Source organism: Hetaerina americana, unplaced genomic scaffold, assembly GCF_022747635.1.
Source record: "Hetaerina americana unplaced genomic scaffold, ioHetAmer1.1.p SCAF_73, whole genome shotgun sequence".
NCBI lineage: Eukaryota > Metazoa > Arthropoda > Insecta > Odonata > Calopterygidae > Hetaerina > Hetaerina americana.
The window spans coordinates 496631-568719 of record NW_027287350.1 but is presented as its reverse complement, the minus strand read 5'-3'; positions in this window follow the sequence as shown (position 1 = coordinate 568719).

Here is a 72089-nt window from a genome sequence, read left to right as displayed (position 1 = left end):
CGTCTGCAAATAATCTAAGGTTGTTCAAAGTGGTGATTGAGATGTAATTTTTATCAAGAATTGTAAATAAAAAGAAGCCTTAAAACCTTTCATCTAGCATACACGAAATAACATTTATAGTATTTAAGATAAATAAATATACACACATACATCCACTCGCTCTCTGTTGATCACTTTAAATGACAAATCATCGCTATGTTTCTCAATCATTGCAAAGAGGACTCTGGTAATATATTTAAAAAAATGAGATTTATAAACATATTGTAATTGCGCTCATTCCTATATCAGGAAGTGTGGACGTTCTGTTGCCCATTGCTTGGTACATCTATTCTAACTAGGTAATTGGCGGATGGATTTGGAAGCTGATCTTATGTGGTGATAAGTCTCCGTAAATTTCCCCGTTAAAGAGAAGAATAACTACAGCACTTTTGGAAGACTAAATTAGTCTGCAAAATTCTTTTTCTCACAATAATCCGGTTGTGAAGCTTCCCTGTATAGTTCAATTCACGCACTGATCTTTTCGCAGATTACTAGGAAAGTAGCAACGGCTTGATACGAAGTTGGGATTGTCGCCACAAATGTTAGCGCCTCAAAAAGTACAAACGAGTTTTACGATGACACTATAGGAATTATAATAGCCCCACACTACTTAGGCAGATCAGACCAGAAAGATAAAATAAGGGAAATAGATTCCAGTACAGATAGATACAAATACTTATTCTTTCCCCAACAGTCAGACATCATAATAGTAAGAAGCTGAAGTCACTTTAAAATTATTAAATACGTTAGATTTACAAGTCGGAGCAATATGAAACATTGCAAAGACATTAGGTATATTTTTAGGCGCATGTGTGTTAGTTGACGGTTTGAGTGTTTGCATGTTTGAGGGGTGTAAGGGTTTTTGCATGAATTTATGCCATGTTTTGTCTGTGGATTGTATAAATTTGTGGCTTTTGCATGCGGTTTTTTTCTTTCTTAATTACGGGCGGCATCCTAACAGCCCCCGCCACACGCCCTTGCGGCAGCTAACGGGGTATTAAGTAGATGTAGATGTAGAATTGTTGACGATAACATTCGTAAAGAGCAAGTTAGATCATCGAATTTTACGAATAGACGTTTTCGGGAGGTGTAGGTCTCTCGAGTTTACTTACTATACTGGGGAACCTATTGGAGCCGTATTGGTATGTAATAATTAATACACTTGAATAAAAAATGAGCTCCATAAAATGCATTTTACATACATTATGCATTAATGACATCAGGTCTTAGGTTTCCTGTTAGGTTTTCTTTTTCCAGGTTTTATTAGATAACGACCTAAATTCAATCCAAAAGTGGCGCGAGACATGGGAGCTAGAAATGAATTTGAATAAATTTGTTTCGATAAATCTGTAAAAAGTTGTTATGAACAGAAAAAAACAGCAGTGTCACAAAACTATTGGAATAATTAGGATGGAATCCACTAGTTGAACGTAGATTTAAATACAGGTTTAATTTACTGCGTTAATTTGAAGCAGGGTACATATCTGAGAAGGTTAAGGACATATTGCAGGCCCCCACTTACTATGGTAGATTAGATTACCAACGGAAAATCAGGGAGATTTATTGTAGAACGGATGGATTTAAAAATGTAGTTTTTTCCTCGTAACATTAGAATAGATAAGACAGTAATCGCGTTGGAGATAATTAGAATTAGTAGTGTATATATTTTTGTCGATATCCTGCATGCTCTTTCCTGCATGTCACTTTTTTATTTAATTGACTTATCTTTTTAACAGTTCTAAAGTATGGTTTGAAATGACAAATCCTGTTATTGAATATTGCTTTATGTAAGTACTTTCTCTCGTGTGGTTAAAATTTTTCGAGTGCAAGATCAAACTATTATTGTGTAGATGTAGACGTAGAATTAGCGGATGGCTCCCTGAAAAGTTACGCAAATAAAAATTGTAGGCTTCCTGTTTTCCTTCGTTCGCTTCTCCGAAATTCTCCGAACATCATAGCGTTGTCAAAATATTTTGTGGGAAATGAGAGAGCCGCAAATTTGAATTGAATCGTCACAAGAACGCTTTCGACGAATCGTGAGCCTTCAGGAGGTAGAGATTAGAACGACAAGAGAGCGGATGCTATACTACACGCAAATAGGTGCGCACGATTTCTGTTGGGCAGAAGAACGTCACTGGGCCAAAGAAAAAGAGCGAGGTCGACCGCGTTTGTCCAGAAAGGGCAATCGAATGAATTTCCATTCAGTTGGAGTGCGAGTAAATTTTCGGGCGAGAAAACCCGAGGGAAGACGGGGTTCGTTGCATTCTGCTTGACGTCCCGGGGTGAACGGTGAGAGGGATGGAAAAAAGAAAAAAAATGACATCGCTGTTCTCACACCCCTCTCCCCTTTGGCCGGACCATTCGTGGAATCTCCTCCTCCTCCTCACCTTCCCAACACTCCTCTTTCTCTCCCAAGCACATGGTGGCACTCGGAGGGGGGGGGGCGTGCGAGGGTTGTGCATTAGCTGGCCGGGGTTCTCACAGCCCGAGACGCGCAGCGGATTGCCTTGTGGCAAATTCGCGTGAGAAAACTGAGCGCGCCTCCTAGGCCATCGGCGGTGGGTCGTCGAAGGAGATTTGTCCAACCCCCCCCCCCCCCGGGTAAGGGCCAATCGCGGTTTTGTAGTTTTCACCGCCCCATCTTGCTCGATACAGCATAGATTATCCGCAAAAACTCTGGAAATGTGTTTCATTCGCCCTTCGCACTAGGGAAAACATATAGTATAGGGAATGCGTTCCAGGTAGATGCCGAACTCATTCAGTCTAATTGTTTCCAATTAGAATTAATTAGACTGAAGATTAACTGGGTGTTTATTATTGTTTCTACTCTACTAATTGTTAAAGTCCGATGTAAAGGTCAAAGCGCTGTTTTTGGATTAAAGTTAAATAAATAAAAACTATATCGAGTGCAACGTAAAGCAGTTAGGTTTGTCAAAAGCTGCTATGAATAAGGTAGCAGTGTTACGACACTCTTCGAATAATTAGGATGGGGGCCACTATTTGACCGTAGGTTTAAATTTGCTGCATACATTTGAGGCAGGTTACCTATATTAAAGACATATTACAGGCCCCAACTTACAGGGGCAGATCAGATCACTTACGTAAAATCAAGGAGATGGATAGTAGAACGGGTAGATCTAAAATGTAGTTTTTTTCTCGTACCATTAGAGATCAAAGTAGATGTGACAGCGACCGCGTAGGACATAATTGGAATTGGCAGTATATTTATATTGTTCATATCCTGCATATTATGTTTTTATTTAATAGATCCATCTTTTTAACATTTCTACAGCATGACTTGGATATTCGTATACTGTTAATGAATATTTTGTATGTAAGCACCTTCTTTGTGTGATAGTTCCAGTGCATGATCAAGCTAATATTGTTGTAGAGGTGACATGATTGGAATTGTACGCATGTATGGCTCGTGACCTAGCACCCTCCGCCACACGCCCTTGCGGCGGCTTGCGGGGTATTGTGTGGATGCAGATGAATGTCTAGTTGGCTGCATTCATAGTTGACTCCAGAATTAGAGATAAAATATTGTTAAGAACATGTTGAACTCAATAATACCGTTAATGGTATTAATAATTTTAATATTAATATTAAAAGCATTGAATTTACAAGTCGGAACAATTTAAATAATGCAAAGATATTAGGTATATTTGTTGGTGCATGTGTATGTTAGTTGGTAGTATGAGTGTTTGCATGTGTGTGGGGTGTAAGTGTTCTTTCATAATGTTTTGTCTGTGGATTGTATAAATTTGTGGCTTTTGCATGCGTTTTTTTTCTTTCTTATTTACGGGTGGTGTTCTAACACCCAACGCCACACGCCCTTACGGAAGCTTGCGGGCTATTAAGTAGATGTAGATGTAGAATAATTCCTACAGTAACGGCACGTTGATAGTTTATTTCTTTGTACAAATTCAAATTCATAATGTGGAGTTCGACGTCTGCGGAAATATTATCATTTTCCTCTCTTCTCTTCTTCACGTCTCTGGCTTAGAGGCGGCGCTAAAGCTGATTCCTCGCCGAAGTTCAGCAAGTGGGTTGACCGTTACATCTTTTTCAAGATACCAGTCCCCCAAAGATATTGTCAACAAGGGACGGAAGCGCCAGTTATCTGTGAGCACGCGATAAGTGGGACCAATGAAAAGAGAAGTTTTTCTCAAGAAAGATGAGCATGAAAGAAATGGGTGTTTTCTTTCGCATGCATTATCAGCAACCGGAAACTCGAGAGATGCCATGGAAAAGAACCGGCACGGGCATACTACTTCATATCCACACATAGGATGATAGATATTATAAGTATTTACTGATGACGTATCTCCTGAATGAGAACATGTGATTTTTTTATGAAGAAGATTGCCAAGTTTAGAAAACACATTTTGTATTAGCCCTGGTCAAATGTCACGGTAAATACAATAGATAAGCTCAAATACAAGAAAATACGCTGCTTCTATTCTCCCCAACATATTATGACGAAAGACCGCCGAGAAGATACAGGATAGAAAAACCCAGGATTCCCAAGAGAATGTTATTTGCATTCTTTCGAATTTACATTTCATCAGCACAATACACCGTCAGATGCCACAAGCGCGTGCAGCGGGAGGAATAGGACGCCCATTACACATCTACATCTTCAAAAAAACCCTGCGATCCACCAAAAAGACGTGTAGCAGGGGGTGCAAGAATCAGGTAGAAAGAAAAACAGATTAGAGAAAGAGAAAGGACGTTTAAGGGTTGAGGGAGTGTGACAAATCCAATTAAAATTCCTCAAAAACATCTAAATCATGCCCATAAGCACCCGCAAAGGCGTATAGCAGCAGTCCGGAGCTGTTAGTAGGGCTACATACCTTTTTATAGAAACTGTATTTAGATAATTTACAATGATTTATATTTCTTACATTTTTCAACCCTTCAAATTGACGTAGTCAATGAGCATGCGCATTACATTTACATCAAGAATTGAGCTGGAGGGAACAATTATAATACTCCTGGTAGTGTCACCAATGTCAGATACGAGAACTCTAGTTTGTCAGTCAGCTAAGGGATTACAAGCACTGCCAAGTGAATTGGAAATTCATTGCGATATATATGGAATGAGATTAAATACAAATAAAACAAAGGTTATGCGGTTTTCCCGAAAGAGAAAGGCTAAGCTTAATATTAAAATGGGAGGGCAAAAACAAGAGCAGGTAGAAATATTTACGTGTCTCGGTAGTGTTTCGGACCAATATGGTCAAAGCAATAGAGATTATTATTATAAAGTAATCTACCGGTCAAGGTAGGTTTTTGGATGGACTCAGCTACTAAATAAATAATTTGTGGCCCCTAGCAAAACACAACATCCCACTCTACATCAGGTCCCTCTTCATCTCTGAGTACTTTCTTCCTCCCTTCATCCCGTCCAACATCCCTATCCTCAATGCAACGATTTCAGAGTGTAAAAATCATTCGCCTTGACTGGGATTCGAACCCAGATCCCTCAATATCCGGTCGAGTGCTTTAGCCACTTAAGCTACCGAGGCGTCCCCTTAAACTCTGAAATTTTGAGGCTTTTAAAGGAACAAGATGTTGTGACGAAATACCGTACATACAATGTCACAGGCATTCGTAGTCGTGCGCAAGGCGCCACAGTCCACGAGGTTAAAGCCAACTTTAAACACTTATGGTGTTTTCACTTTGACAAATTCCAAAGAAACTGCGGGAGATGCCGCAACAGTAACTTTTAACGGAGTCATCCGCTAATGTGCATTTCAATGCAACGATTTCAGAGTGTAAAAATCATTCGCCTTGACTGGGATTCGAACCCAGATCCCTCAATATCCGGTCGAGTGCTTTAACCTCGTGGACTGTGGCGCCTTGCGCACGACTACGAATGCCTGTGACATTGTATGTACGGTATTTCGTCACAACATCTTGTTCCTTTAAAAGCCTCAAAATTTCAGAGTTTAAGGGGACGCCTCGGTAGCTTAAGTGGCTAAAGCACTCGACCGGATATTGAGGGATCTGGGTTCGAATCCCAGTCAAGGCGAATGATTTTTACACTCTGAAATCGTTGCATTTAAATGCACATTAGCGGATGACTCCGTTAAAAGTTACTGTTGCGGCATCTCCCGCAGTTTCTTTGGAATTTGTCAAAGTGAAAACACCATAAGTGTTTAAAGTTGGCTTTAACCTCGTGGACTGTGGCGCCTTGCGCACGACTACGAATGCCTGTGACATTGTATGTACGGTATTTCGTCACAACATCTTGTTCCTTTAAAAGCCTCAAAATTTCAGAGTTTAAGGGGACGCCTCGGTAGCTTAAGTGGCTAAAGCACTCGACCGGATATTGAGGGATCTGGGTTCGAATCCCAGTCAAGGCGAATGATTTTTACACTCTGAAATCGTTGCATTGAAATGCACATTAGCGGATGACTCCGTTAAAAGTTACTGTTGCGGCATCTCCCGCAGTTTCTTTGGAATCCCTATCCTGTTCCTTCCCTTTCCTCATTTGCCCAATATTCTCCCCTCTATTACAGTCTTCAACATCCCACTGCCGGTCAATACCCCCTTCATCCACTTTTCCTGCCTCCATAGGATATAGTAATAGAGATATAAGGAGGCAAATTGCGTTAGGCAAAGAAACGTGCACAAGGAGGAGGAAATTGAGGAGAGGGGCGTTGCGTGCGGATGTTAAGAAAAGGCTCGTCAAAGCTTTGACTTGGAACGCAGTTATGTGCGGCGAAAAAAACATGGTCTTTCACGGATGATAGGGTTAGATTGGAGGCTTTTGGAATATAGGTGAGTAGAACGGTGGAAAAGGTGGACCGAAAGGAAAACAAATGAGGAAGTACTAGGTATGCTGGGGATGGAGAGGGGATCGCTAGAAGAAATCATAAAAATACGGGAAAGATGGATTCAGAACATTTAGATGGGTAGTGGGTTGTTGAGGACTGTGATAGAGGGGAAATTATAAGGCAAACGAGGAAGGGGCAAGAATAGGATAGGACTGTTGGAGGAAATGAAGGAAGTATATGGAGATAATGAGGGGCTTTGTGTAGGGTAGAATGTTGGGTTGTGTTTTGTTAGGAGGTATTAATTTGAAGTAGCAGATTGTAATTTTTGTAAAACTGAATGCGATCGGGCCTAAGCGTTAACTCGAGTGGATCTTGATGTTGACTGTATCAGTGACTTCCCTATCAGGTCAGCGCGAATACAACCAAAATTAAAAGCGCCAATCAGCAGGAGGGAAACTCGTGGCCTGTTTTGCTACCGCTAATTTCGCGGCTCGAACGGTATTCTTTAATTTCGTTCCGCCACTACAGTGAACTGGTTAAGCGCGCGTGAGTTCACTCCATTGAAGATGAGCCTGGACGCTCCCTCGGGAGAACGGAGCGCCCCCACAAAGCCGGCTGCGGGGGGCGGGGGGGGGAGGGAAAGGAGGGGCAGAACTCTTCATTTGGGGCAGGATCTCCGCCAAAACGCATCCCCTTCCGTCACCACGGCAACGCGTTTCAATGGAGAGGGGGGACGGCACATGTGGTGGTCTAATGGGGGGGGGAGGGAGGAAAGGGCAGGTGTCGATAGGGGTCAGCGGAGTGACAAAAGGGAGGGGGGCAAAGGTGTTGCCCTTCCAGGAGCAAAGGTGGGAGACCTACGACTTCGGGACAAGGGGTTGCGACCCCCCGTTCGTCCCCACCCCTCCTCCGTCCACCAACCCATTTTTAACCTTTTATGGCCTTTTTTGCACCGGTCAGCACACCCCCTTCGGATTTGGACCGAAATAACGAGGACGTGGTTTGGGGGAGTTTCGAAGATTTTTGGATGTCCTGAGGGAGAGAGGGGGGGAGTGGCGAGCAAGGGTGGCCAACTTACGGAGGATTGATTTCCGTAGGAGACGAGTCAATGGAAATCGGACTTTCGGTTGACAATTTTAAAAGCAGAACTGCAAATTAAGTGAAGCTTGAAAGATACTCCTCATTTGAAACCAGCTTTCATAATTTACACACCGTGCCACCCGAAGGAGCATGATAGAACTGATAACATACATGGTACATATTTACTAGACATTCAGTGCTTAAGTCCATTTCCAAACAGAAAAATTAGGGAAGATGGCATAAATTTAGGAAACGTTTCCCTCAGTGAGGTAGTCAAAGACTGAAAATTAACTCATTCATATCTTGAAACTCAATTCGAGACGATTGACTACGTATTCCGAATTTTGATGCCGGGGGCGTTTTCAAATCAAGGAAATATTCTGAAATTCTAAGAATCATATGTCATCAATTACAAAGAGGGAAGAGGTTTTATTATGCTTGAACCGCTAGCAGAACAACATTTTCTGTCTGGTAATTAGGGAACTCAATTACATGAAAGGAATTATACTAATCGCTTCCAAATACCACTTAACTTGGCTTGAGAAATAATTACAGGGACTTGGGGATGTCCTCCCTACAGAAGCGACTCCATCTATATAATGATACAGACGTTACCGTATAGGTCTAACTAAGAAGTATTAATGTGCTGATCACTTTACTCTGAATGGAGAAAACGTATAAGTTTTTTAGCACATGAAGGGATTATGACATGCTGAGGTCTTATTTTTTATTGCACCGTGTGACCACCGTGAATCTTCAGTCACTAAAATGTTTACTTGGTATTAATTAATTCCAATATTCATTCTATATTCCCATTAAAAAATCAAATAAATCATCTCCTTCTTCCAAGGTATTTTTCTTGTGATGAAACTTCACGAATGTGTCGCCTGCATAAGGGTCGCAATATGCTGTCCTTTTTTTATATCTGAAATATGAATCGCCTTTAAATACGAGTATCATAGGTATTACTCCTTTCTTGAAACATCAATGTGTAAAACTCCATCAAAATCTTTTTCCCGAACGTTCATCAGTCCATGTTAGAGAGACAAACTTGAAAAATTGTATTTCTTTCGGATATTAGAAGTTCAGAATAACTATTATCAATGCCGCTCAGGAACGTTTTTTTAAATCAATGATAGCCTTCTTCATAGAAATGAATAAGGCTATATAACTCTTATTATATAGGGAATGCCTTTTTATATTATTATATAACTCTTATTTTATTTTATTGCGAATAGAATGCGTAGAGTATAGCTAAAAACAAAATATATTGTGCAAATAAAGTCGCTTGTAAAATTCATTCCCATAGTTTATTTTCTAAGACTTCTCAGGTAATCCTGGTATTTTGATGGTTCCTGTCTGCTGTGGAAACACTCCCTACTCTAGCTTCCGGGATCCAATGTCTAATTAATACGATCTTCGCAAATCTCTAGTTGCTTAGTCTTCTTTCTCACCATCATCAACGGTCACTTCGATTTTATTAGTTGTTGCCAACGGTGTCGTAGAACAATAGTATATGGTTTTAGGAAGCCCATCTTTAATGTATTAGGAATAATAGGGGACCTATTACACTCCCTTGAGGCATACATATAAAGACCGACGCCTTTAATGCAGAGCGCAATCTATGGGATTTGAACTGCGATCCTCTGGGTGGGAAATTACTGGCCTCTAAGCTAGTTCGGACTGAGAATCGGGACGAAAGTGTGAAAGGGTTTATTGGAGAGAGCGGAATCAGTGATGATACATTAAAAGATCTTTTACCATTCTTTTAAAATGCAGATGCAGGGGAGAGATTTCCTGCGGTCACAGGGATTGAGCGATATCAATATTTCGGCCCTCCCAACGGGCGGCAATTGACCTTTTACACTTTTTCCCATTCCGCATCACGCTTCAGAAAAGGCGAGGCCACACCCTCCGACCTCTGCCGCTTGTGCCGGGGTCTCGCCCTTTCGCCCCCTTTGACCCTTCCCTTCAAAAGGGACGAATGCGGAAATGACCCTCCCCATTCTAAAGGGCACCACCTTTGCATTCACACCAGTGGCCTCTGTGACAATGACTCCTCATCCCCCATCCCTACGGCTGACCCCCGCGGACTATTTCCAATAATACTTTCTCAACACTTCGTCCATTCCATTCCAAAATCCCGCGCAGACCTTTTAAAAGATTTATATACATTTTTCCCTCTCGTTCGCTCTGTTCGCCGACGTCTGTTAGGATGGGACGCGGCGGACGGAGCCGCGCCAGCGCTTCGATTGTGTGTCTTTCCCTGTCCGGCAGGCAGAGTGACCAAGCCAAGGATTACTCCCTCCCTCCCACGGGAAGGCGACCAAAGGGTGGGGGAGGGGGTATTGTTTGTGTGTGTACGTGTGTGAGGGGTGGCGAATGTGGTCAGTGGGAGCCGAGGGGCGGCGAGGGGAAGAGAGATCCAAGTAAAGGTGTGAGGGGGTTATTGGCTGGCATTGGTCACACAGCTCGGCGGGAGGGGTGGGAGAGAAGGGTTTTTAAGGGTTTATCCGTCTGTGTCGTCCTTTCCGTGGGAGGGATTTTTGCGTGGGATTTCAGGGTGCAAACGGACCACAGCAAAGAGGGGTCCACGAAGGGTTTCCGGAAAGGGGAACACGGAAGTGATTGAAGCAATAGTGGGGACTAAGGTCTCTTTCGTCGACAGCCAACAGAAATACTTGCTACATGAACTTCCGCGTTAATCTCAATCGGTGTTTATGTATGTCTTAAAAATACCTCATACTCATTAATTTCACGAAAGGATTTTGCAGTATCTAAATAGGTCTATACCTGCATAATACCCGGCAAGCCTCCGAAAGGGTGTGTAGTGGGATGTGTTAGGTCATCAGCCATGCATGCTCAATCAATATTTTTACATCTCTACATATATATTATTTCGATCATGCACTCAAACCAAGTTATTTATACGGAAGAAGCTACTTACATGCAAGAAAATTCAATAAAAGGATATATTCAAATCAAAACAATGCTATTAAGATGTGTCTATTTAAAATGCATGTAGGATATCGACAAAGTACATAACCTTACCATTTCTAACAATTCCCTTCGAGCCTGTGTCAGCTCTATTTTAATCTCTAATCGTACGAGGAAAACACGACATTTTGCATCTATCCGTTCGACAATCTACTCGTACCTGTCAGATGTTCCGTATGCAATCTGGTCTATGACAGTAATATGCCTACCATCCTTGGATAAGTGGTCTGACTCATATTTAAGCAGTAAATTTAAACCGCATTTCAATCTATGGTCAACTGGCGGATCCCATCCTAATGTTTGCATACCAGTTTGATTTTTATTTTTCCAAAAACAGTAGTGAACTTTTGTTTTATATTTTCAGCCATATTTCTTCTTCCAATAATGCAGTAAAAAACAAGTTGTTTTGGGACCATGTGCACTCTTTAACTTTCTTAATTTTTACGATGCGGTGAAATGGAGACTTTTATGACGAATGTGAATAGAACATCATCTACAAATGTTTTAATGCAGTTTGATTGCGCTTGGCTCTTTATGTTTGATTTTCATCAAAATACCCGCAAGCTTTTATCTTGACAATGGCGTTCAATATGTACACCCATCGAAATCCGGGAATGATAAAACACAATTCTTTTTTTATTTTTCTCGATACACTTTGTGGATGAGAAATTATAAATAAGCATGATCGTGGGAAAAACGAAGTTTATACAAATTCTTAAAATAAACTTTATGGAATAGAAAGTTTTCATCTAGACGATCGAGAAAATGAGAACAAGTATGATACGTACAAGGCCTTTCAATCAACGTCAGGTTCTTATATTTAACCAAGATTTCTAAAAAAAAACCTTTTTCCCAAAAACAAACTATTCTACAATGCATTTGCACGTCTCCATGATCCAAATCTTCAGCCTATTCGTATCTTCCAAAATAAACTTGTCGATATGAATTTCATTTTCAAATTACCTGGCATTTTCCGTGTGGCTTTCTGCAATTGCTAATGTAGAGTTTGTATGATCCAAAAAGGAATAATTATTACATCTACCTAAAATTTTATTATGCGACATTTTACCACACTAAAAAATTACAAAATATGAGCGTTATCATGAGTAAAGTATTTTGTAACATAAACATGATATTCAATGTTATCTGGCCCGTCATGGTGTAATGTTGTCATACTCGAAATAAAACAATAATATTAAGGTTCCTCACGGCTTTTACTGACAGTGATGATGACGTAACGAAATGTCGTAATGTGACGAAACCTGAATCATACCAAATAAATCAAATTAAGACAAAGTTTATTATTTCAATTCCAGTATAAATATGATGCATTATAATAAAAACTCAAAATCTAACTTACCTCGTATTAAAAATGTGGCATAGCTAAAGCGAATAAAAAAATCTATATTTCCTTTTTATTACATTTTTCTATATTGTGTCTGATGAAACATAGCTTCTTCAAAGCTGACCTAATTTAAGTATCTTTAGGTTGATTTTTTTGGAGGTTTGAGTTCAAATCATGCCTACCTACTTCACAAATCCTTGTTGAAGCTCTAGAACGCGATAAAATTTATTGAACGTGGTTGATTGTTTTCTAATGAACATTTTATATCGTCGTTAAAGTACATTAGTAGTGTCGCCGCATGGTGACACCGACTTCATTGTAACACGCTGAGCTTAGCCTAAGCTTTAAGTAAGCAACGATAAAGAGTTACGGAATGTGGGAGGAGGGATGAACTTTCTCCTCTCTCCCCACTCCCATCCCTTCTCTCCGACGCTGCCCACTGCCCATCCGTGGAAAATTCGAAATTTCGAGAAGCGGCCGAACACTATTATCGCCAACGGTCTCTCCTGCGTCTAGGAAAAACCCTTAAAAACTGTTGAGAGGGTGGAATTGTGTGGGAAAATGGTGGCAACGGAACTGCGGAGGGGAGAGAAGGGTGGATTTTTGCCGCAAGGTTTGTGCGCGTCTGTTTCTTTCTTTGCTTCCGAGTAGTCGGGGAAGAAAAAGGTGAGGAGAGAAAGGGGGTTGTCCGCGGGGGGAGGAGGAGGAGGAGGGGTCCGAGTGGAGAGAGGAGGCGATCGGGAAAGGAAGAGAAAGAGATGAGGCGAACGCGAGAAATTCTGAGGAGGAGCAGGGAAGACCAACCGAACCATATTCACGGCACAGTTGACTTTTTTTCAAAAAAATTACATTTACGCAGTTGTAGCTTCATTTCCCAGCGTTAAACGATTATGTGTATATTATTCATTTACGATAAGGTAATCTTAATCTACATAGAATCCCACAAAGCTATGGCTAGAGATTGAATTTCATTTAGGAAATGGGACAGTGTTTAGAGAAAATCCATTATATAATTCTTAAAATTACTGCGAGAAGGGTGACGGGCCTGTTAAAGGAATTAGGACGGGGACTCCTTTGGGGAAGAAGACAGCAGGTTAAGACTAAGACTAATAGGGAGACACAGGACACCTGGATTCACAATGCCATGTTTTTTATGTGGATGCATGAATTTGTGGCTTTTGCATGCGGTTTTTTTCTTTTCTTTCTAAATTACGGGTGGTATCCTAACACCCCCCGCCACACGCCCTTGCGGCGGCTTGCGGGGTATTAAGTAGATGTAGATGTAGACTAGTGGAACCGAGGAAACTATTATGGCTCCAAATGACATTGCATGATTGGACCACCAGGGTAAAACAAGAGACACTACCACCAGAAAACTTCTTCATTAGTACTTCCCTCTTACGATACAAAATCATAACAAAATAGAACTCAAGCACGAGTATTCTTTTTCAACTAACAAGTAAAATTTATTGCTTTAGTCAAACTTAGGTATAAGCGCACATTTATACATAAAAGTCTGGTGCCCTAATACAATGTCTGATGCTTTGCGCTGCCACCCCTCGATGTGGCTTGCGGGGACTGGTGTTGATGTAAATGAGAGTGTGGTGAATCAAGGAATATCCCGATTATCATTCGAGAAGAGCTGCTAATAATAGAAAACGAGTAAAATAGACTAAGGGGGGCAAATTAAGATGATTTTTATAAAAATTCTTTCCTGAATTCCTTCAATGACAGTTTAATCCAATATCTCTCCCTTTCGCGATGCATCTTACTAAAGTACATGACGTCAAAATATGTACTTAACAATCATGACAAAAGAGAAATGCTTTTAACTTATGCAAGGGATTCGAAATCGTTTAACAAATTTCTTTCTTGGCGCCACTGTTATCGGGTTTTTTCCATACGTTGTTGGCTCTGCGTTTGCTGAGTGAGCAGAACCGTCGTCCAGTCAGGCGGAACGACGCAATAGCAGCCTGATAACTGTGATGTCATCAAAACATCGTCCCGAAAGCCATCGTAACAAATCTCTTATATTTCTTTGAACTCGATTTGATTTTGAAATAAAACTGACCTCATAACGTAAAGTAATAGTTGGATTTGGTCACTCACTATTTTATATTAAAAATATAGCAATTTGATACACAAACTCCGAACTTTAGGGAGATTTGAAATGAATTTTATTTGACTGAGGAATATGTTTCCAGTGAAATATTTGACCAGAGTACATTTCGTATCGCAATGCTCAGATGTAGATGTATTTTTGCTGCAAAGTGTTGAAGGAGCTACCGATCCTGGATTTTTTGTGTTTTTTTACACGGCGGCTGTTTTATTTAGATCACTTTCAATAAGTTAACTACAAATAAATAGGTAAAAACTATTCAATGGCGGTAGGTTGATTTAATGTGGACACATCTCTAAGAAGAATAATAACGTAACTACGAAGTGCGCAGAAACCGTGAGCATATTTTCATCAAGCTAATATTTGAGGCGTAGTTAAAGACTGGCGTCATTGAGAACTTAAACCCAGAGTCCAATAAGATGGAGGCGTCTACGACCGAGGAATGGCGTCAACAGTTAACTTACGTCGCCACATTCAAAGTTCAACGGGTCACAACGAATACATTTTAAGTTCTCAGTCAACACAGTCGGATGCGCAATTCATTTTGTTTGTCACACGTCACCTACGTTTGCTGTCGTCCCTGTGGTAGTGACGTGCTCCGTGATCGGCGTAAGATACATTGGGGAAAGCAAAATATTTATTTGTTGTGAACATCGCAAAAGACACTCAGAGAAGATGGAAGACTTCAGATGTCGGCAGGTCTATGACCAAATCCAAGAGCGTGAATTCAATATACGGCTGACGTGCCAAAGTGACGTCACTCGTAAAACTAACAGTCACGGAAACACAAGGGCAGCCTATTATTTGTGTGATGAAGAGTTGGCGTCAGTTCGTTCATAATTATTAAACTAGTACACTACAACAGACTTACTATGGTAGATTAGATCACCAACGTGGAATGGGGGAGATTTATTGTAGAACGGATAGATTTAAAATGTCACTTTTTCTTCGTAACAATACATCTACATCTACATAATACCCCGCAGGCCGCCGCAAGGGCGTGTGCCGGGGGGTGTTGGGTCACCAACCGTAAAAAGGAACAACACCACATACAAAACAGCAACATTGAAAATTACACCCACAGCAGCGCACACACTCATGCAAAAATCCCTTCATCCAACACATATACCAGATTGCAAAAATTTATAGATAGCAAAAATTCCACTTGCCACCATCAGCGTCTAAAAAATAATTAGTTGTATTTAAATGCATGCTCTTCCACTAACCTTGTGTGTTTTGTTATAATAACCCATTCTTTTCGAATGACCTCATTCGTGTTCTGTTCATCTGTTTTTAAGTTTCCCTTTCAGTCCCTCGTCCCTCTCCGCGGGGGGAAATTCCTGCTACCTGAAACGTTGGGTCGCATTCCCTGCCTTTTACAGACTCTTTGGGGGTAGAGTGTTTCGTGGTGCATTTTCATGTGGTAGTGATGTTTCAATTTCTTGCTTGTTGTGTCCTGGCTTCCGTGTTGTAGGATGGCTTTCGTGCTGCATCATGGGGTGCAGTTTTTTAGTTGTTTTGCGGTATATGTGTTTGCATGAGTATTGGATGAAGGGATTTTTGCATGAGTGGTTGCGCTGCTGTGGGTGTGATTTTCCGTGTTGTTTTTTTGCATGTGGTATTTTTCCTTTCACGGTTGGTGACCTAACACCCCCCGCCACACGCCCTTGCGGCGGCTTGCGGGGTATTATGTAGATGTAGATGTAGATGTACCATAAACGAACAAACAATTGCACCCCAGGATGCTGCACGAAAGCCATCCAACAACACGCAAGCCAGGACACAACAAGCAAGAATGCGAAACTCCACCACAACATGAACATGCAACACAAAACACTCTACCCCCCGAGGAGACTGTAAAAGGCAGGAGATGAAAATAGACATGACAGCAATCGCGTGGGAGATAATTAGAATTTATAGAGTATATATATTTGTCAATATTCATTATGTTATTCTTTTTTAATAGACCCATCATTTTAACAGTTCTACAGCATGATTTGAATGTACGTATCCCGTAATTGATTATATTTTTGCTTGTGAGTGCTTTCTTTCGCCCGATAAGAATTGTCAAGTGCATGATCAAACTGATATTAGTGTAGAGGTAATATGATTGGAATGCTACGCATACACGGTCACATAACACCCCCCGCCACACGCCCTTGCGGTAGCTTGCGGGGTATTGTGTAGATGTTGATAATATTGAGATTGAATTGTCGGATTTAGTTTTGAAGTTGCATGTGACTTCACAAACGTTTGTTTTTCGCGTAGCGACACAGTTATATATTCTGAATATTTTGCGTGAAATATAAGTTAACTTCAACTAATGTTTGAGATGCCTTTCAGTTGGTTGCGGTAAAACTCGAGACATATCGTCGATTTATTATTTTTAGAAAGCTGTAATTTAGGAATCATGTGATTTTCCTGTAGACGACAGCTACTGCAATCGTTTGAGAAAAACAACACACATCGAGCTGCCATGGTAACTCACTCCCGTAAGAGAAACATCTATAGATTAAAAAGTACAGGCCATGATTTCTTTGAAATAAGGTGGCAATTCACTCGAGAGTTCATTACGGCATCTCGTGTAAGAAGCTGAAAAAAATAGATTGAACTTTGGCGGCACATTCTTCACGAGAATCCCTGAATGTCTTCAGCATCTCTGACGCACATTCATTCTCATCGACTTACAGCCTCCTTAAATAGCTCCTTCCTTACTCTTTGCCCTTGAATGAATAACACCGATACGTATATGTGCGTCCTTGTAATCCAGGATTACGGAATACACACAGAGAGCGCGTCGGTGAGGGATCCGCATTTCCCGAATGCCTCGCCCTCTGTCTCTCAGTCCTCTTTGTGACTTCCTATACTGAAATCCGCGACGCATTGAAATCCCTTCCCTACCCTCACAATCACACGAGCGAACCCTCTTCTCCAATCCTGACCCCCCCCTTGTGTCTCAACCCCCTTCCATTTCCCCTCCACCCCAAAGGATATATACGGATGACCCCTCTCCCCCTCCCACTTCGTGGAAACTTTGAAAAATTGGTTTGGAGAAGGAACGGGTGGGGGATGGTGTTAGAGGAGTTTCAGGGAGGGGGCGGAGATGAAACAGTGTGCGTGAGTGTGCCCTCCGTGACGAAGACGAGGCCCGCTTGACCCTTCCCCCAACCATTTCACACGAAACACAGCGTTCCCTCCCTAAAATCCGGAACAGCCAATATGGCCTTTGTGCGCACGTATGGCCATTGGCCCCCTTTGACCACACGCTGCTGGACCTCCCCCCCCCCACTATGCCCCCTAACTCATCCCTTTCCCACCAAAACTCTCATCCACAGACACATGCGTTTATATATATATATATATATATATATATATATATATATATATATATATATATATATATATATCTTATCCTTTCTCTTTACTACAATTTAGACCCTATTTCTCGCTCCCTAGCCATTCATCTCAATCTGCATGTACGAGCGTGTGTTTGCGCGGAAGCGGGTAGGGGATTTTCCGCGTTCGTCCATTGTCCTCCCGCCCCTTCCAGTTTTTCCAATCCTGGGAATTACATCCTATCCAGGCTTGGACGGAATACAGCCTTATCTAAGTTCGTGCGAGAGAGAGAGACGTGTGCCACGGTTTCCAAGCTCTGGCGATTCTATTCCGCGTGCAGTTGGGAGAGACGAGACGGGAGTGTGCTCCACGAATGTCATGACGACGACAATCGACTATTCAGCATTTCGAGGAATCGCCGAACGACCCGCAGCCACTCATTTCTCGAACTGCCCATTTCCAGATGAATATATCTCACCCACATGAATATCTTCTTCCTTCGATTCGTCCTATCCTAACATCATCTCAACTCTCCGATAGTAATTAAAGCCCTCTTTCACATCTCTTATCTATGTTACCAATATTTTTTTCACCTCGTTTCTGGATGAAGTTTCCTTGTGAGCCTCTCTCATTTCGATCCACATCTGCACAGTAGTAATCCGCAGCAAGAGCGTCTGGCTGGGGAACCAGCCATACATGTAGAAATATTATTTCATGACTAATCTTTGATATACCACCTCTCGTGTGCATAAACAACTATGTACGTAGAATATGCAACATACAAGTAAGCATTAATACACTTCGACATTGATAGCGACATAAATACCCCGAAATCCACAAAAAAAGGTGTGCGGCAGGGGGTGTAAGCACCAGGTGGGAAGGGTGAGTGATATTGGAGGAAATGGGAGAGAGAGGGAAAAGAGAAAAACATTCTTTAAAAACCATCAAATACTGTAACATGCAAATTTATATACATGCTGGAGGTAGGCTAAATTAAAAAAAAGGGTTAGTGAATTAGTTATTTGTTTTGCCAAATAGGGAATAGAAATGAACCAAAACAATTTATACGACAGGCCTCCACCATGAAAAGACAGGACATGCAGAACTGAGAAGTAAGAAGGGCGGTTCCCACCATTACATGGACATGCGACTCATTATCTATATTATTATTATGAAGTCAGTACTTCAGGGAATAATGATAACCTAGAGGCATTAGGAGGAGATAAACTTGAATACGGTTTTATCAATGAATATCATCAATCATCTCTCCCGTGTATCTGAATCCCGAGAGGCACGAAACTCAAGCAGACAATTGATAAGGAAAATAATCGGTTGAAATGGTTTCCCTAGAAAGGCCGTCATGTATTATTCATCAAAACGCCACGTCGCTCAAGGCAATGCATGAATTTCAATTAAACGCCTAGGTAAACATTATAAATAAATATTTATCATTCCTTAACATCACAGATCACAATGAAAAGTAGTGATGGTGATTGGATGAGTGCTTTTGCGCCATTAAGACCACCTTCATTCACTCGAAGACAGTTTCTCTCAGTTGTTTTATCCATGACAACCACGTTTATAGCATTATAGATAAGCAAAAATTCGTTATTTTATCTCGGTGATCGAATTAATCATAGTTTGATGCAGGGGTTGAAAGTAAACTCACTTGCCCTGTACCTTTCCAGAAGTCTTTTAGTGTTAGCAGCTATCTTCGAGAAGCAAGCGGTTCCCAGCCTGAATACCCTGGCATATCGCTTATGCTTAATCTGTTCCCATGAAGATATTTTAAACACCTCATCGGATTTTTGTCCAACCCTTATCTAAATCTTAAATTAAATTTCTCTCCCACGGATCCCAGATACTTGCCGCGTAATCTAAATGTGGTCTAACGAAAGTGAAGTAACACCGTCCTCTTATTTTTTCATTAGATTTTCTTATAACCCGTCTAAAGAAACATAGCTTCTTAAGAGGTTTTGTAACTGTTCTTTGATTCTGCATACTTCCTCCCCCCTTCGTTCCTATCCAACAAGACTACATTTTCCTACTCCTACCTCGCTTGCCTATTATTCCCTCCTGCATCACAGTATTCAGCATTTCATTGCCAATCAAATTGATCTCCGTCCAACTTTGTTTCTCCAACATACGTAGTAATTAACCTTTTGTTTTCAATGCCGTCCGTTTCACATTTTCCAATCTTCTCCACGCACAACACTTTAAGAGCAGATAAACCGTAATAAATAGGAAATAATGCTACAGGTGAAACATTTTCCAAATAAGCAAACAAAATTAAAAATTGCTTGGAAGATATGATTTTCCTTTCCCAGTACGACTGTTGATGTAAAAAGAAGTGGCGGAAACAAATGTGCAGTCGCGTAGAGCGTTTGACAAAATCAAAGGTAATCGGATGTGCTGACTCTCACAGCATGTTTTTCAATCACCCATGGTGCGGGAATCGATGCAAAGGGAGGGGGAAGAGGAAGGTTCGATCGATTGTTACGAACGCCAACGCTGTTTTCAATGGGCTAATAGGGACCCACACATATAAGTAATTAAATATAAATTTAGTTATTAGAACTTTCAAATATTCGGAAGTCTTATACTTGGCTGACGATTTGAATTTTTTCCCTTTAACCGTATAGTTGACCCCTTTAGGGTTCCTGGAAAAAAATGTTCATTCAAGATTTGTATAAAAAGTGTGCTTGAAGTGCGGAGTTCAGACCGTCGGTTAAGTGTGCGCATAATTACAGATCGTATTGGCAATGATTATATGGAAATAAACACAATTATCACTGAAAATTTAGCGATGCGAAAGATCTGCGCTAAGCTTGTCCCGAGAGTCTTGACGGACGACTTAAAGCAGCGTCGGGTGTGTGCTTGCTTGAGACCTACTGCAACACGTTGAAGAAGACCCTGAATTTTTGGACAGTCCCATCTTGGCACCAACAGACTACGATGGCACCAGCAGACCCGTATTTCCTATTCCCAAAAGTGAAATCCTCCCTCAAAGGACCCCACCATGGGATCCTGAGTGCCGTTAAAGAAGCTTGCACGCATACCATTCAGGACCTTCCGATATCCGCCTGCCAGGGAGCCTTTGAGTCGAGGAAAAACCGCTGGAAAAAGTGTGTTGACGTTCAAGCGATGCAATGGTAGAATTTTGACGCATTGTAGCAATATCTGAAGAAAATGTTTTTTTTCCGAAATTTTTCCAGATACTTTTTATACAAACCATGTAAAGCCAATCATAAAGGCAAAAAGAAGCTAAATTTCCCTTTTCCAGTCTTACGATTGACTAGGTCTTAAAATATATATATTTCGAAGTCCACCAAATTTACTTGGAAATACGGTAGCATTTATAAATTCAATTTTTGTATGATGCTAAAAAATATGCATTGAAAATGTGTTCGCTCGGAAACTATAACAACGCTATGAACCAAATTCAAATCCAACACAAATACGAAATTAAATATGAAGTGCAATTAATAGATACAAGCATGAAATTGAAAGCATACTGAAATTAATTGACACTTGTACTAATGCTACTGTTATCTTCTATTTTAATTCACCCCAACAGGAAATGGAAGAACCCTCCCTTTGATGTAATGGGTGGATATTTCAGAGTCAAATGATTGGATAAAAAATTTAAATACGTTTCAATTAAGTTTGATTTGGTGAAAATTATTTAGTCCTCATTGACCTAAAATTATGGAAAATGTACTAAGGAGGTCGAACTCGAAAGAAACTGTTTTCAAATCGTATTTTTAAAAGATAAATTCCGCGTTATGAAATATTCAGATGATGGTCTTATATTGTGGCTATGTAGGTACGTGTACTTCCAGATAGGTTATCTGAAGTTTTTACAACTTTTCACTTTCCCACTGGGTAAAACTTCTGACACTGATTGGGGGTGGGGTTGGGGGGCGTAGTGGAGGAGGGGTGGTGGCGAAGGGGTTCCGTGGGAGCGAAAGACTGCGAAGGGGTCCCCCCCCCTAAGAGAGCGGGTGAGGGGTCGAGGGGGTGAGCGTGGAAAGCGAACACTTTTATTGGGCGCGAGGGGGCGTAGAGGTGGCGGGTGGTCAGTAGAATAGGGAAAGGGGGACGTCTTCGGTGAGGGGGGCCGAGGGAGGGGGCGGGAAGGAGACCGATGGAAACATCTGCCACCCACGAAGCGCCCCCGGACGACCGACTCAAACCCACCGCGTCCACCGACACCCACTTCCTCCCGCCGTCCCCTCACACGCGCCGAGGTGACCAACCCCACCCACTCATCCGCCCCTTTAGTCCTCCGCCCACGCCTCCCGGCCCACAACCGAACCGCCCCCACACCCATCCCCTTAGAAAACACCTCGTCTCGCATGCGTGGATAAGTACTTATCTTAACCTTAGAAAACCGTAATGCATATAAGCTTTTGTGAAAATAATTTTCATATTTGAGCCGTGTTGAACGACTCGTTTAAGTAGTTATTGACGTCACAAATTATGATGATGGAGGAAGCTACTGGGATGTGACCTCACCTCCCTCCACATCGGTCGAGAGCATATATGTACAGGGCGGTGAGCAATAAAGCCCCTAGCCTCTTCTATCGCACGCTGTAATACTTACTTGGCTCACGAATTGAATTATTGAAACCACAGTTGTTAACCCAGAGGTTGATTTGATAGGTGAGGGTAGAGCTCACCTAGTAACTACTAAGCCCAACGGAATGTGAAAATTGCACATCAGGGTAGGGAGGCCAGTTCCTTTCCCTGTGGCGGTTCTGGTTTCAAAGGAAGATCTTATACCCGAAAAATCACTTTAACTTGGGTGGAGCTGCAGGTGCCCAGAGAGGCTTACCCGGGAATCGAACCCGGGACCCTCCAGTCAGCAGTCCAACGCTCTACCCCTGGACTACCGCGTACTAAAAATCTAATATAGCATATAAAATTTAAACAATATTTAATTTTGAAATTTCTTGTCTAGTATGATATATCCCCAAACCATACCTTCAAGAGGTGGTTTTCAGAATATTATGCACATTTGGAGAATATCGGTATTGAGTTGAAAATTAATTATGACTTAATACAGTCATTTATTGTGGTTGAATACTTAACTCCCCATCCCCCCACAGATGTCACACGTATACGTGGAGGCTTACATAATAAGAGGTAATTGTGGGTGCATAAAGTTAATTCCTCATTTATCCGTCCCGAAAGAAGCGGACCAGGTTAGATACAAATTTTGCCTATATTGCTTTCCACGGTAAGTCGCGGGAAGAAGCAAATACCTTTGGTGTAGGCGACATAGGTGTCAAGCTATCTCAGTCAAAATTTGATGTGACCTCACGTTTCAGATATCACCAGCGTGCCTTGTCTGATTTCGACCCAAATTATTAACAAAATTGTTTTCGGGTGAGTGCATCATGCTCTTCCTCTCCTACGGAGAAACAGGAAATTAGAAATTACAATAGTTGTCTAACAACGTAAACCAGCAAGTGGATGAAGGAGATAAATAAGCTATAAACGAATCACTATTACTATTATTTAGGTATTTTTTACGGTTCCTCCTCATATTAATAGCTACAAAACCATGTTTATATGCATACGTCTCTCATTTTCATCTACATCAACACAATACCCCACGAGCTGCCACAGTGGCGTGTGGTGTGGGGGTGTTAAGGCAACAGCCGTACGTGCAGAAATATTGATTTGTGCATTCACTTGATAATGTGTTAGCTCGTATACTAACACAATCTGCATATCCTTGCCTATATAATTCATGCAATATTTGTTGTGCTTCACCAATCCACCGAAATCTATTATCCTAATTAATTAATTAATTTAACTCTTTTGGGTTCTTGGGTTGAATTTCGGTATGTTCGAGCATCGTGCGAAGGAAGGAGTGCTTGAATCTATCTGCGATGGTTTCCATCTCTCTTTTTTCATCCTGGATGTCGAGCACTAATCTATTTTGTTATATAGTGATTCCCTGAAATCAAAAGGAGGCAGGAAAGACAGATGCAGTGGGCTGCGGTAGGCAAGGTGATTTCGAAGACTGTGATAGAGGGGAGAACGTCTAAATCTTTCAGAATGAACGTCACGCTCACTCGCTTTTGGTAACAATTTTTAACAAACCTATCAAATTCTTTATCAATCTTATTCAAAGCTAAATCTTTAATTGACGTTTTTTCTCATGAATCTCAGATGCTTATCGCTGAGTAAATCCTAAAAGTAGTCCAACAAAAGTGAAGCAATAATACGTTCTCTTGCTTTTTCGTTCCATTTTCCTACAAATCGTCCATTGAAACCTAACTTATTTAAGGCTAATCCTCAGATTCTTCTAATGTGTGCACCCACTGAAAGGTTCCATGCCAGTATAACTAACACCGAAGTATTTGATATGCCCTGAAGTGCTTAGCTTGACCTTTAATATTTTATAATTCACGTATTGTTTTTAATTTCTTTGGTTCCAAAACTTCAGTGCTATACAATTTTTTATATTTAATATTCAACTCCCAAACCTTTACACCACCCTGATATCCTTTATAATATGTGAGTTGATGCGACAGCTTAAACATTTAATTATTTTTCACGATTTGAATGATACCTAAACTGTCTTATTCATTTCTTAACGTTACGATCTGTGAAAAGGTTAATGAATGCCTGGTATGAAAAACCCCCATTCTACCCACACTATAAATGATAATATAGTCACAGAAACTCGTTTTTCTACAGTGTGGTGTAGTGGCATGTTCCCATTTTTAAGGCTAAACAACTTAGCCTTACAACCCAACAACTTTTTCCACTTTTTAAATTGACATTGTTACATACATTTCGGGTTCGCTGATCCATTATCAGATTTACCGAATTTCCTCCTTCCTTTCCCTTCGCTCAAACTCTCCTGAAAGTGACTTCGCAGCTCCGAGTCGGTGGATAGTTTGAACCTGGGTCGAATTCACCTTTTTTTTGGAAAAAAAATGCCGAGTGCCTAATCCTCCGGGTCACCTCTCACGAAATATGGCACGCCGCTCAAGGGACAGATGCCCTCCGGAGATATATATGTGTATCTGACTGCCACGCCCCTTTTCCCTTCCCTGACCCTTCCACGCTCTCCCGCCCCCTCCCCTCTGACCCCCGCCCTGCGAACGAGACCCACAAGCCCCCGCGGAGGACCTCCCTCTACCCTCCTCACACCCCCCTCCATTCGTCACCAATGGCACCAAGGGCACGGTGCCGCCCCCTTTACCCCCATCGACGCACAAGGCCCATACATTTACACACGCACGCGTGCTTTCGTCTGTGTGTGCATCCCCGCGCTTGAAAGTGCATCTCAGCTGTCTTTTTTCCCCGCCAAAGCGTGGGCGGGGGTCCGGTAAGGGGGAGAGGTGAGAGAGCTTTGCGGGGGATGTCTCGCGGCTCGAGGGGTCGCCTGAGGCTGTCGGGGACGGACGTGCTGGTCTTGTGGATATAGAGTTCTAAAGATGTTTCCTTAAGGAATCTTCTGAAGTCTTTCATAGAGATAAATTAGGAAAATTTTTCTTTTCCAGCTTTAATAATTGATTGAACGTTTCGATTTTTTGGAAAGGATACATTTTTTCATGTATCCTACGAAAAATTCGGGATAGTCACCGAGAGGGCGAAGATCATCCGGCAGACCGCATGTATACCAACCCTATCATATTTCCAATTTCCCGCTCTTGCCACAGTGGTGCGTGAAAGGGGATACTTAGTCTCTGGCCAATAGAGTAATTGTTTATTTTTGATATTCGGCATGGTTATATTCGAGAAGTTTCCAATGTAGCACTTGTAATTTTCTATAATTGGGCTCTTCAATTAATTGAGGGGAAGCAGTATTCATCAAATTGCTACCTTCGGCAGTTATTTCCCTCATTTTCCCTAATCTCTTCGTGTGTCCTCGCCTACGGACGTAATGAAGAGCTAAAATTGTTATTTATCCTTCAGCGTTAATCTCCCTTTAGTTTTAGTCGAGCCGGAATCTTCAAGTTTCTAATGGTTCCAATATCAAAGATATTCAACAATAATGCAACTTTTTCTTCCCGTCCGACAGGATATTTTACGAAACGATCGAACTTTCTATCTATACTTTTTAATTCTGAAATTGTGCCCTGCGGACGGTCCCAAATGCTTGGTGAGTACCCAAGGCGGATAATAATCAACCCGAAATAGCACTTTCCTTTACTATTTTCTTTGGAGTACCTCCCCACTATAGCTTTGATTAAACGAAGTTTCGTTCCGCAGATGTTTCAAACGTGTCTTCTCAGAGTTGGACTCAATGTAATTGTAAAACAGCGTTTTAATAATGGAATGGATGGCTGCAGAAAGCATGAAGATCTGAAAACAATACTAGTTTTAAGGCAGTAACTTGTTTGCCCCCTAAGTCGAGTAATAACTTGAATTCAACAAAAATACATTCGTATCCAGTAGACTGTATGTGATAAAATGATGGAAGTTTCTGATCGGTACATACGCGTTATTTTTTTTTAATAAGAGCGGCGGTTAAGTTTATCTCTGTGTACGTATACGAAAATGGAAAAAAATTGGCAAATTCTTCAGCGTGTCGCGAGTCACCTTGGATTGGTAGATTGCCGAACATTTTGCAGTCAATGTACCCGGAATGGTTACTGTTGAAGAATGTTCACAATATGAGATTTTGAATAGGAACAATCGAAATTAAAAATAAAAATTTAAAGTGTGCAGTGAGGAATTCTGGAATATAAGCAGCTCTTTTCCGAACGCCTATTTCATCAAATATACCTAAATAGAAAGTATAGACTTGATTAAATACTTAGACATTGCCTTTAATCATTACTTTTATAGGTCAAAAATATCTACATCCGCATCTACACAAATACCCCATGATCTACCAGAAACGTATGTGGCAGGAGGTGCATGCACCAGATGGAAAGGGTAATGGATAAGTTAGTGTAAGGGTGTTTAAAGGGTTATAAATAGGGTAATATACGGGTGATATGTGGACAAGATAGCAATTATTGGAAATGTATTTGGAGAGTATTAGCGAAATGTCACGAGAAGGTGAAAGAGTAATGTTATCTTTGTATTGCTAAATAGATTTCATTTAGAATATTCTGCTAGTGTATGGGATCCTCCTTAAGTTGGGCTGATTGCCGTTTCAAACGCATGCAGCGTGGAGGAGCTAGATTGAAAAACGTTGTTATTACAAACTGTACCAGAATTATTAGAAGAATGGGGTATTGGGAATGACGGATTTATGTTTAAATTACAGATTAAATCTCTTGAATCACCTGCCTCTTTAGCGAAGATGTTGACATTTTATCTTTGGCCCCATCGTGCTACGGTAGGAGAGATCATGCCAGAAGATAATATAGATTTTAGAAAAAGCTTTTGATAAGGTGCCTCATGAGATGCTAATTATGAAGTTACAAAGCTTTGGGATAAGCCATAATATAAATGCTGATGCAGGTAAACTCTTAAATACCGCACAATGGGTCGTTGTTAATGTTACTGTAAAACAGTGCCATCAATAACGACCCTTCTTCTCGCTTACCTCCTTATCCCTTATTCAAAACCGTCCGGTATCTGCACCCCCTGCCACACACCCTTTCGGTTAATATCGGGGTATTTCTGTAGATGTAGTACAGTTACCCGTGGACATTCCATTGTCCCGCTTCTATTAATTTTTACGTAGCTATGGCTAGATAGCAATGCCAATAGTAAGAATCGCGGTTGCTGATGACTCAGTAGTCTGTAGAGATACGAGAGCCAGTGCGACACGGATGCGTTGGCTAAAGACCTTGAGGCTATTCAAGAACGGTGCAAAGCATGGTAAGCAGAATTATATATTTAAAAATGCTTTCTCATGAAATTTTGGAAACGGAATCGCTCTCCCAAAACTGTGTACAGCATTGCTAATAGCGAACTAACGAATGTCAAATCTATAAAATATCTAGGCACCCCTCCTACCGATGGTTTCTCATGGGGTTATTTTATTAGGCGCATGTAGAGAAGCAAACTGAAAATTAGAATTCTTCAAGAGCGCATTGGGGAAATGAGATGAGAAAGTGAAAGAGTGATATAACTTCTCGCTAGTTAGACCACATCTAGAGAATGCAGGGGTAGCACCCGAGTTAGATCGCGTACAGCGTAGGACCGAGATATTTGTAAAAGGAGAAAATGACGGAGAACACTGTGACAAAACTGCTGAAGGATTTGGGGCGGAATTCATTTGAGATCAGAGAGCTAGACTAGGGTACAGATGTCTTTTTTTCCAAGAATAATATTAGAACCAGTAATGGCAGCGACTCATATCGACTAGGGAATATATATATATATATATATATATATATATATATATATATATATATATCAAACTTGGCAGCAACGAACAATATAAGAACACATAGAAAGAGCACTCACACGTTATTTCTTGATCATTTCGACGGAATTCAGATCCGTCTACATCGTAAGAATTAGAAGTAATGACCTCTATTCATCTCTTCTATTTCTCCCGATGAAGACGGAGCTGAATTCCATCGAAATGATCAAGAAATAACGTGTGAGTGATCTTTTCATATGAATACTAATGTGTGCTCGACGGCTGGTGATCTAACACTCCCTGCCACACGTCCTTGCAACGGCTTGCGGGGTATTATGTAGATCGGTATATAAACATATGTACTTGAAGGTGTATGTATACTATGTATCTGTACTAGAGGATGAAATGACTGGCGATCTAACACTTCCTACCAAGCGTGCTCGAGACGGCTTGTAGGGATTATGTAAATGTAGATGTCACTAAAAATAGAAAATTAATTATAGGACTGAACGATAAGGGATAAGAATATTGACCAACCGCGCTGCGAGGGAAAATATTATTTTTCTTTATTCATTCTAAAGTAACTTTGTATGATGTGATTATTTTATCGTACCCTCAAAAACTAGTGCACGTCTGCAGTTCATTACCTATAATTATCATTATCTTAATATATTGAATTTATTTATATCTTTAGAGTGACTAAAAATTAAGAAAACTTTATTTCTCATTTTGCATGCACGATGTTGAATCGCCCTCAGACATACACCCTAGGAAAGGCTTGCGGGATACCAATTAGGCGGAGGGTGGTGAACACGGCAAGAGTCCATCGCTAGCACAAAGAAGCAAAACGTCCAGTCACGAATTGCTCGATTCGCTCTGAACGAGAAGGGCATCCGCGGTAGTAGCGCCCCGCGGTGCCGAGGGTTGGAACTAATTTCAGAATGGTAATAGCGGCCGTAGGGTGGAGGTGGGGTGAGGGGAGTCCTAACATTGAGATGAATAAAGAGGATTTGGGGGTGGGTCCTGTATAGAGCGGGGGTGTGCGGCGGGGCTAGAAGGGTGGTTACGGGAGATGGAGGGAGCGAGGGATAGTGGGCAGTGGTCATCGGAAGGGTGAGTCACCGCGGGGGGAGGACGGCCCTTGCCAATAGAAGGCTATGCCCCTTGTCCGAGCCCCCTTTTGGACAATTCTCCCCAACGCTAATGCCCCTCCACAATCACTACACGAGCACACTAAATCTAACCCCCCCTCCCCAATCTCCCTCGCCGCAAAATGCATCCACTGTGCAGACGGATCCATATTCCAACATTTGCCATTAATCTCACTCCCGAAATTTTCTCAAGATCCTGGAAGATCCTCCCCACACGATTTCCTTCAACACTCCACGCGTTGCATTAGTTTCCACGAGAACAATGTCCACTTTGCGAGGGTAATCCGACGAAATATATTCCAAGACTTTCCATAAAATTCTTTGAAAGTAAGTGTATTTATGTATACATCTGAGTTCAAATACTGGTTTACCTTAATAGATCTCTGTACGCAGAATGAACCCAAAATATATTAATATAGTATAGTATATAGTATAGGATTCCATCTGGCACGAATTTTTCCTGGGTTGGACAACTTGCACATTGTTCACAACGTTTCTCTTTGGCGTACTGTTGTGACAGATATACTATATAAATTAGTTCTGCAATTACTTTACAAAATAAAGCTAGAGTAAAGTGGGTAAACAGTTAATCTAATCAAACCTTGTTTTTCTCTTTCATTGGCGAAAATTAGTATTTTGTTGCTAGTAAAAATTTGCTGATTTGAACTTTGACTGAAGCCTTCCCTGCTTTGGTTAACACCGCTCTGACTTCTCCATTATGCCATCTAGTTTCCCTACAGTTGCATTTAAGTTTGAAAGAATTGTACGCTTTCGTGCCTTCACGCACAATATTTAAGAAATATTTCCAGGTACTGTCTGTATCGGTAGTTTGGGTTTTGGTCTATTTGTATGGGTTGAACCAAAAAAATATAAAAAGGAAATAGACTTCAGTACAGATAGATATAAAGATCGTATATGTGGTTATGGTTCATTTTTATTTCCTCCTTATTGGTACACAAAAGAACTTGTTCAGTGGGTAAACTTAACACTTGCTTGTAAATAGGTCTTCAGCTAGCATGCGTATGGATTTGAACGTCTTCTTTGGGGTTTTACTGAATTCTTTTTCCCTTTTCTTAACCCTTTAACCACTCTTCCTCTCCCTAACCCTTTACTCATTCCACTCGGTACTTACACCCCCTGCCACTCAAAAGTGAGGAAGAAGAAAAACTAAAGAGATAACGAATATATCATATATGTACGTTTAATTTACTAGCTGATTCGTAGAAATACATATAGCGGAAGTGATAACATATCTACCGAAATGGATTTAGGTGGTTTTGGGGATCTTGTTGCAAAGAAACAAGCTTTTGCTGGAGTCATTCCAGCCCGCAAGAACGCATTGCCCTTCGGCGACAAGGAGCGGTTCATTCGACCGGCCCCTTTAAACGGCTGCGGTGACGTCATGCGTTGGAGTCGTTCATTGCCCGTAAAAGGCTTACCCGTGGCGCGGGGGCTCGGATTCCGCCTTTATCTTGAGCTCCCGCGCCGCTGAATCCCAAAACCGACCCGTCACGCACCCACCCCTCCCCAAACCAACCAACTCCCCCCCCTCCAGCAAATGTTCCCCTTTTACTTGCAGAAAGGGGGAAATCAATAAGAGAAGAACCAAATGGCATTGCTACTCCAGAGCCAACCTCTCCTCCTATCACCCTATGCACCCCACAGCGGCGACCCCTACGGGACGAAACTCGCATCCCCACGCCTTCGTACACCGACGTCGGACCCTTAAAAATATTTGGAATGTTCCGGGGTGAGTAAATGGTTTTTGGAACTGAAGTATATTTGCCCAACTCGATTACGAAAGGCATATAATGCCAAATATTCTAAATATGAAAGTTTTTAATGACGGTTTTCTCTTCATTTCTTACGCAGTTGATATTGCTTTCGATCTTGCAGAATATAATAAAGAGAATAACCAGTTTCTTTGGTCGTATGCTCTTTCTCATAATGATTACGGTCTTTTGTTCACGAAATCGGCATAGGAATATAGTTTCTTCCCTGGTGTATTATGTGTAGTATGAGTTTTACATTACTATCCGTCTTTCGTGTACGGTAGGAACTCCCAACGTTTCGCATACAAGCATGGCTGATTTGAATAGGCTCCCTCCCAAATATTATGCCGGTACCTTATAGGATATCATGCGAATTTAGACGTCACCAGGTTGTGGGATACCATTTTATGAGAGTTGGTGTTACAACAATCCTCCAATTGGATTTGGAGCAGTTTCGAAGTGGCACAAATATTTCTGTGGTTACCCACAAATTGTTGATAAGACCAAAGATGAATTTAAGTATTTGGGCCCCACATTGTACGGGTGGATTGGTTAATCCAGGATACAAAAATAGAGGTAGATCCAACCAATGAAAATAAACGAGAACTCCGATCTTTCCTCTATGAATACTTTTTTCCACACGCTACTCTGCAAGCCACCACAAGGATGTGTGGCAGAGGTGACACTATACCAGGCACGTGACATCTTACATTTAATTCTACTATCGCATGGACATGCAATACATGATCTCGGCCCCCCAAAAACACAGGTAGGAATGTTCGATTGGTCTAGTGGTATCAATCGTTCGTTTAATAACCCATAAAGATACGTACCCATTATCGAAACAAAAAATCTAACCCCTTAATTTTTAAATTGAGTAACTTCAGGCGTGATGTGGTGGAAGTCGAACATAATGAATAACTGATTGAAGCACTTTTCCACTTGATAAAATTTTTATTTTACGACCGGGTTTCGGTGTATTACATCATCATCAGGTCTGCCGATGATGTAATACGTCGAAACCCGGTCGTCTAATAAAAATTTTATCAAGTGGAAAAGTGCTTCAATCAGTTATCCCTTAATTTTTAATGAAATGTGCTGCACTTAAATCTTTATTGAAACACATCTGCTAACGGAGGATGTAGATAAATCTCAAATGGTAAATAAATCTTCACACAAGTCTTTCTCTGCAAACCTTTTCGAGGGCGAATGGCCGTGGAGACGATTTTGGTCATCCACATCAACATGGTATCCTCAAAAACACCGCTAGGCTGTTAGGATGGGAGTGATTCTACACCAGATATACCACATCAAAGTAAGTGCTGCTAAATGGCTAGTTAGCAATAAATATGTTAAATAATGCAAGCAAGAACAAAATGTTGAATGTTACGCCGATTGATGGGCAATCAATCATGTCAATCTTACCAGGCATTGGTCAGCGAAAACATAACGAGTATTTAATGGCAATTGACTGCAGAATAGACAGATGACTATATTAATTGTTTCATTTTTGGACAATACGTGACCAAAATATTAAGAAGCATTGCAAGCACAAGTCACAATTTTCCCAAAAGAAAATAACCTTCAAAACCAAAAATCGTCGTTTTACCTTGGTGACGACTGGTAATTTAACATCACTAGCCACAGAATGTTTTTTATCGGTTGGCAGTGCAAGAAGTTGGTGCGATGTGCAGACTTAGATGAAATCACACACCTATACGTCCTCCATATTCAAGATGGAACTTTCAAATGGAACTTCCGGAAACCCAAATGAATGTTGTATGACATTACACGTCACTATTGGAGCACCACTACTGTCATGACATTATTAGAAGAAACAGAATGGAAGCCACTGGTTGGCCGTAGGATGAAGAACAGGTTAAATTTAATGTGTACACGTGAGGCAGGTTACTTATCCGAGGAAGTTAAAGAATTATTACGGGCCCTGACTTACTGTGGTAGATCAGATCACGTATGTAAAATCAGAGAAAAAGATAGTTAGAACAGATGGACTGTAAATTTAGTTTTTCCTTTTACCATTAGAAATCAAAATAGATATGATCGCAGGCGCGAAGGAGATAGTTAGTTCTGGTAGCATATATTTTTTCCCAATATCCCGTATGCATTTATAAACACCAAATTTTATAAAATTTTTCCCGCATGGTTTGAATACATCCTTTTGGTGAATAATCCTGATAATGAAATTAAGAATACAAAGTAACTTTCCACTGTCCTTTATTAGCGTACAACCGGTTTCAACGCTCAAGCGTCTTGAGCTAGCACTAGTACCTGATGATGACGCTTGAGCGTCGAAACCGGTTGTACGCTAATTAAGGACAGTGGAAAGTTACTTTGTATTCTTAATTTCATTAAAATGAATTTCCACAAGGTTGAGCCAGGAACAATTGAATATTTAATAATCCTGATATTGACTGTTCCTACATGTACATAAGTAGCTACATCGTGTGATTAACTTTGTTCGAGTGCATGGCTGAACTGATATCCGAATTCGCATGACTGGACTGATATGCCGAATCAGCGTTTACGTCGCGGTTTTCCGAGGAATTTTGTTGTCTAACCCATTCCCGCATGACCGCATGGGCTTGCCATTTAATGAAATTAGTGCTCGTTGCAATAGTGCCTACCCTGCTTTTTTGTTCTTTGTTGTTTTCAAGCTTTTGCTTCTATTCCTCGTCTCTCTCTCTGTGGGGAAGAGGACGCCTCACGCCGTCCCACAGCGATGTGTTACATTCATTACCTGTAACTTTAAGGGCGGAGTCTATGAGTTGCACGTCCATGTGATAGTAGAATTCCCCCCTCTTACTTTTCAATTGTGCATGACCTGTCTTGTTATGGTGGAGGTTTGTCGTATTTATGGTTGTGGTTCTTTTTTATTCCCTCTTTTTGCATAACAAATAACCAATATATTGGGTGAATTAACCCATTTTTTGCATTGAGTTTTCCTCCAGAATGTATAGAAATTTGCACGTTGTTTGACAGACTTTTACGAAATATTTTTCCTCTTAATCTTCCACATCCTCCCTTATCACCTACTCTTCCCATATAGTGCTTGCAACCTCTGCCACGCATCTTTTCGGTGGATTGCGGGGTATTTATGTCGATGTCCGGTCGATTCTGAAGACCGGGACCTCACGCGGCCGTGCAGGCGAGAGTTCCGCGGGAGGCGGCGAATCTCTCTCCCTCCCTCGCCCCTTTAATACCCGCCCTCCTCCCCTCTACCAGGGGCGGTCGCGTGTTCCGAGTACACCAAGGGGGTGTGGAGAAGGGAGAGGGGTATCGGCGGATGGACGAACGGGGGAGTGGGGTTTTGGTCGCTGCCCCTGCGGTGGACAGGGGTCAGCTGCCACGCGTGGGATATTTCCCATCGGACGTGTTGGAAATTGAAAGGGTGAGAGGAGTGATGGGGTGGAGGGAGGAAGGGTGGGTTTAGAGGGAGCGGGGTGCGAGGGAGCGGGGAGCGAGGGAGGGGGGGTGTCCGAGGGCGATTGTGCGATTGGGCAGGAGAGATGACATGGCGGTCGCAGGGGTGATGGCCAATGGGGGGTCCTCGAAAGGAGAAAACAAGGGAATAATGGCGACCCCGGAGTCCGAGGAGACTTCAAATTTCGCGAAACGACAGATAAATGGATGCAAGACATTCACTGCCATACGCTTCCCTTCCCTTTAGCTCTACTCTTACAAAAAAATCACCACTCCATTTTATACCTACCGACCAATGGCAAGACAGCAGCAAAGTGTTAATCTGGGTTTGAATTCTCCTTCCTGACAAATATCTTGAATTTCTAAGGAAACATATTTATCTACATTTACATCTACATAATGCCCTGTAAACCACTGGGAAGGTGGGTGGCAGGGGGTGTATCCACGCCAGGCATTCATGGTACACGAACACACAAAGTCACGCATCATGCATGAACCTCAATGCAGGAAAAAATTTAACATTCACTGCACTAGTAAACACATATCAGAAACAAGAACAATGCACATGGTACCACCGTCATTTTTTATTATTCATGCCACAGGAGTGATATGTTTTTTTTTAATACTTCATAAAGTATGAAATAGAGGCTTCAATGTTAACTACGGCAGATCAAGTTCAATATTTGGGGGTAGTCTAACCCTACGCCTTTCATTGGGAGCATATGTCAGGACCATTGCGGATCCGCTTTAAAGAAACTAGTCTTCATTAAACGTACGGTGGGGAAATATATTGAGAAAGTTAAAGAAAGGTTTTATTTCGCTCTAGCAAGGCCACACTTGGAATGTGTCACGAGTGTTTGGAATCTTTGAGAGAAAGTGTTGCTAAAAGAATTAGATAGAGTTCAGAGAAAATCTGTCAGATTTGTTAAAATTGTTACGATTAGGTTGGGGGGCAATATTCCTACATTTATTGCGTCTATTTTTAAAAGGATGCATGGCTATATATATTACAAAGTGCATATATATATATATATATATATATATATATATATATATATATATATATACATACATACATACTCGTGTGTGTGTATATATATATATATGTATATATATATATATACATATATATGTGAAACTGTTTTTAGAGGACACCTATAAATTACTTTTTAAATTCTTAATCTACATCTACTGAATACCCCGCAAGTCGCCGCAAGGGCGTGTGGCGAGGGGTGTTCGGGAATCACCCGTAATAAAGAAAAAAAATGTATAGTAAAAATAAAATTGAGGATCGTGTGCCGAGTATTAATTACTTCCAAAGGAATCATATCTGTTGTGAACTGATTTCTTTCTCTCGTCGACAATAAAGAGAGCACTTTACACTTTAGTTTAAAAGTTGGCACGGAGTCGTCTTTCCAATGACTGCCTACTACTCTTCTATTCTAAACAGGTCCTCTCCTCAGGGCTCACCCCACAGACATGGACCCCCACATCCCTGAAACCCCTTTCTATCCTCCCGAGGACCAACCGTCCCCATCCCCTCGTCACGTCTGTCTCCATTCGCGCGCACCCTCCTCCCAATAAACCTCATATTCCCACCACCACGCATCGCCTTCCCTCACCCTCGGAGCAGACAGACAAAGGGGGTGGAACCCCATTGTCACCGCCAGCCCATCACTCCCGCCCCTCATCGCTCGATCCCTCACCCGCCCGCCGCCACTCCGCGTGGGAGGGGAGGGTGGTAGGAGTGAGGACCCCGTGAAAAGGGTAAAGAACGCATCACGCTGCGATCTAGCACCCTGCGACGCGGCAGTATGTTGACTCCCTGGCGATATTTTTTGCAATCGAACATGTCCATTAGGATAATTGTGGTAATTTCGATAATTATCGCCAATTATCGAAATATACGTGCGTCGTTCAACGAATCGACGTATATATTTATGCAAACACCCATTTTAATTCACACACATGTAAATACATATACTAGTAACTAACATACACAAGCATATGCACACACGAATATACCATATGCCTTAGCAGCGTTTAATCTTGTTCTGACTTGTAAATCGAATACTTTTACTATTTCTATAATGATTTTGATTTCTTACTATATGATTCCTGATTGTCCGATGAAAGACCGAATATTTGTATCTATCTCAACTGGAGTCTCTCCCCCTTATATATCTTTTCTTCGTGGTCTAGCCTACCAAAATAGTGTGAGGCCAAAATAGTCATCATTCCCTTTGTCCCATAGTTAAACTCGTGTGTTCTGAATCTTGCTAAAATTCTAAGTTTTGCTTGTTTTCTTTGCGTCTCAAGCGGCTCCCAACTACCATTCCTATTAAAGACTTGCCACTTAAATTGGACGAATTAAAGCATTAATGACACCTTTCACTGGGGCAGACAATAAATAAAAGTATCTAAATCAACACTAAAAGAATATGCGGGTTAAACGTAAAAGAACTTGGTTCCGTTAGACAGGTTACAAAGGGAAAATGTAATAATTGGTGACTACATAGCCGCTACATTTTCTATTGGTTTCTTTTTTTATCTTCTTAGTTTGGCATGAGTGATTCTTAGTTTTACCTCCAGATGTCCCATGAATGGTACCCATTCGTACCCTTTCCACTTGCCCTTTCGATGAATCTCGGGGTGCTATGATGTCATGGCAGTACTGATTTAGTTGTAGCATTGTTGGTGAACAAACACCCCATGCCATATGTCTCTGAGAAGGCTTGCGGCGTAGTGTATAGATGAGAGACAAATATAGATGTCATGAAAAAGTAAGAGAGAGAGAGAGAGCTAGATGTTAATCTGTTTTGCTTACATCAAATTTAGGATACGTGGCAAATTTCGGGAATTATTGTTTGCAAATTTTAAGTAATTATCCACGTAATATCCGAGATATCTAAATAACATTTATTCTACTTATTACTTAATGTTTGCTCGCATAATGTTGTTAATTGCAAATATTAATGTTGATTTTTTTATTTTCAGGAAGACGTAGGTTAAAGTAACTCGAATTATGGAGATGATAAGAGATTCGCGGTGTGATTAAGTCCCTTCATGTGAAAGGTGGCAGGAAAACCCACAATGAAATGATGGCTGCTTGAGGAAATGGAAGTCCATCGTATGACACAGTTGTGAGGTGGAAAAGGAATTTTCAAACTGGCCACTTGTCTCTCGCAAACGCTCCAGGAAGTGTAAGATCATCACTCACGGTCGATGCTGACACAGTGAAGAAAGTAGAGTACTTCATACTATTACACCGAGGAACAACAAAACAAATGATCATGGATGAAATTGATTTTAACTAGGGTAGTGCGCGAAAATTATTCACGAAGAGCTGCGCTAGCCAAAGTTGTCAGTGCGCTAGTCTTCATGACTACTGACTCCTTTTCAGAACCAAACACGGCGCGACCTGCAACCGCGACCACGGCGCGACCGGCAATCAAAGCGGTGTGGATTTGAAATATTGTAATATCCGCTCTGTTATCCCGGTCTCACCCTAAGGGACGTTTTCTCATCCCCAGAACTCAAAGAACCATTGCGGGATCAGAGAATCGACAACGCAAATGACTTCATTCAAGAGGCGAAACAATAGTTTTCGACGCAATCTGCTACATTTTTGAATGGCAGCCTTGAAAAGGGCAAGAAATCCTGGGAGAAATGTACGATATAGCTCTGAATAGTGACTAAGTAGCTAAGTCTTAAGAAAAATAAATTAAAATTTCTACCTCGATTATTTTTTAATAATAGGTTTACGATATCCACTCGTACGTCGGTATCTGTCCCTTGATCCTCCTCCGTGTAGACCCTTCTCTTTATGCTTCTTCTTTGTATTTTCATGGCAAATGCATTACGAGTCTTAAGATGCATTCAAACCATCTTGCCCTTACTTACAGAGCCCCACATTTCCTTTTTATGCTCCACTCTTCTGCATTCACATTTGTTTTCCATTGTATTCATGCTTCATTCATCGGTGAATTCACCTTAAATGCTCTTACCTACGGATTTTTTTCTCCTGCTTGAATTTCTCTCATAATTCTCCAACACAATTCTGAGTGCCATCAGCAAATTCGTGCAGCGATCATATCTTTCGATTTGATCGAGAAAACGAATTGCGAGGTGCTGAGTGAGGGGGAGGTGGAGAGCCGGGGCACTAAAGGGGATGTGACTCACATGCGTGAGACCGGGACGCGCGCCACAAAGACACACACCCCTGACCCTGCGGGGAACTGAGTGGTGACCCTTACCTACCTCCCCCTCCAATTCCTCTCCCTCCTCCCCCACCCGCACACTCGGACACTCACACGACCCACCCGCCCACACAAAAGTGTGCTCTATGGCCCTCCCACCAAATCCCCCCCCCCCACCTCGGTCTCTCCCCCCCGGTCTCCCCCCTCCCCCGTTGGCGGGCCTGAGTGACCATCGAGAGGACGGAAATGGGAGCGGAGTGTCGGGGGTGGGGGGAGAACGGGAAATCTTTAACGTTTTGCTGCCATTTGAGAGGGAAGGGGGTGGCGGCATTGAATCCGCTTCAGGAAGGCTGGGAAGGGGAAAGGGAACAGGAGGGGGGTTGAGGTAGGTAGGTGGGTGGAGGAGGGGGCGGGGCTCGATTCTCCATTGTTTCTTTAAAAGAGGCCGTCCCCTTCCTCACCCCACGGGGCCGCACTTAAATCGGCGCGCGCGGCTAAAATAAGCGCGCATCGCGTCTGCGTCACGCGGGTTGACCGCCGCCAGGACAACAAAGGGGGACGTAGAGAGGGGAAAGGGGCGGGATGGGAAGGGGAATGCGTGCTATTATTGGCCTCTCGCCGGGCTCATCCAATCACCTCTTCACCCCCCCGACATACCCTTTTTCCCCTTTCCCTTCAACCCCACAATGACCCACCCTCTGCCCTCTCTCTAAGTGGTGCGAGGGGAGGACGCCCGGCAGCGAGAGAAAAACTGAAATCATTCTTCTCCAGCCGAATGGTCAAGGCGGCATGCTGTTTATTGTTGGTCGTCCACTGAAACGTAGGTTTTCGATGGACACAAAAATAGGTCGTGGATGGTTTTAAATTAAGTTTTGCCATAGCTATAAACAATGCCAGATGTTATTATCACACCAAATTATTTTCATCTGTTTGCATTAAAACAAACCATTTTAGGACTACACTCCCTCATTTCACTCTATCCAGAAACCTTACTCTTATCTTCCCCCAAATATGCTTACACAACATTCTACATCAACTCAACATGCCGACTGCAGGGGCAAGGGTGTGGCGGGGGTGTTAGGACACCACCCGTGAAAAAGAATGCAATCATGGACAAAAAGAAAAAAGAACATGCCTAGGCACATTCACACAGACGAATTGTCCCTTCTTAACTTATACGCATCGAAATACATATAATAGTAACTAACAGAAACATACACATCCGGGGATCGGGATTGGTGCGGTGGCTAACGTACTGGCTTCCCACCCGGAGGGCCAGGGTTCAAATCCCGGCGGTGTTGAATATTTTTCAGGGGTATCTCGATCCCTACATGAGGTGCTTTGTGGATGGCACTTTGAGTTAGTACGCCGTCCGTCGGATGGGACATTAAGCTGCGGACCCCTTGGCACCTTTCGTAAAGAGTAGGCTAATGCCGACGCCGGGTTTCTCTCCACCCTTCATCCTTTCCTGTCCAACCCCTATGACGCAAATGCCCTCAGCTGTCGGTCGCCTCCCCTAAGTACTACTACATGGTCATGCACTTACGAATGTACCAAAAGTCTACGTAGAGTCTAATCCTGTCCTAGCTTGTGATTTGGTTTGCTTTACTAGTGTTTATTTGTTCCTGGATAATAACCGTCAGCTGTCGAAACCGGTGGTGCGTAATTAAAAACGGTGTAATGTCACTTGGAACATGTTTTTTGTTTTTAAAAAGAGTGAGGAACATTAAAAAATTGATTTCCGAAACGTTTGATGAAAAATCATTTTTAATAGCATAAATCAAGACTGCAATAGAAGATAGCATAACTAGTGATAATTTGAACTCTAAGAATGGCATTGTTTTTGGCGACGAAAAACCCTCTGCCACACGCCTTCGTGGCGGCTTGAAGTAGTAGAATGTTTGTGGAGGTAAAGTAAATAAATGTGTATCAGTTCCTTATTCGAACTTAATTACGGAAAGGAATTCCAGCCTTACTGGAAATTGGGAATTTCGTGACAGGAATTTGTAGCATTTTCATTTGAGAGAATTTACAGTTATTCTGCGGACAAAACTAAGCAGGCTTTTACGACCGTCACTTTTTTTTAAAACGGTCCTCTTGCCACTTTTATGACACCAAAAGCGGGTCGAAGTTCGCCTCTGCCAAAGGAAAAAAAAGAACCCTTTCGCTCCAAACGGTCCGGGATCCTCCAAACGGGAAGATGGGAACGGGAAAGGAAAAAATATGGTATGGGAATTTCCCTGGAACTGGAATGGTCGCCTTTGGGCCCAGCCTCCTGAAAATCGCTGTATTTTTTGTCACCACATGTATTTTTCATGTTAGTCGTTTCTTCGGTCGAGATGGGCGTAAATTTAAGAAAGTGTCGGCCTTCCACGACTCGGCATAGGGGTGGATTTTTTTGCTGAGAAGGTTGATTTTTTTATTCGAACAATTCGTTCCTCCTAACCTCTTTCCCCCAATCAATTAATGACGACGAGTGACCATGAGTGTGACCTCGTTACGGTATCCTAACGTTGCTCCAAAGTTGTGGGATCCGACCAAGGGGTGCGTGGTGCACCCCGAACCGTTGGGATTTCTCCACGGGGTGCCCGTTCCCTAGTGAGATGAGGCACACCCGGTCTAGACCCAAGGCGAAGTGTGACTCGAAACACTAGTACAAGGAGGATGAAGCAAAAAAAATAAACTTTCGCGTCCGCTTCGGCAATGAAAGACGCACACTTCCCTTTCCTGACTCTACTTCACGAAGCGACAGGAACCCGTTCTGACAAAAAAATCCCTCGCTTCAAGCTTCGAGAAAAACTAAGAAAGAGTCATGAGCTACACGTGATCGATCCTAATTTCTGGATTCAACGATCGCATAAGGGGAAATGTCCCGGGCGAGGGCATTAGGGCACCAGCGCATTTACGAAAAAAACATGAGTCCAAGCATGCATACATGTACAGGTATGCATGAGTTTATATTAGCAATGTTCACAAAAATGCGGATCCGCTATAAAGAAACTCTGCTTCAATAAATGGTTCGTGGGGAAATGTAATGCGACATTTTAAGAGAGGTGTTATCTCGCTTTCGTTAGACCCCTTTTGGAATACGCCACAAGTATTTGGGACCCTTGGGATTAATAATCGATTCAAGAAATTAGAAAATGTCCCGAGAAAATCCATCAAATTTGTCAAAAGTTGTTATAATAAGAAGACGAGTGTGACAGGGTATTTTGGAGAATTAAGATGGAAGCCACTTGGGATGTGAAGAGAATAAGAAAGACTTGGACTTTTAGAATGGTTCAGAATAAACGAGTTTAACGATAAACGCTAAAGGAATTATTATAGCTCCACCACACTACTTGGGTAGTTTACACCACAAGGATAAGATAAGGGAGATAGACTCCAGTACAAATAGGTACAAATATTCGTTCTTTCCCTGGACAATCAGGAGTCATAGTAGTAAGAAGTCAAAGTCATTGTAAATATTATAAAAAATCTAATTCCAACCAATGATAATATTTAACGCACGTTTAGTGTAATTTGTATGTGCATGGGCTTATGCATGGTGGTGAGTCTATTGAGCTATGCATCTGTGTAAGTTAAAATAAGTTTTGCACGAATGCATTTGTATGTATAGCTGTGCATCGGCATGTTTTCTGTTTGCTTTGCATGTAGTTGTATTCTATTTTACAGGTGTTGTCCTAACACCCCTCCTAAAAGTCCTCATGGTGGTTTTGGGGATAATGTGTAGATGTAGGTGTAGGATGTGCGAAGTTTCTTTTTACTTAGCTCACACTAATATCTTATATAATATTTGAGAAATAATGCAGACTGTGCTAGTACTCTTTGCACGGGACTGGTGATGAGTGATTAACTACAAATCTCGTGTTACGCTAGTGATATGATATCACATTCAAGAGGAGAATATGACTGAAAATATCAGTCACTGAAATTATCAACCAAATTTTTGTCTCCGACAAATGTTCCTTATGTCCGAAATGGTACTAGTAGGCGGTATACTTCATTATGTAATGGCCCACGGTAGTCTACCCAATAGTTGGTTTAATGGGTGAGGGTAGAATGCACTAATGTAATAAGCCCTATACGTGTGGAATTCACACATCCAGGAACGGGGAACAGTTTCTTATATCACCCTCTTGTTACTCAGGAAGATCTGGTATTATGTCACATTTCGGATGAAAACCGATCCCGCGGATGGCCCGCAATCAAATCCCGACCCTCCATCAAAGGGTAATCAGGTGATCTATTTACTGGACAGCCACGCACCTCAGTTGCTCAATGATAGCTTTTTAAAACAATGCGCAGGTAACCTGAAATGCTAACTCCATTGTCGGAGTTATCGCACCAGTGTTCGAGTGCTTCCAGAATGACGGCTGTTAGCCAGCAGTAAGCAGAAATTAAAAAATTGTAGAAAAGTTCACCGCAGCCGCACTAATTATGAAATCACTATGACCTCTGGATGAAATTACTTATTTTTAAGAACTTGGCACCATGATTTTTTGCAGGCGTGGCTTAATGGAATCCATTTATTTTGAAATTGTGAGCTTATTGGCTGACTAAGAAGAGGAATAGGTATTTCTGGGTTCCAGAGCAGTGAAGAGAGAAGAAGATTTAGGCAATTTTATGGAAGAATGCTTAAAAAAAGAAATAAATATCGGCTTGCACTTCCAATTCGTTGATTCGCGAGCGAGCAGAGGTAACGGAGGAACCAGCAAGGTTCCTAATTTACACCCCCATCGTTGCCGCAACCGATTCTCGAGGGCGTGTGTAAATGTGTTACGGTGGCCGCGGGGCGGGGGAGGGCAAGGAGGCGGTGGGGAGAAGCTGAAAAATGCTGTAAAAAAACTTTCCACCATCACTCCCGGGTGGAAATGGGCGGGATTCCCAAACGAGAGGGGGACCCTTGTCTACAAAAAAGAGAAAACGTTTCTTTTTCTCCGTCCCCCCCTCCTCCTCCCTTTCACCCTCATCGTCACTCCCCCTGGAAACGTCAATTCCCAATTGTGCATTGGACGGTAAAGGGTTCCCGTGGGCAAAAACGACCGGCGGAGAGGAAGGGTTGCGACGGGGGAGGAGGGCAAAAAGAGAGAAACTTTCGATGGGGGATTAGACGGGGTTGGGGGGAGGGGAGGGGGAGGTGACGGAGGGAGGTGTTGGGAGAGGGGTGGGGAGGTGAGGAGGGAAAGACGGTCGAAGGTCTTTTTCCAAAAGAGGAAAGAGTTGCTGTGTTTTTTTCCCCCACTGGCGTCTCCTCTTCGGTAAAAGGCTTTCCTCTACTCACTCCTGAAAACCCTCCCCCCCTCGTTGACGGTGTGAGGCGTCATTTAACGACGTGAGTCCCGAAAAAACTTCCCCGTAAGGAATAGGAAAAAATCGCAGAATTTTAAGTCACTCGCTGACTGTCCGTGCAAGTTGTTCCCATAAGGAGAGAGGGGAAAAAAGTATTATTTATGCTCCAAGGAGCTTGGTATGCTTCAAGAAAGATTTTTTTCATCTCTGCGAAGCAACGGGACTCGAGTAACGGGAAAAAGCAAGCGGGTCGTAAATCTGGTGCGTGGGCAGTAGAAGGGTTGCGGGAGGGAGAGAAAATAGTGCAAGTTTGGAACGAATGGAACAACAGATCGAAAAGATTGGAGCGAAATTCACGGTATGTTTATATGTAAGGGTACGTGTGTTTATTTAATTGTTCAAATATATATTTACGAACGCAAAATGTATGCATAAAAGTCAGGTGCCCCAGGATTCTCCGCTAATCATCCTTTAGCTGGAGAGTTATTGTGAAGGCGTGAACTAGAATACCCGAATCTGATAGTTGGCATCTTTGAAGGGTCGTTAGCTTCTTACTGTAAAACTGAAGAACCGAATCATTTATGCAAGCATCAGTTACTTGAGGAAAAACTGAAATCATTTCTCACCTACATTCACTTTTTATTCAACCTTTCACACATTTTGGAAATCCAGAGACGAATATAGGAACCACCCCAAAGAAGAAGAAATCCGTTTAATTGATAGGAAAGGGTAAGAAAACATCTTCACGCAAATTAAAAAAGGAAATAAAAACTTAGCTTAAACTTCTTAACCAAAATAAACATTTCGCAGTCTCCAAAACAAGTATCCATCATTCAGTTAATGCTGAAGTTATTGAAATGAATTAGTCATTTATATAGCCCTCGGCTGACGCACAAAGTGTTAAAGAATACCATTCCGAAAGGAATCGGCAAAGCATGAGATAAAATCAATGTCTAATGTACAAGAGCGTTAGATATGTTAAGGAAATTATTTATTTACAACTAAATAATTTTACGCAGTTATTAATGCCACAACGATATAATGTCTCTTATTAGAATTTATCATCAACAGAAAATTGATGAAAATGATTAGGCAATAGCAAACATGCACTGCGATATTAGGAAAATGGAATTAGCCTTTTTTTCTAGTGCGGTCATTTGCAGATATACTGTCCTCTTATATTTAGCAAAAAATTGACGTCAATTTTGCCCATTCGTCAGTTGATATATCCAATCTTATTTTAATGATTTCTCCTACATCAATATGGTGGAACCGATTTTTTGTCGTCATTTTGAACTCTGCCGCAAAAGAAACCTGCTTCCAATTTATACAAAGGCTTTAAATCTGTAATTTAACCTTTACACTTCGCTCCGCTATTGATTCTAAACCTACATCCTCTATTCATCTTGGTACTTTTAGTTTATCATAATACACTAACGGGCTATGCCCCCTCGCCGCTGAAGGCGATCCGAGTTGTCTTCTATGCACTTGCTCCGCAGCCACTCATACTGAGGGCCCGTTAATACTTTATAATGCAAAAGAGTAGGTACATTTAAAGAACTTCTTCCCAAACAAAAATTTAATAATACTATTAAAATTATCAGAATTTCACACTTTTATGCCAGAAATTGATCGATAGAACTTGTTAGTGTGACTCTGCATTAATAAATTAATTAAGTAAGCTATGCTATTAACGAAATTATTAAAGATCTGTCACTGAAAATTATTAATTACAATTTTGAGATAATTTTCAGCTTAATTTCTGCTCCCTGCCTTTTACAGACTCTTTGGGGGTAGAGTGTTTCGTGGTGCATTTTCATGTGGTAGTTATGTTTCAATTTCTTGCTTGTTGTGTCCTGGCTTCCGTGTTGTAGGATGGCTTTCGTGCTGCATCATGGGGTGCAGTTTTTTAGTTGTTTTGCGGTATATGTGTTTGCATGAGTATTGGATGAAGGGATTATTGCATGAGTGTGTGCGCTGATGTGGGTGTAATTTTCCGTGTTGTTTTTTTGCATGTGGTATTTTTCCTTTTTACGGTTGGTGACCTAACACCCCCCGCCACACGCCCTTGCGGCGGCTTGCGGGGTATTATGTAGATGTAGATGTAATTTTACCGTTAACTTTCTGGCTGGTATTATCAATTAGATGATTCTACCAAAATGGAAATATATATCAATGAATAACTCTGTAACTGTCGCTCTAATTATTTCCGCTATTTTTCCATTGCATCTTGCATAGGTCTTACATATTTAACTTTTCCTGTTTCCATCTTTCGGTTAACACTATGCAATAAAATTCCCTGCCCTTAACATTGTCTCAACATCTCAATTCTTATTTTCCCCACGGCGTGTATCTCACTCTTTGTGCCCTGCTGCCACTCGCTGGAATGTGGAAGGATTACCCATACTTACGCTGTAGCTGACTCAAATCTAACTCATACGTATACGCTTACTTGGCAACCTGCATGCCATTGCTGGCATTAATGGCACTACGTAGTTTTACAGTAGATATCCACGTACTATTTTACATATTACTAAGAGGCTAGAAACCAATTTCTCTGTCGTACAATTCGAACGCCACCGTAGCTGTACTGTCTAAAGCACTCGGTCGGAAACGGAGGGATCTGGTACGAATCCAGGTCAAGTTCAATGGTTTTTACACTTTGAAATTGTTGCATTTTGATATACCTATAAGATTTCTATATGATACCCTGAAAATCACCGAAAAGCTGTGTGGGCGTGCCCCTTCACCGAGCGGGCACAGTACGCGAAGAATTGCGGCCCACGTACCGCAACTCGTTGTAGGCAATGACAAAAAGATTTCCTATATAATAACAATAAAAAACCACGAATGCCAAATTCGCGAAGAATGGATCATCAACAATATCAGCATTTAGATTTATTTCAGAGCACTACATGGTACCCTACAAGCCACTGCTAGGGTGCATGGCACGGGATGATTCAGCTCCAGGCTTTTACCATCAAGAAATAAGTTTTTCTCAATTTTCAATTCAAATTTATATTTCAGATAATCAAAATAATGTAGATCGTGATAACTACATCTAAATCTGCATAACACCCCGCAAGCCGCCGCAAGCCGTCGCAAGGGCGTGTGGCGGGGGGTGTTAGGTCACCAACCGTAAAAAGAAACAATACCACATGCAAAACAACAACATGGAAAATTATACCCACAACAGCGCACACACTCATGCAAAAATCCCTTCATCCAACACTCATGCAAATACATATACCATAAACCAACAAACAACTGCACCCCAAGATGCAGCACGAAAGCCATCCAACAGCGCGCAAGCCAGGACACAACAAGCAAGAATGCGAAACTCAACCACCACATGAACATGCAGCACGAAATACTCTACATCTACATATACTACGCTACTTAAATGAGATTCTACATGGATACGAGAATTTGAAGAATACTGCAAGCGTAACAAATAATGCATATTCTGCATGTGCATGAGAGTTGTACTTGAACTAACATAAGTGTGTATGAACTAATAATTCCGCATGGTTGGTGCCATAATACCACCACAAGTCCTTCCAGAGGCTTGCGGTGTTTTGTGTAGATGTAGATGCTGATCATACTACCTTGATCAAAAATTTCCCGGAATTTATTCAGAAAATTAAAAATACAAGTTTATTCATCTAAATCTATATTGTCCCCTTCAAAGTAATCCCCATCGACTGCAACACACTTATGCCAGCGCTTGATCCAATCCTCGAAACATTTTTTATATTCGGTTTTCGGTATGTCCATCAGTGCTTCCTGCGATTTTTCCATTACTTCCTCTCGGCTGCTAAAACGCGTTCCCCGTAATGGTTTTTTAACTCGATTGAACAGAAAGAAGTCACAGGGAGCCAAATCAGGTGAATTCGGTGGCTGTTGGATGGTATTTGTTGCATTTTTCGTCAAAAAATTACGAATAATGATAGCACTGTGCGACGGTGCGTTATCATGGTGCAAAATCCACGAGTTTTCTGCCCACATTTCTGGTCTCTTTCGGCGAATTGCTTCACGCAAACGTCTCATAACGCCCAAATAATACTCTTTGTTTACTGTCTGGCCTTCTGGCAAAAATTCATGATGCACTACACCGTTGTAATCCATGAAAACCGTCAGCATTGCCTTCTTTTTTGACTGAAAACGACGTGGTTTTTTTGGTCTCGGCTCATTTGGTGAACGCCATTCACTTGCCTGATGTCTGGATTGCGTGTCGTACTCATAAACCCACGTCTCGTCTCCAGTAATGATCCTTTTGATGAATGTGGGATCGGATTCAGCCTCGCAAATCATGTCTTTTGCGACGTCAACACGGTCTCTTTTTTGCATGAAATTGAGGTACTTTGCTGCTACACGACGGAAACCCAAATCATTAACCACAATGTCTTGGGCGGATCCATAGGCAATGTTCAAGTCCTCCGCTATTTCTCTGATGGTTAATTTGCGGTTATTGACCAACATTTCTTTTACTTTATCAATTTTTTCACCGACTTTCGATGTCGATGGTCTGCCACTGCGTTCATCATCTTCGATTGACTCACGACCACTTCTGAACCGCTCGTGCCACTGGTAAACGACCGTTTTTTTTAGAGAATCGTTGCCGAAACACTTTTCCAACATTTCCAACGTCCGTGCGCCACTAAATCCGTTTTTTACGCAAAATTTAATACAAGTTCGTTGTTGCAAATTTAAATCCATTTCTGCAATTGTAAAAAATCGCCAACACACAAAGAGATAGATGTACTCTTGGCTACGTAACTTTTGCAAATGTCAAGTTATGACACTAAGATTTAAAGGGAATATCAACAACAGATGTACCAATTTAACAAAAAAAACAGAACTCAAATCGGAACGATGGGAGCGCCACACGGTGGTTATTCCGGGAACTTTTTGATCAAGGTAGTATACTTTTCTATGATTTGGATCATGCACACAGAAAAACAAAGGGTTAAGAGTGTGTAATGATTTTTTTTGAGTGGCAAACGTATTCTCATAAAATTCAAAAGGTACTTTATGAACATGGGAGAGAAGAGTCACCATAGTACGACACTCTGCCACCTCTCCCTTCCTTTTCCCTTCTCCTCCTCCCTGCCACCTCTCCCTCAGCCTCGCCCCTCCTCTGCAGACACCTCCCCGAGGCGCAGTTGTTTGCTTGTCCCGCTAACGAGACGCAGGACTGTCCCTTCCGCTCCCCCCCTCCCCCGCCGCATGAAGAGCTATGGGAATTGGCTCCCCATGAAAAAAAATCCAGGACTTCGCGGGTGCGAAGGGGGGAGAGGCGAGAGATCACGGTGGTGGTGGGTTTGTGTGCATTGAGAGGGGATTGGGTGGTCCCTCATCCTCCAACCACTACGGAAGTTTGGAGCACTTAAACGAGTGGAGTGACGTATGCGAGTGTGTCCACTCTGTGATTGATGACACTGGAGACACGGAAACTCGCCAAGTAACTTCTAATAATTCTGTCCCTATATTGCATTTGAAGACGAGACGAGGGCGATCGGCAAAGAAACCCCTCAAATTAAAAATTGCGGAATGTCTCCGAAGTTTATTTATTTATTTATTTGGGATACATTGCTGTTAGGCGATAAGCCGGGTGGCAATGACATGATATAACAAACAGTAGTCATTCTTAAAACATATCACAGTGTCATTAAATAGTCGCCATTAAATAGTGTCATTTAATGGCGACTATTTCATATCACAGTGTCATTAAATAGTCGCCATTAAATGACACTATTTAATGGCGACTATTTAATGACACTGTGATATGTTTTAAGAATGACTACTGTTTGTTATATCATGTCATTGCCACCCGGCTTATCGCCTAACAGCAATGTATCCCAAATAAATAAATAAATAAACTTCGGAGACATTCCGCAATTTTTAATTTGAGGGGTTTCTTTGCCGATCGCCCTCGTCTCGTCTTCAAATGCAATATAGGGACAGAATTATTACGCTCTCTGTGCAAGCATCAAACTGATCTAATCTTAAGGAGTTCGGGGGATTAAGCATTATTTTCCCATGTAAAAAAATAATATTTTAAACACTGATTCAATACAAGAATCCATTAGTTCAATAGTTTCAGCCTCAACTTTGTGGAAGTTCATTTTAATAAATGAAAAAGAAACACTTTGTTCCAATCCACCACTTTAATCAATCACAAGAATCCATTAAAATGCCAACCTATGCTTAGAGGAGTTAATCAAAGAAATTACTTTCTTGGCATGATAACTTGTAGGCTAATAGTACAGCAGTCCACCATTATCGGAGTCCACTAGCTTCACCAGGGAGAAGTGTCCCAAAGGGGGACGGAAGCGCGAACTTGCCCGTCAAGGTAAACCTTAGATTTAGCAATGAGCCTTGGATGCTAGCATGGGTGAATCGATGCGGAAGGGTGCACTGTCATCGTAAAACAAATTGAATAATTAAAAATGAAAAACAAAGCAAAACCGTTAAAATAAAGAACAGCATTACAAAATATTATCATTTTTAATTTTTGTTGATGAAAATTACCATTAAAATAAGGGACATTAAGCGTCGCAAATGTTATCTTAACTACAGAATATTAACATTCATACGCTCAGCAATAGGAGAAGCATGTCCAGGTTAACAAATTCACCACAATTAAATATCAAACTGGTTGGAAAATATAAAAAGTAGATAACAAAATGATAAAAGGGAATGCATAAAATATTTTTCTCCTAAACTGAAACACCATTGAATTTCAATAATATTTAGAATGATTGCATTCTATAGTAACGAAATTTTTTCAAACCTGTACCAAACTTAATAATAACGCCACGTGTATTCCATAAGTCATGATATTGTCATAATAGATTGTTAACAGTTAAAAAATGAATGATACATGAACTTCGTCAAAAGAGATAATTCTACAAATGTTTACTTCGCCAATAGATAATATTAATTATGTTGTCAGCAATTTCTGTGGAGGAAAGATTTGAATAAGGGCATATAAAAGCAAAGAGTTGAATTTATTAGTCAATTTATAAAGGAGTTTGCGGTAAATTTTCTTCTAACATCCCCAACAATTACTTTTACCACACGAACATTTATTCTTCCTCTAGTTCCAAACCTTAATCTTTTGCCACTATTTTCACCGTTTAGCGGGGTTAATGCGTGAGCAATTATTTTGAGTTATACCTTCAGAAAAGAATGTATACAAATGATTCCAAAATTTTTCGCAGATATCTGGATGGAGTAGGCATGAAGAAAAACTTAGTCATGTTAGAGCGATAGATTAAGTCAAACTAAAAAAAGATAAAATTAACTAAATTAAACTAAACTAAAATAAAAAGTGAACCACATTAAGTAACACTCCGATAATTTTCGTAATATTCGTGAGTATGAAGAAAGCATTCTATAATGTCGACTCAGATAGCTCTTCCAAAGGATATAGGAGTGTCTTCTAATGATTAGAGAGTGAGCTATGTTATGCACGAAGTCATCTAAATAGATGGGGGGGGGGGGGGGAAACGTGAATGACCTAAATGATACAAAAGACAGGCTATTCTCCGGGACATACAACACTAGAGCATATAGTTAATGAAAGTAGTGGAGAAAGATGGGCATTTAAGGGGAACGATTAACAACTTGGAAAGGGATAACTTGATAAATCACAACCAAAATTGAGGCCATACGGATGTGATCTTACGATCTTGCAATCTAGAAGAAGTTTACTGGATATTCAGATGCTAGAACAAATGGAAGATTTTCTATTTCAGGAAGAGGACCATTATTGATATTGCAGAGCAGTAAAATCCAAGAATGCCCTCTAAAAAGCATTAATATATACTTCTTTAGCAAAACATAAATCTATGAACATGAAAGCATTTCAAATAGGCATATATTTACCAGTCTTCTAAAACTGTCATTAGTGGCTAATGAGATGATTTAAAATTTCTAACAAAATGAAATACGTTAGTTGTACTGAAAAAAAGGCTTACATGCAATTTTTTACGCGAAAAACAAACGACCAGAACAGCTGCCATAGAAGTCACCTAGGTAATTATTTGTAACTTCAAGTAGTCTCGTTTAGAGTCTTATCGTTACTTTTAATGCTACTGTTAATACTCACGCAGTGTTATCCTAAACTGTGCAATTTGTCTTTAATTTAATCACATGACTTAATTAGCGGCTTGCCTCTCATTCTTGTAACATTAGTTTTACGTAAAAACTAACACACGCGCATACTAGCTATTAGTGATCCCAGTTACTTTCAGTTCAATTACTTCCTCTAATTATGCTGGTGCATTTCTGGTGTGAGATAACAGCCCAATTAAATTAGACAACTCTGCTGCAGCGGAGAAAATTTTATCCCTGCCTTGCACTGCTAAGCGTAACCACCGTGAGAGGTAACGGGTAATTGGCAGCCGAAGTGAGCGATTGAAAGCACCCTTTCATTCTCTCATAATTTGTAACCACAACATTCGGAAGCATCAAGTACAACAATTCGACTTTCACAAAAATAAAATGATACCCATCGCCGAAAATCACCAATTACTCTAATGTCGGTTGACCTAAATCCCCTTGCCAAAAGGCCACGTGGTGGCTTTAAGGGTACCATGCAGATGTAGATAGAATAAGATCTAATCGAAGTTGCTAGCACTCCAACCATTTCAATTGGGAACATGAGTCGCTTATATGGTCCAATTTCTTCAGATCATATCTGAAGGGGGGGAGGAGGGTGGATGGGGCAAGAGAGGAAGAGCAGAGTAGGGGGAAGAGGGGTCCAGAGCAGCAAAGTTGGCAGACTGCGACACCCATGAGTGTGCATCTGCAGAGCCAGATGCGCAATTCTTGCGGTGGGAGCGCCTTGCGAAGGAGGGTTGGGGAGGTAGGGAGGAGATGACCAGTGCGGGGAGATGGTGGAGGGCGTCTGTCACGGGAGACGATCCGGAAATGGACCGAAGGGGAGGGCGGGATGCTAAAAAACAAGAGTGAGCACCGGGGGCGAACGGAAGCTGCGGGAGGAGAGAGGTGTGAAGGAGAGCCGCTCGCGTCCAAGAATTATGGCCGGGATGATAGCGTTCCCTCTGCTCGAACCACGGGGGTTAGGGGTCCTTTGTGACCCCCTGGCAGGATATTTTAGATGTAAAAGTTATGTGGAAGTATTTGAGAGCCGATGTGAAAAACAACACCACGAGAACCATAACCACAAAGCGCATGATTTTGCCTTCTTAATTGAGAAGGATTGGCTACACAACGCTTCGTCTCTCACATTCCCCTCAATCTCTTTGCAGCAACTCGAGACTCCTTGGACAGATATGTGATCAGAAACCTTCAAGAATCAATGGTTATTTAGTGAATTATCTAAACTATGCTAAACACTTCACAAAATATCTATACTTAGAGTAAGATCTGGTGTTTTCCTTGGGTATTGAGTGTAGAAATCTCTCTCGAGTGACTTCAGAGACATCACTCTGGGTAGGAAGACGATGCTCGAGTTGAGTAGCGAAACGCCAGAATAGAGATTTTTTCCCGGTGGAAGACACCAGAGAGACATTTCTATACCAATACCTAAGGTAAAAATAGTCATGAAAAGGATGAAATTTTGAGGTATCGTGAAGTGCTTAAAAAACATTTGCCTCCTAGCTGATTCTCATATCGATAAAAACGTGGTGATATGTTGCAGATAACATATAAAAATTATAAAAGATAAACATGGGTAACAATACGTACACTTTCGTTACTGCCATGTCATTTACTCCTTTCCTCGAATATATTTCTGTCTATTTTTAATCAATCAACTCGGTTGGATTCCTGGTTAATTTATAATTTCCCTTCGATAAGTATACTTCATCTGTCTAGTGAAAAACATTTTGCATCAGGAAAGAGACACAAAAGAAATTAATAAAAGAGGAGAAGAGTTCATTTTTACATATTTTAGAGAAAATAGCTTTATAACGCTGCTGGAAATAATTATAATCTATAAAAAATTGAAATTAAAGAAAATTAACACATAAATTGTGGGTCCATGGATAAAGTGGAGAGTTCCATCTATTTAATGCTAGTGAATTATTGGCAATTATGCATTGCTTGGAGTTATTGTTTTTCAGAGTATTATTTAAGTCAAGAACGTATTTTTGGAAAACAATATCCAAATATCATAACTTGTGTACATTCTATGCCTGTTCATGGAGTTAACTATTCTTAACGTGTAACTTCATACTTGTTTAAAAATAAATTTGATTATGCTTAAAATTTTAGAGTGAAGAATATTGATGTTCATATTATCTATAACATTGCCAATGCAAAAGCATAGCCTTGGTGACCAAACCATCGGCTAATAATAAATAGCCATTAAAAACCTATTTTTTAAAATTCTGTCCATTTTTACCGAACAAAAATATAGGATAAGTTAACCAAAACTAATAAGCAAAAATAATTCTCAATGGTTTTTAGATGACCTAAGGTAGCAGAAAGAGTCTCTCATTTATGTGATGTGGAAGTGTCATTATGTAAAAATATTTTGTCTCTTATCTGTTTTTATGAGTTCGTATGTAATTTTCGTTGTTAGTAGTTATCTTTGACCTAACCTGACCGTTGCCACCAAGAAATTTGCCTAATTGCAACGTAATTGTGTAAATAAATAAATAAATAAATTTCTAGAACTCCTGGCCAGTCACCCATGTGAAATGGGAACAGTACACAGATCCTGTATTAAAGATTCATGAAATTCGACTTGAGCTTTTCAGAGCTAGACCCCAGGCTGTCCATTTGTTTATTTACTTATTATTTATTATTCATTAGTAAATAACAAAAATTTGGTACACTTTATTAGTAATATTTAAAAACTGTATTCCATAACAATCACAGGGACATCAATAACGTGATATGTCCTTAAATGACCATCCCAAGCGTGCTTTAGTCATTTAAACACAGGTGCTGAACTGAACGTAAAAATCTGTATTCAATACCACTTGTTGCCATATTTTTAACTCAACCTCCTCTCATATTCAGTCCCTAAAATTATAGTAGCACTTAAATATTATGTAATGATCAGTGTGAAATCACACCGCGGCCTACACTCCACCGGTGGCTTTGACGTAGACTTGAGTAGTATATCTCATCCTCTAACTGGCAGTGAAAAAATCCGCAAATTTTTTATCATAATGGGTTCATGTTTCCAATTTACTTGCCTAACGCCATGGGACCTCCACCGGAACCCCTCTTTTACGACCGGAAACAATGGGGAGGGCCTCTGGAGCGGGTAGGAAAGGCAAAGCAAGACAGGCGGGACCAAGTCTAAAGTTCGCTTCTGATGTGGTATCGTTTTCTCTCTCATTGAGGATCCTTTTTACTTATTTTCCTGCAATCAGCAGCGTCAATGAAGAAAATATAACTAATATTTCAGAAAAAAATGATTTTAAATCATTAAAAAAATAATCACATTTTTTTCATTAATTTTCAAAATAAAATTTAACATCATACGATGATAGCGGAGGTCTTCTCTTTTTTTCTACTTTATTAGCATTATGCTTTTTTCCGTATCATATTAATGTGATCATGCGGCCAAGAATCGACTTCTTACTTAACTTCTTTTGATGGACTTCTCGCTGGAGCGCGTTCACTATTATACCTGAATATAATCGTAATCTTGAGCCTTTCTTTCCAATTGCTAAACATTTTCAAATTCATACATTTGGGCGATAAATTTTGTACTGGTACAAAAAGTAATAATTCTGAATAATTACAAATATCTTCATACTTCACACTTACTCAACTTTAGAAAGACCGTTTGCTTTTTCCCAATAGTCACGGCAAGCAGGTGCATCCCGTTTAGGAAAATGAACTTTCCTCCCACATAGCTTCAGTTTAATCTCAACAAATTATATAATAGTGTAAAATTGCTTAATTCAATTAAAATTTTCTATAACAAATACTTAAGTACATGCAAGAGTGCGTCTCGTAATTCTACTTCAAACGTTGTATTTTGATTAATTTATGTTCTCAAACGCGTCGCTGTTAATTTAAATGGTAAATAGAAACTTAACCATCAAGAGTTTAATGTCACAAGTAATCAATCAGGAGAAATGAATCGAGGTGAACCCACTCAGTAAAATTTTGGTTTTGTTTGGTTTGTTTTTGCGACGATTGGACATGTTGGAGATGATTCGAAATCGGATAAAAGCTGGACTTCCTCCTCTACCACGCTAAGCGACTTTATCATAGTCTGTAGAATTTTAGAGTTCAATGCTCTTGTTTTCGTCATTAACATCTTGCTATTTCCGTGATTTAGGTTAAGGTTTTGCGGCCCTAAATAGTTCTCCGCGAGGGGACTTCGGAGAAAGCTGGGGGAGAAAACGTGGCGCGAGGTTCGTTGGTGAGGATTCGGAGACTTCAACGACTGACGCTCTACGGGAGTCTCGACCGTGGCAACTCCACTACGAAAGATTTTCTTGAATGTGAGCGCAACGAGTTGCGAAGTTCGCTCCCTCAAACAGGAGAGAGGATTGCATGTAAGATGTAGGCGTAAGGTGCGATTTGAATTCTCCATTATTGCTCGAACGACCTCTTCACGTCATGCACGCATGTGCACCATCTTGACACTTTGAAATAAGAGGGTGGGATGTTGCCTCCCCACACTCATCCCGAACCCACCGCAACCTCATCCTCGTCTCTCTTCTACCATCCCTCCTCCCTCTTCGGGTACCGCCCCCGAGGCCCTTATTTATTGCGTCCGCCCGCGTCCGAAATAGACGCAAGTCGCCGACCGCCCTCGCCACTTCTCCTTCCACCTCCCTCCCGCCTCCCCGAATGTTACCACTTCTGCAGCAGGGTGAATGCGCACTTCCAAACACGAGCGAATGCACCAATCGGGAAGTTGCTAGTCGACAAAGGGGGAGGGGAGCGTCCTTGCAAAATGAGATCGCCCGTAAAAACACCACTATTTATAATCTACGACAGAAATGTGTGAATACTTTATCTAATTCTCTTAGTACCTGTACATATGGTAATACGTGTATAATTTGACATTGAATTTTGAGGACGTTATTTTGGCTAAAAATATGAATAGGAAACTCACTAGGAACTTTTTTGAGAACTTTTATGACGAAAATTTTGTTCTTAATGTAAATACGAGTTGACCTGTTATTCTATTTTTTAAATTAACCTTAATTCTAGCAGTTATCATGATCACAGCCGGAGGACGCGATATAAGCAGAAATACCTAATTTGACAAAGTTGAAATAATTGAAAATTCTCAATAACATAACTGGACATCAATGTTGTTATTAGCAATAATGTAAAAAAATGAAGGATGTATTTCTTGCGGAAGATTCCATATGTGATGCTGTTGAAGATCCTTGTATTCCGGGACTCCTTAAGCGTATGTTCTTAAGTATATGAACCGAATCCCTATGCATTAAGAATGCGATTCGTTTGGTGCTTTATTTTTTTGCAATTAATTACCACAATGCTACAAGAAGAAAGAATAAATCAGTTGGGAGGGCACTGTAATTATTGAGACCACGCTTTAAGGATGACACCGATATTTTATAAGTACGTCATATTTTTAAGTAATGACCTTTTAGACAAAAATTATAACATTTCGGGTCAGGCTGACGAAATAGTGCCTTTAGAAAACTTCAACGTGGAAACATTTTTTCAGTTAAAAAAATTACTTTATAGCCTCTTTTCCTAGAAAAATATTAGAAAATCATCTCAAGTTACACATTTTTGAACGGTTTACAATATAAAATTACATATAATTCTTTGGTGACTGAAAGAAAAAGATTTGTCCGGCAGAGCCAATTCATCATAATTCACATGTACCGCAGAAAAGATTTCATAGTTATGAGTCCATTTAGCAAAACATTAATTTAATAGGTTACACATTTTAGTGTATTATCATTGAATTTTTCTGTACATAAGTAGCAACATAAAACATTTGTAGGAATTGCAATTGAAGAAACGCAAAAATCACTGAATTAACATTGAGGTGGAGTAAAGACAACACGTCTTTACTGTCCTGACACACGTCACTGATATCCGTAATATGATTAAAATCTTATGAATAGAAACATAATATTCCTTTTATTAACAATTAACTATAAAATACCTAAAAAATCTCATGCAAAATTAAAACAATACTATGATTATTACAATGAAAACAATAAAAAATGTCTTTGCATTGAAAATAATAATACAGGACACACGAATGGCCACAGTACACAATTTTATATTCGGGGAATAAGACCTTGAGCGTCACATATTTATGTAATATTTATTTTTAATTAAAAAAAACAAAAATATTCTCGGAATATTTATTTTATGATGACTACTATTTTAAATAATTTTAATGATTGCTTCAATTACTACTATTGTGATGCGTCTCACTATTTGGAAAAATAATAGAATATACAAAAAATGAAAATAAAATAAATTAACCATATTACAAAATTCAGAAAACACATCTTACAAAATAAGAAAAAATATCTTCACAAATAAAATAATACCTTACAAATAATGTTTACAGCAAACAACTGTATCATATTTATACATTTGCTTTTCATTATTCTGTAAATTTGTATTAATGGGGGAATATGGAATGCCAATCTTATACATAGAGTATCTATATTTGGAGGCAAAATACCTCATGAGGTTTATATAGCTCACGTAGACCAATTGATGAAATAGTGACAAAATAATATATATAATATCTACAAACTCTGATATAACTCAGCGTTGTCTTAGGCGTTAATTATCTCAACGGATTAATAACATACGAACAACCTAATTCAACATAGAGATATGGACAAATAAGCAGTATTTCTAATTCACCTTAAGTCACAAAAGTGAAAAAAATGCAATTACTGAGACTTAATGCTAATGAGAAGGAATTCTCTTTTCGTCTGAAATTGGCCCATGATGTGGCGACCTCAATATGTTGGGCAAAGGTATATCAGAAAGCTTTATACAGAGGTATTGAAAAATCCGCTCATCTCTCAGAGACTGCAAATGAAAGAATGCATTGTTGCTGGAGGATTGTTTCGAGCAAGGCCTTAGGTACATGTCGTAGGAGGCTAGTGAAAAGGTAATAGATAGAGATATTATTTCGCCTAAGTTAGGCCACATTTAAAATTAGCGGCAAGTATCCGCGGGAGAAACCTTCATAAAAAGATTAAAAAAAAAGGTTCAAATAAATTCAGCTGGTTTTGTTGAAAATGTTTGCTAGTAAATGTCATTGGTATGCTGAAGGAATTAAGCTCTTTATGATAATTGAAGAGCTTAAAAAATTATACTAATTCAAATCCTGTATTTTAATGAATTAGTCAGATACACAAATTTTTTTAAATGTACATTGACTTGTATGTGCTCGAGAGGTTTTTTTATATGAACTAATTTGTATTCAGGTGCACGAATAAAGTAATAATTCTGCCATTGCGGCGGATTTCGAGGTTTTGTGTACATATACAAACATACTCGGCATACTCATGGAGCATGTGGATAAATTGATAAGAAAAAAGTTGCTCACAGAGCTAATCACTCACCGATGTGTCTCGTGCACCCCTTTCATATCTCCCCGTCCGGAATTGAGGATCGATAAGTGTAGACGTGGCACCAGAGCACTACCGATGATGTCTCTCGAGGAATATTTCTTCAATTTCACACTAGAAAAAGGAGAGAGATATATTGATAAGCTACCTTAAGCCATTAAACATACGTTCAATTATTTATGAGAACAAACTGTCGTCTTCTATAAAAAAAATCATATACGGATGAACACCTGAAAGAAAATGTATCCATCAGAACCATTCCGTGGAGTCTTTCAGAAGTATACACATTGTTTACTCAGAGAAAGAAATCATAGTTGTGGTAGGTTGGATTATGCGTTGCTATGATTACTAATATTAGCAATTATCAATACAGCAAAATTTCGGCTTTGTTGCACATCTGTAACTCATATCAAGGAGATGTTGATTGATATTTCTTTTTTTAAAGCTATTGGTATCCTAATTTCTTCGTAGCAACATTTAGGCATGTCATACGTCTAAATTTGAGAAGATTTATCTTACTAGCGTTTTTTCGCTTACCCTCTCAAAAGAAGTGAAAGTTCATGTAGACTATCTTGCTATATTTTACTTCATTATACTCGGCATGATTAGTATAAAATCGTAGTTATACGGAGTAAAAATGGTAACATCGTTATGAGGTACTCAAAAAAATATCGTGCTTCAATTATCCATGGAATGGCCTATCAGTCCACTATTTGGATATCGGAATTCTACATTGGCTGAATTTCTCCTTATTCGTGCCAAGCCTATACAGATTTTCATTGACCTCACACTTTGAACACCAGGATATCTGCATCGTTAATTTTTACGCTGACTATCGTATCTCACATTTGTGAGCACTCCAGCGAGTGACCCCCGCCAAATGTATTCATCTACATCTACACAATACCCCACAAGCTGCAACAAGGGCATGTGGCGGGGGTGTTATTGTACTATTAATAATTTATTATTGGTGTCCGCCAATTTTTTTCTTTGAATGAATAAACATTCTTAAAGCTAATATTTGCTGAAGGTTCGCGAAGGCAAGATTGTTGTTAAATGGAAGTTAAAAATGAATAAGAGTTGAAATTTTTACGACGATCGGCGGTAACTATTTCTCACAATTTATATTTTTTCTAATAAAAAACTATAAACTTTGTAATTCCAAAGTATTACAAATTTATAATTTTCCATTATAAAATGAATCGATTTCATAAACCTCACAAAACCAATTATAGCATTCACATCATGGAAGAGTGAAACGGTTCAAATAGAGCAAACTTTAGATACCAAGTGAATCGAAGAGACCGGAGGAAAGTTATATGATATAGATATTATTTTTCCACTGATATGAGATCTGGACGGTGAAAGGAATTGGCAAAAGAATGTTAAAAGAGAAGGAAATGTGGCGATGTCGAAGAATGCTAAAAATTAATACATTGACAAATGAAGTAGTTGGAAAGGTGATAAAAATGCCTACGGAAGACAAAAGAAGTAGGGAGAAATTTACTGGACATTTAGAGGCACGATAGTTGACCGAATGTCATAGAAGGAACCATAGATGGGAGGTAATAATGATGAACTCCAAGAATGAACAACGATTAAGCAGTTGATGGAAGACGTAAGGACGAAAATGTAGGAGGGAATGAAGAAATTGCTAGGGAATAGGATAGCACGGCAAGTTAATGTATACTTAATAACCCATGATGATTGATAACCCATGATGATGATGATGAATGGACCGAACGAGGAGGAATCTAGTTTTGCGAACCGAGCCTTGCGCCTTGTACATTTCCCCTTTTTTCATACGGGCGACAGCTCTCGCGTCCATGCTCAGTATTCAGTTGCTTAAATAGAAATACAAGCAAGGGATCCTATAAAATAAATTATTCACACCCATGTGGTCGTCACGCGCGTGTTTCACATAAATAAATACGATCATTTCCCAATGACTGTTGCGACCGGCCCTCAACCTCCGCGAGACCCTGGCGTACCCAGAGCAACGAGCACGCGATACATTCCCGACTGCCGACGGCCCGAAACCTCCCTCCTACACAGGATGACGGACCCAGGTTCGTGCCGAACGCTTAATTTATTTTTCCTGAAATGGGGAAAACACACTCCATTGCACCCAACTCCGAAATCCGGGGTCTCATTGAAAGGCATTTTTTCTTCCTTTCGAACACCGTAACGTCCCCTTGGCTATAAAAGTCACCTGGAAACCCTTAAGTAACGCGGAAATTTGTCTCATAAAAAGGATCTTTTTTTTTCTTTTCCGGGGAAGACATCCCATCTCTTTGGAAATACAACTTTTGCTCTTCCTTCGAGGTCCCCGCCGTCACATTCACCGCTCCAACCCATCTGCCTCCACGGACGCAGGGGCGGAGTCCAGCCGATGCCGCAGCCCTCCTCCTTATTACCACTCCTCTTATTACTATATCCCATTCCCTCAATGCCCACTCACTCTGCTCCCCTGTCTCCCTCCCTCTCCCGGTGGGTGCGGAGGAAGGGGAAATCGGGAGGAGGTGGGTGGGCGGGGGAGGGGAGAGGGTGATGGATCGAGGCGGGAGTCGAGGAAGGAGAGTCGCATTCACGTATCTCTTCTGAAGGGCGGAGGGGGAGACAGAAAGCCGTTCGAAGGAATAGAGAAGAGTGTGAGGAGAGAGGTAGAAAAACCGAAATGTGGAGGAGAAAGTGACCGTAGTGGGGACGTCGGCGGGGGTAAAAAGTGGAGAAAGGAAAGAGGGTGCGAGGAGGGGAGAAGAATAAGTGCGGATTGGAATGAAAGGGGAGGGATGGGGAGGGAAGGTCCTTCCGAGAGTCGATGCGGGGAGTATCGAAAAAAGATCGCTTCAACTAAGGCAAGGGAGAGACCTTTCTCCCGTTCGACCGACAAGAGGACCGGGGCACCCGGGGTAATTTATTTCCACTCTCACCCTACCCACCCCACTTCCTCCACCTCCACTCTCCTTTTTTCTCCCTTTTAGAAGGGGTGGGGTGGGGGGCGGTTCATCCCGCCCTCCTACCTACAGAGAAGGGAGCGGTAACACGATCGCGGCCAGCTGACTGACTGACCGTCTGACTGGGCAGAAGGAGCGGCCGCTGAGACGACTTCGAGGGCGAAAGGGAAGGTGGGAAGGAAAAAAAACTAACGACTCTCCATTCCTCCTCCACACCATCCAACTCCTAAGAAGAAAGGGGAGGTGCAGTCCGAGGAAGACACCCACATCCATTATTACGCATTTTTTTCAGGAGAACTCCCATTTCTTCGTTTTTAATCTTTCTTTCGCAATAGGAGAGAAAAAGCTGTTCTAAGGCATGGCCGACAGCGCGCAGATATATATTAGTCGGCGGACGGGCTTGCTAGTAATTCTTTACTGAGTGTGCGGTCGAATTGCCGACTGGGTTCGTTTGGTGGTCAGATTGCTAACTCAGAGGGCTCGGATGCGAATCTAGCTTCATCGGATTGGATACTAGGCGTTGCACAAAACGTTGTTCGTTCACCACAGACGAATAACATACAAGATTATACGCGACATTTTCGTGGGAAACGTGATCATAAGCGAATGTGATAAAGTTAATATTTTTCGTTCATTAGTACTGATTGCAGAAGATATACATCCAGACCATGAATTGCTAAAACGTTGATTAAAAACTCAATTACTGCATGACGAAAAAGACGGGTTGGCAAAGAAGAGATACCCAAGGGCATTACGAAATCGCTTATCTCTATCGATATTAGAACCAAAATCGAATTCCCAAAACCCTTCAAAATCAGTGTCCAATGTTAGATAGAAAATTCCCCCACTCATAAACCCACAGTCGTGAGAGGGATGGCCCAGCACTAGAAAAACCCTGTCTTCTCGAAGAAACACGATCCCAGCCACCGCACCAACAAGGCAGTCCCTGCCCTCCCCGGCTTAAAAAAAACTACCCCTGCCAAATCTCCCTCCTTCGCCAATTTCCTGGAAAAAACTGAACAAGAGTGTGAGGGAGGCTGAGACGGTGGTCAAGGAACCCTGGTTAGGGAAGGAGGCTGCCCCCGCCAGCCCTTGTCCCTCCACTCCCTCGCCCTCGATGCCCGGCCCCGCCTCCCTTTACAGGGCGACCGCTCGCTCCTATTCCTAGGCCCACCCCCTCTCCCCGGGCCCAGCATACTCTGAATTCCACGAACATTCCATGAAATCCACGACATGCCGATAAAAGAACGCCGACATGATTCATTTTGGGTCATCGCCAACTTAACCGCCTATGAAACAGTTTGAATAAAATCTCCACGTCATTCCTGTAGTTTCCATCCTCTCTTCGTCTTGCGAGTGCTTAAGCTCATTGTTTTGTTTTCAATCGTAATTTTTTCTCTGGTTTTAACCATTTCTGACTTTCATCTCGACTATGCCATTCAATTCACCCTAGTGCCATTGTAATTATAAACTATTGTTGACAAATGAGGGAAGACTAACTACGCAGATTCCACTTAAATTTTTATTTCGCAAAATCATCTCCTGCAAAGTTGACAGGCAGAGACGGAAGCAATTCGTTGCACTTTCCCCTTCATTTACGCCTAGTATGAAAGGCTTCCACCAAGTTACGCCTGAGACAGTGTCTAATAACGAGTTTTAATGCCGAAAAACAATAATTTTACCTTCCGCTAACAGAGCACATGAAATAGACAATGTTTTAGAGGTAATTGGGCGATTGAAAATGTTTAGCAATCTTAAAATGCTGCGACGCTGTCTCTAAGCCATTTGACGGAATATGATGATATTGCCACGCACTCGCAACGTTTACCTTCAAAACATACATATTATCCTAATCGCATTAACTTCTGGGCCATTATTATTAAAGAACCACTTTTTAATTAACCTCCAATGACAAAAGAGTATTATAGGGCAATTCTTCATAGTATAATTCTAGCACACCCAATACTATATTTTCGAAAAGCAAAGGGATCCTCTAACTGTGGTAATTAGGCCGGGAGTGGAAAATTTAAGATGGGCCAAAGCAGTTTGGCAGGTTGTCTTCCCAGGGTCAGAGAAGAATGGAAAACTCCCACAGGGTGGGTGAGGGGTGTTACATGAAAACTAGGTCAGAGGGAGGATAAAAAATTGGCCCTCACGAGGAAACGAGAGCGAATGAAGAGATAAAAACTGCAGAAAAACCCTGAGGTCAAAATACAATTTCTTATTGGGACATGACTATTTCAACTTAATGCTAACTTTCATCTACATATACATCTGCACAATACCCCGCAAGCCGTTGCAATTACGTGTGGCGTGGGTTGTTAGGTCACCAGCCATACATGCACAATCGCAATCATGTTACCTTTACACACATATTAGTTTGATCATGCGCTCGAAAAATTTTAATAACACGAAAGAAAGTACTTACAGTAATTACCTACTTATTTAGTTTAACTAGGACCTTGTTGGGCCGGATGTCAAAAGGAAGTAATAATAAAGAGAGTAACAATATTTTGGGTTGGGTTCATTGAATATTCCTGTTCTTACCTTCAAGTTCTGCATGACCAGTCATAGCACGTATACTGGGGGTCTATCGTGTAAATGGTCGCGGTTCATTTTCATTCCCTCCTTTTACGTATAGCAAAGAATCTTTATAGTGAGCAAAGTTAACAGTTATTTGGCATTACGGTTTTTGCTAGCATGCATACGAGTATGGATTTGCTCGTTTTCGTCAGGGTATTAGTGAATATTTTCCCCTTTTCCTAACTATTTAAACACCTTTTCTCTCCCTTATCCCTTACCGATCCCACCTGGTGCTTGTAACCCATGCCAAACATCTTTTTGGTCGATCGTAGGGTTTTTACGAGGGTGGTTGAAACCCTCCACATTTCGGATAAGAAAATTTCAGAAAAAATGTCTTGTATCTTTGTTAGGTCGGAAACTTTTCAGACCACCCTCGTATATAGATGTACGATAGATAATAAATGGTTAGAAGAGGCAAGAAGAACAGTGCACATATTTTGAAGACTATGGAGATTTGGGTACGGAGGAGAATAAAGACGTGTGATACATATTTATACATAGATATGCATTGATGCCTAAATGTGGCGTCTCAAAAATTTATTCCACAAGCCTTCGTGGGGTATTAGGTAGACGTAGATGAAAAAATTGTGGACAGAGATATGAAGTTTTAAATCCGGTGGGATAATAGAGGAAATTATTAGATGCAATTCTAAGAGAGTCAGCGTAAAAGAAGAGGGGAAGGTAAATGATTTTGGACATCATGGACTGCGGTAAAATGTGGGCAGAACTGAAGAAGAGGATGTTGTACATATGAAACATAAAATTTTAGGGTGGGGAAACTTCACGCGAAATATTGTTAAGGACTAATAAAAGTCTATAGTTAATAAATAGATTACTTTTTGTGATAAACCATGCACATACAGCTAAGAAAAGGGCTCATAGGCAAACTTTAGGGTGGTGGACATACATGTTTTGAAATCGCACATTTTTTTCTAAATTCTTAGTGTAGAAAATTAACAATTACGCAAATCCCATTGCCCATTCTGTGTCTTTACTCAAAAGACTATAAAATTACCTAAAATTAATATGGAATTGCTATTACTTAACATGGCGCTGCTATTACTTAATATGGCGCCGCCATAAAATTACTGATAAAGCTAAGCAAGATCAATTAATCAAGTTAAGACCAAACTAAGAAAGAGCAAAAATTCAATTTACTCGTATGGTATGTGTAGAGGCAATATCGGATAAAAGATAATCGATGAACTCGCAAGGCACTCATTAGAATGAAAAATGTTGCCTACCAATTCTGCACAAGGAAAGCGATAGATTGGAGATAAGATATTCTTACAGGGCGTAATAATTTGAAACACAAATTCCAAACTGGGGAAACAAATATGCAGAATTTAAGGAAAGCAACCTACGGATAAAAATCAAAGTAGAACGGACGTAAGATCGCCGACTAGCTATCTTTGAGTTTATAGGGACGTCTATCACCTGAAGTCAGCAATAATTCCAGTAACAATGGATGGAGAGACAATAGAAAGCCTAATATATGCTGCATTGCAGACTTTAACTAACTTCCTAGGAGCTCTATTTCCAAAGTCCGATTGATCAAACCCGGAACAAACGTATAGGTTATAGCGGAAAATAAAGAAAAACTGAATTTTTGATCTTTCATTCATAGTGCTGAATCACCAGCTGCCACACACCCTTGCGGTAGATTGCAGAGTGTCATATACATCTACAAAATATCCCGCAAGCCGTCGCAAGGACGTGTGGCAGGGGGTTATCAGTTAACTGGGTAGGTCACCAGCCATTCTAAATATATTACCTATATTTCCTCATGCACCTGGCACCCCCGCGATCCACCAAAAAACCACGCGGAAAGGGAGCGACCGAACACCATTCATGCAGCATGCCTACACAAATTACGAGTAGTACATGACTAGCAGCTATTCCTATGTCTACACAAAGAGGACAATAAAGAACACTAAAAGAGGGTAGGCACACATGCCATTCAGACGCTTATTACCGGTTAGTATTCTACACATTCCGGACGTAAAATTCATAAATACAATAGGCTTCATATACATTCATCTACACCCGACATGGCTCAAGGGCGCACGGCGGGGGGAGTTAGGACGCCAGACTTGGAGATAATTTTATTGGAGTTCAATCTTGTAAATCCCTATTTTCGATAGCACATATCTATTACTTTCTTAGGTGCTCCCCTTTTTATTGTTGTCACCAATGGTGCGCGGTGAAAACGAATGCTTGAATCTATCAGTTCGACAACCTCTCTAATTTGTTGGCTATTGTCGGCCGTGCCAAAGTACTTAGGGGACCTAATTTTATCTACAATGTCGGATTCAAAGAAGCACGCTTCACATCTTTGTAATAATTTTAATCTAGCCCTGAAGGTTCGCGTGTATAAACGTTCCCACCCTAGAGACTGTATTTATGTTTTCCCCAAGTAAGATCCGATGCAATGGTGACCCCCAAGTATTTCACTTCATCAAAGACGCTCATCCAAATACCTCCGAGTGTTTAAGTTGTTGAAGTTTGGTCGTGTTTTCTATTGTTTAAGAAATGCATATTAGAAAATTCACGATCCGCATCATTCGCTATTTGCCTGTAGATAACATAGTTGTCGGCAAAGAGCCTTATGCTGCCTTCTATTTTACAGGTGATATCATTTATGTATTTAAGAAATAGTAGGGGTCCTATGTCGCTACCCTATGAAATGCCGGATGTTACTTTCACATAATTAGAGCTTGAGCCATCTATCACTACCTTTTGTTTGTGGTCATCTACATAATACTCCGCAAAATATTATGCACGTAAAGCGCCAGTTGGGTCTCGCAAGATCCACTGTGGGAAACAGTTGGTTGCTTATCAGTTAACTGTGGGAATCGGGATTCCACAAGATTGAACTTGCAATTATGTTCTCGAAGATGTTGCATAAGATGGATGTTGGACAGACGGGTCAAGAATTGCTCTGCCCTTCTCTGTCGCCTTTTTTTAGTATGGGCAAGATATTGGCTACCTTTCAGTCGTTGAGTACTGTGGGATGCACTTAGAGATTTATAATATATGTACATTACTTTTAAACAATGCTGCTATTTCTGACGACATCGTTTTGTAAATGCAATCAGAGAATTGATCAGGGCCTGGCAATTTATTTAACTAATGTCTTCAACTTGGCGCTCGATTTCCAGAGGAGATATTTCAACTTTAGACACGATCATTGAAGCAATCGGGTAGCGCCTCGAATTTTTGCGACGAGTGATAATTAAATGAGCTATGAAATTAGTGATTTAGTGCACTAGTTTTTTCTCTATTAATGGTAAGTTTTTCTTCGTTGCTATTTAAGGATGACGCAGCTGGCGACCTACTTCCCTGAACCTCCCGCACAGGTGACCGAATTACTTTTGGGTTATCGTCCAAATATTCACCTAATCTTTTATTTTTAAATTCTGTTAATGCCTGGTGTCACACACTCCATGTTAATACTTAAGCTGTTTTATAGTTTTGAATTATTTCATCACATTGATTTCTCTACTCATCCTTACCAGCTTCCTCATTTTCGAATGTCATGTTCTTTGGTGTTCTAGAGCTTTACGAACTTCCGTATCATGTAGATGCAGATAAAATACGGTTGAAGGCAAACAGACCGGCAGTTTTACTAGTCTAAACTATGGCAAAGACGCCCGCAAAATTCACTGAAACTGATTACTCTTAAAGGAAACTAAATAGAACGGGAACACTCGCCCCAAAAATTAATAGTTCAAACCGGAGCAAAACCAATTGAAAATAATTTTAACTGAAATTTAAGCAGATAGTTGTTCTTCATGAGATGTGCATTTAGGGAGTTACAGGAGTAATTTTTCATTGCCTACTGAAGCAAGTTTTCTGTAACAACTAGAGTTTTATGCGTTACGCGATACCGCAACTTCTTGCCCGTATGTTTATGAAAATGAAATTATTCGCAAAGCCAATTGTCAACAATGGCGGCTGACCTGACATCCCGGACTACTCTCTCTCCTGGTGACTCTCTGGGTAAGATTCGGACAACTGTTTCAGGGCGAAGAAGGAAAAGTTTTGGCAAAGTCCTGCATCTGTTACTAGAGGGTGAACTACCGTTCGAGTAAAGCTCCAATTCTCAACCCCGTGCCGTCGGAGGGAACCGGACTTTGCACCTGGAGGGAGGGAGAGGGGGCGATCCTCCTCTCGGCCGGATTTATCGAGGCGGATCGGAGCGGGAGGAGTGGGCGGGGATTGGGAGGAGGAATGAGTGGGGGGGAGGGGGTGGGACAGACCTCGTGCGGACTGCAGCGCGTGCCACCTGCCTCCGTAGGTTGCCAAAGAGAGGGGGGACCCCAGCGGTGAAGACGGAAGGAGGATTTCAACCGCCCACGCACGAGCAGAAAAAGATATCTCCTTCCCCGCCCTCCCTCAGTCGAAACATCCCTTCCCTGTCCCCAAAAAAGCCACCGATAACCGCTCCTCCACCCGCTGAACCCTTATCTCCCCCTCATCCGACAACCACCACCCCAGCGACTAATCTCCCGGCGACCGAGAAGGGAATCGGCGAAATAAATGTTTTAACGCCTTCCGCTCCCCATGAGGAGCGCACGAGAGGACTCTCTTTGGCTTGAAAACATCCTGTGTGCCTTATCTCTCTCTTTCCCTCTCTTTTTTTCCCTTCCTACCTCTCCCCCTGACGTGCTCCCACTGACGCCACCGCCGCCGTCCGAATGGGGGTAGGAATGCCTTTCTTTCCCTTTCGCCCGTTGAAGTCACCATCCCTACCCATCCACCCACCCACCTTCCGGCGACGCGTAATCTCCGACGGACCCAAAAGAAGAAGAAAAAATACACGGGCACACAAACACCAGCGCGCAATACATTGTGAGGGACGTCTTAAATCTCTTACATTTCTTCCTAAAGTCCAGGGGAACGTAGAAGGTAAGATCAGGGGAAGAAAAAAACACAAACGGAGAGAAGAATGAATGCACCTATATATACACCTACAAGGCATAAAGGAGGAGGGAGATAAGAAGTGCACCTGGCTAGCACTCATAGGGATGGACCTATTCGTTTAGGAGTGATTCATAAAAAGGGAACTGTTGCGGTAAAAAAATCTCGTTCGACTTTTGGGACCGGCGCTTCGCTTTTTCTTCTTCTTTTTTTTCTCTGCGGATGTCGTTTCGTTGTCCCCCATCCCTTGTAGCGTCCTTTCCATTGTCGCACCATCGGTCAGTCGGTCGTGTCCGCTCTCCACGGCGGATAATCGCGTCGGGTGGGTGACCGTCGATCGTGGGTAAGCCGGGTATCTGAGGCCGCGATCTCTTCTGGCCCTCGAAAATCTGTGCAGGGGTCCTTGTTCTTCGGATCGAGCTGGTGCCCTCTCAAGAGTACAAACTAAGTTTTTGTGGCGGATGGAGTGGGTGGCTCTGACGTGACTAATCGCACAGTATAGATATTTTGTATTCTTTGGTACTTCGTTTTACATTTCATAGATCTTAGAAACCTAGACAGAAGGAATCAGTTCATGCAGACTTTAATATGGATGGGTGAATTTTACGCTTCAACGACTACAAAGGGCGAGATAGAACCCCAGGAGGGCATCAAGGTAAAGGAAAAAGCCCTTCAACTCCTGGTGCTCCTTAAACTGTAAGCGGTCAACTTCACTCTGATCCATTGCATCAACGGTATCTTTCACTATCGGGAGCAAGTTCTTTAGGCCACGGTTGTCGTGATATGCTAACTTGATGTCCACATAATCTTCAAAGGTTTTTTTCCGAACCCCAAATAAATCAAACGTTTTAAAATGCTATCAAATATTCTCTATAATTTAATAATTTCTCAATTTCGATAATCCATTTTTTTGTGTGAATTCATCATCTGCAACACACTAACATGGAATAGCAAGGAAGATGCGGATCTAGATTCGATGAAATTAGTACGAAGAAGATCAAAAAGCAATAATAATGCGATTCTCCTGGAGAAGAGGTCGTTTAATGCGGATAGAGTGTGAAAGAAGAAGAAAGAAATAATAGAAATAATACAATGAAGAAGCACTTTGAAGCGTGGAAAAAGAGGCAGAACATGGAGGAAGATTACGAAAAATGAGGGAAACTTATTGGAGACAACATTTTTCCAGAGGACCGAACTTACCAAAAATTATGATTGAAGTTAATGGAGCGTTAAACTATGGGAGTAAAATATTAGTAACTACGGTAAGAATATGTTAGAGCAACGGAGATGTGAATAATATATATCAACAACACTTTCAAAAGAAAGAGTGCTAACAAGCCAGAGTATTCCCAAAAGAGGGTAAAGCCTCTTCCTCACAGGTGCAGACACACATACAATGACGACACTATGATTTTTCCGGTAAAAGAATACATGGCAGAGGCAACAAAACAACATCAAAAACACAAATGGAGGCGACCAAAACAGTAGCATGTCAACATCATCAAAAACAACGGAAAAAACCAGAAAAACAAGAGCAACCACAGCTGCAGAACTCGGCCGACCTACACAACAACCCTGCCTTCCTGTTTGGGCGGCGAGAGAAAGAATCGCACCACTTTTAGAGCAATTAATTTGCCTACAGCGTCGAGGAGACATATTTGTGAAACGTTCTAATGATAAACTCAGTAGCGTATCAAGGTTATTAGGTTAGTCAGTTGAGTCACTCGTCTACACCTACATAAATATCACGATAAATATTCACCATAAGGATGTCTGGCAGGAGGCGAAAGAACCAGGTGGGAAGGGTAAGGAATGAGGGAGAGAAAGGGTGTTTAAGGTTAGGAAAAGGGGACAAAACATCCACTATAAATCCCTGAAAAGACGCGAATGGTGGTGCAAACCCAAATAAATATTAGCGGGAAACTTACGGTATGAAGGTTAAATTACAGTTTAAATTTCTGGAATAAATTAGAAGGAGGTCTCTTAAGCGATGATGTCGGAAATATATTGCTATTCCCATCGTTCTACGGTAGGAGAGATCATGTCAATACACTTGGGAATTGAAGTGTAGAACAGAACAAATACGCCATTTTTCCTACGAATGGTAATAACGAATTTTATCAGGGTAATTATATCCGACCGCGATCGGGGAAAAGTATTTTCTTTTTTTTCAGTTGAAATAGCCTAGTATGTTGTCAGTATCTCATCCAGCCTTACTTTTTGCCCTTCTCGCTACT